The sequence below is a fragment of the Rhinolophus hipposideros genome (genome assembly GCF_964194185.1).
Source record: "Rhinolophus hipposideros genome assembly, chromosome: 23".
Taxonomy (NCBI): domain Eukaryota; kingdom Metazoa; phylum Chordata; class Mammalia; order Chiroptera; family Rhinolophidae; genus Rhinolophus; species Rhinolophus hipposideros.
This window is the reverse complement of record NC_138069.1, coordinates 4,161,005-4,233,093: the sequence shown is the minus strand read 5'-3', so window position 1 is coordinate 4,233,093 and position 72,089 is coordinate 4,161,005. Positions and strand designations below refer to the sequence as shown.

General features: G+C 45.5%; 1 protein-coding gene across 14 annotated transcripts; it reads left to right on the top strand.

Moving 5' to 3' along the window:
• The first annotated feature begins 17,118 nt into the window (after nt 1-17,118).
• On the top strand, nt 17,119-34,162 carry MGAT1 (alpha-1,3-mannosyl-glycoprotein 2-beta-N-acetylglucosaminyltransferase). 14 transcript variants are annotated; one of them, XM_081035596.1, is made up of 4 exons: nt 17,119-17,228; nt 18,118-18,551; nt 31,084-31,159; nt 31,608-34,162. In XM_081035596.1, the coding sequence occupies exon 4, from the start codon at nt 31,727-31,729 to the stop codon at nt 33,068-33,070; it is 1,344 nt and encodes a 447-aa protein (XP_080891722.1). In that variant the 5' UTR covers nt 17,119-17,228; nt 18,118-18,551; nt 31,084-31,159; nt 31,608-31,726; the 3' UTR covers nt 33,071-34,162. The 14 variants fall into 14 exon arrangements, with proteins under 14 accessions (XP_080891722.1, XP_080891714.1, XP_080891721.1 ...); XM_081035595.1 differs by lacking the exon at nt 31,084-31,159 and adding an exon at nt 25,422-25,618 and having other exon boundaries at nt 17,128-17,228; XM_081035594.1 differs by lacking the exon at nt 31,084-31,159 and adding an exon at nt 25,422-25,656 and having other exon boundaries at nt 17,134-17,228.
• Nucleotides 34,163-72,089: the final 37,927 nt, after the last annotated feature.

Below are 72,089 nucleotides of genomic sequence, written 5' to 3'. Positions count from 1 at the left end.
AGAACGGTGCATTTTACCATATTAAGTAGTTAATCAGTGTCTCCCTGTTGTTAGTGCAGCTGTAGAAAATGAAGCCATTCCAACCTGGAACCGATACAAGACGGGGAGTACATGGGAAAGACTAATGCCTCCACCAGATCTATCAAAATGGACCTCAAAAGGGTCATTTCCCACAGTGCCTCCCGGGCCTCAGCACCCCGTTTGTGCAATGAAAGCAGCTCTGTACAGGGAGCAGCTCTCAGTACTACTTGCTGATCATTCTGCCAACAAGAATTTGAGTGTGCAGAAATGACATCAAATATTTTCCACCTGGGAAGTTGCGAGCACCATGCAAGAGGCTTTTGACAGCAGAGCAATTTGGGTATGACTACCCAGTCTGAGGTGGATGAATTTGTCCCTAGTAAATTATTGGCTACCTACTTGAAACTGGTTGAGGAAAATAGAACATAGTTAAAATACAATATATTCTAAATTTTACCTAGGGTTTTTTTGTAGTTGTTGCCTTACTTTTTATTGTGAAAATTTTAAAACACTTAAAAATGTTGAAAGAATAGAACCACAATGTTTTACCATATTTGCCTTCTCTCTTCTCTCTCTTACCCCCTTAGACACATACCAGTTTTCAAAATAAGGTGTCAATATGACATCATGATCCCTAAATACTTAGCATGAACATCCTAAGGATGACAATCTTCTATATAACCACAATGCCACTATCACACCTATGAAAGTGAAGTCATTCTACAATCACAACTAATATCTAAGACATATTTAAATTTTCCCAACTGTGCCCTAAAGATTCCTATGCAATTCCTCCCTCCTCCCCTGCAATCTCACCAAGGTTTGTGAGTTCTATCTAGAGATTAATCTGGAAAATCTCCACACCTTAATTTCTGCTTGGTTTTGATTTATAACATTGACTTGTGAAGAGTCCAGGCCAGGTGACTTATAGACAATTTCACGTTCTTCATTTGCCTGATTGTTTCCTGATGGTGTCCTTTAACTTTTACTTTTAAGCCTGTATTTTCCTTAAAGTGGAGGTTAGATCTGGAGGCTTGATTGGGTGTGGGTTAAACATTTTTTTGCAAGAATACTTCAGTGGCACCTCATGAGGTCAATACAAGGTCTGACAATTAAGTTCACGAACTTGTTGCAATGACGTTGCTAACTTTTTTTATATCAGAGGGGTTATTCATTATGAATTTGTACTAACTGGACAAACAGTTAACCAAGTTTTCTATTTGTAAGTGCTGAAAAGGCTGTGTGAAAAAGTTAAGATGACCTGAACTTTTCCCCAACAATTCATGGCTCTTGCATGACAACAATGCACCAGCTCACACGGCACTGTCTGTGAGGGAGTTTTCAGCCAGTAAACAAATAACTGTATTGGAACACCCTCCCTACTCACCTGATCTGGCCCCCAGTGACTTCTTTCTTTACCTGAAGATAAAGGAAATATTGAAAGGGAGACATTTTGATGACATTCAGGACATCAAGGGTAATATGACAGCTCTGATGGGCATTCCAGAAAAAGTTCCAAATTGCTTTGAAGGGTGGACTAGGTGTTGGCGTCAGTGCATAGCTTCCCAATGGGAGTACTTCTAAGGTGACCATAGTGATATTCAGCAATGAAGTATGGAGCACTTTTTCTAGGATGAGTTTGCAAACTGAATTATCTGACCTCGTACATTGGGTGTTCCCACTACTAGTGACGCTAAAGGGAGATTGATGATTTGGTTGAGAAAATGGCTGGCAGATCTCCCTGAAGAAGAATCTACCTGAAAACAGAGACTGAGTCAAAGTTCACAGGCTAATATTTTATGACGAGTACAATCCTATAAAAGCAGAAAAGGGGGGGAAAGAACTAAGAGAGAAAGGGCAGGAAAGTGAATACAAGGGGGGTTTATTGCCAAGCTGTCCGTAGCTTCCTAAGCAGCTTGCTGGGCACTTGGTGGTGGGGGACATCTTCCGAGGCACTGACTGGCACCGTGGCAGCCTGGAGGACGCCTTTCCTGGCATGTTAACACCCTTATGCTTCTGGATTGTGGGTAGGCACTGGGAAAGCCAGGACCTTCGTGGGTCCTGCTGCATTGGACCTGGGCATGGGAACTGCCCCAGCTCCTGCCCTGATAGGCCAAGGACAGCCAAGGACACCCTTGCCAAAGGCAGAAAGTCTGTCATTGTAGAACGTGAAGTGACACGATGGAAGTTGGAGCTTTCCAACCCAGGAATCAGGGCAAGTGGGTCCTGAGGGCCAGGCCAGGCCAAACACGTCTGCGGGGCTGGGCCTACCTAGGGTCCAGTACAAAAAGGAACATCTCTCCCACTGAAAGTAGTAACAATCTGTGGGAATAACCTGCTGCCCCACTGCCTGGCATGTAATGGTGTTAGTACCCATTGCTATTGGGGGTTATTGCTTCTCAACTCTCTCAGGGACACAAGTCAGAGGTCATGTATATACGAAGCAGCAGAGTTCATATTGTTACTGGCATTAACATAACAGTGTTTTTCTTATTCTTTTCATATTTTATCTTTTTCCTCACATTAGAAATTTCTGGTTCCCAATAATACTAATGAATGTCTTGTCAGAGCAGTGTATTCAAGTTACCCCAAATAACTTGCTCTTTCATTGTTGGTTCAGTAACCAATTTCACATAGTTGCGTCATTTGTTTCTTTTATGGTTCAATTTTATAAAGGCATTTCTCCTTTATAATTTATTTCTGAGAATGTAAAATATATGGTTCAAAAATCAATACTGTCATAGTCAGAGAAGTCTCACACTCATACAAACCCTCTGTACCCTGTTCCAATCTACCCCTTGTAGATTACCACTTTCATTAGTTTCTGGTTTATCCTTTCCTGTATTTCTTTTTGCAATAATAAGCAAATACATGTGGACATTTTAATTTCCCTGTTTCCTACACAAAATGTGGCACACTATGTAGTCTGTTCTGTAGCTTGCTTGCTTCTTTTCTCTTAATAATATATATCCATAGAATTGTTCCCTACTGGTTCATAGTTATCTTAAATGCTACGATTCATGAACTGTTTACTATATACACATCAAGTGTATTACTCAGGGTGGGCCAGGCAATGCTGCAGTAACAAACCTGCAAATCTCAGTAGCTCTATAAACAAAGGGCGATTTCTTGCTCACATAAAGCCCTATGTGGGCCAGACAACCCACCTTTGTGTTGTAGCCATATGACCTGGAATGTGTCCCCCAACAGTAAACTGGTCATTGTCTGAAATTGCTCACAAATGGTTTAGTGCAGATCATCCCTGCCTCTTTGCTGTTCAGGCTGTTTCCTTAACTTAATGTTTGGTTAACAACATGGATAAATGTCACCTCCTGGTCCAGGCTTCTCCAAGGCCCCCAGCAGCCAGACCCTTGGGTCCGGGGCCTTGCAGGACCTCCCTCCACGGCCTGGGTTGTCAGGAGGCTGCTGATACATCTGTTTCTCCCTCTGGCTGTGAGCAGCACCAAGCCAGGGGCTCCATGTTTGTGGAATCAGCTGCTGCAGCTGGACAGAAAGGGGTAGTGACAAAGTACAGGCTACGGTCCTTGCTGTCTCTTCCTTTTGCTTTCATCAAACTTTTTCAGGAAACACACCTTCTTCCTGCTGACTGCCAAGACACACCAAGAACTGCTGTCCAGGCCACAATTCTTCTGGGGGCCTTCTCTTCCTTTGTTAATACTGACTTATCCAGACCTTTCTCCCAGGGCCATCTGGGTCTTCCAAAGTAGCATTAAAATATTAATCATTGCTAATATGTAAATGGTTGCTATTGGGATATATTTGAAACTTTGAGTTTGAAAAAACCCCAGCAGGTATTTATTAAGCTCTGCTATGTGTGCTGAACACTGTTAGGTCATATAAATTAAGACACAAGTTCCTGCATTCAAGAATCATACTGGAAGATTTAAATACCTAAAAAGCCATTTAAGAATGACCTGAAGAGACTGGTAGATAATAAAATGCATTTGAAATGACTTGCAAAGGTGATAAATGACACTGTTTCATCATCTGCGGAATCACACAGGATTTAAGTTATCCCTAAAATTTCCTTACTTGTTTCAAATAAATTACCAACTAGATCTTTCTAATTGTATATAAAAACACTATATGGTACTCACTAGGCACCAGGCCCCATTGCTAGGCGCCAGGCCCGGTCTTCACAAGAATACCATGAGGTGGCCATTGTTCATTTCCCACTTGGCAGGTGGGGAAACTTGAGATTAAGAACTGCCCACAGGCGCAGAGCTTTGCGGAGCAGGGATTTGAACCCATGGCTCAGGATCTCAACGTGTGCAGCATGTGCCACTGCATCCCTCTGTGCAGGCCTGAGCTTCTGTTTTCCCACACTTAATTTCAGATTGTGCTGTCTTACTTTTTCAAATGGGGAAACAGTGTATCGTTCTTGGAATGCCTATTCTATTTTCCATATCCCACGCAAGCACGTTTCTGACATTTTCTTGCCTGCATCTCTTCTCTAGGGGTATGGTTTACTGGAATCTATCAATTTCACTCAGATTTTAGCCCAAATTCCCGTCTCCATTGTTATCACAGTACTTTCTTTGTTTTCTCAAAATTTACCAGGTTAAATCCTCAATATTTTACCTCTTTTCTACCTCTCTTTCCTAAATTTGATTTCACAGCCTGCCTGGGACGATTTCCATCTAGTGCTTCACTAAAACTGGTTCCCTCCATGGCTGTTCGGTGCTCTGCAGCTGTTCATATTCCACTGGAGTCTCCAAGATCCCACTGGGATGTGTGGGATTGAGAAATACGGAAAGGAGGAAGGCTAGGAACAGCTGTACCAGCGAATTCCAACACAAGGCAAAGAAGAATCAGCGCTGACAGCTACTGAGGTTTCCAGGAGGGAGTGGCATTTGAGCTGGTTATAAAAGACGTTGAAGGACTTTTGGGGGTGGAGGGGAGAGGAAGAGGTGGAGCCCAGGCTGAGGGAGGGGGGATGAATCTGGAGTCTCTGTGTTCCTCAGACCACCCATCCTGGAACGAACTGCCTGTGGTGTTCCACACATTGACAATGCCCAGAAAAAAAGTAAATAAACTTTTTCTTGGAATATTCTCCTCACTCTAGGTCGCAGCTGAGTAATCTGATTCATGTCATACACCACACCCAGTTCTCTACTGAAATTCCAGTAGTTTTCCATCCACTCAAGAAGGCATGTCAGAATGCAGGTTAGTAAGCTTGATATTCCTCCAGATATGACGACCTCAAGTGGGTCTGATTTACTTAGAAGAGTCAATAGTCTGAAAAGATCAGTCCCTGAACAGTTACTAGAAATAAATCAGTGTATGTCACAACACAGGTGATTGCCACAGAGCAGTGAGACAAGGAGGTGGCAGGCACAGGAAGGATAATTAACTTCCAAAGTTGATACCCAACCCCCCCTTCAAATTGCCTTAAAGAGTTTCCAGACAATACCTGATGAGTGTTCTCTGGGGGTGTTGGATTGCCTTTAACTTATATTTTCTAAGGGGTATAATGTTGGTTCTGAGGGTGGGAGAGGCATATATGGACCACAGCTTTGTTCCAAAATAAAGTGGAAAACTGTAGCAAAAGATCAGAAATGGCGTTTTGAAAAATTAATGTCTGTTTCCCTTTTTATGATTAATAAAGATTACTGACAATTATTTAAAATGCTTCTAACAATTAGAAATGGTTGTTCTTGCTTAAAACCTATTTTAAAAAAGATAAAGGAATTATAATAAAGTTATAATTGTGGTTTGGGAGTAACAGTTGTAATTGTTTTCCCCAAAGTACTTTTCAATTGCTCCTACATGAGGAGCTGCTGTAGAGGATTTGGTTAGGGTACGTGAAAGCTGGTCACTGAAGGACAAGTATCCAAGCACCTGACACCAGACCCAGCTCCGTATACAGAGTACAGACTCCTATGGAGTTTGGTTCTGCTTGAAGTACAGGATTTAAGCCCCAAACCAGGGGTTGATCTCTGTTTCCCTTCAGACCTTCCTGGTGTAAAAATTGACGTAAGTGGAGCCATTTTAAAACAGAGCGAGGGTAGCCATTCCAGAGGAATTCCTTGTGTGTCTTGCTCCTTGAACCTTTGGACTGGGCCTAAGCAATGTTGTCTTACAAACAACTGTTTGTAAGACTAACAGGAAAGCAGACATCCTGACCACAAGAACTGTTGATTATGGACTCTCTTTCTGAAGATAGAATCAGTAAGCAGCCATTAATAGCTAAAGAGTAGATCAGCTTGTCAGCACAACAGGAATTCTTCTATTCATGTAATTATTTCCCTTCCTAGTCTCATAAAAACCCCTTGGCTTCACCTCATAATCGGAACACAATTTGGATTTCTCTGTGAATCTGTGCCCACAGATTGCAATCTGTGATCTCAAATAAATGATCGTTGCCTCTCACTTTGTTTTTTTTTTTTTTTTCAGGTTAACATTGGTGACCCACCTACCCCCATTAGGTATTCCTAGTTAATTTCATTTCTCTCTGAAATACTTCTTTACATCATTTCTGAATTGTCTTCAGTTTTTTACTTGTAAGTTTCTTTCTTTCTTGGGAATGAGTTTCCTCTTCCCGTGACCTGATATGTCCTGAAGGCAAAAGGCACTTCTATTTTGGACTGTGCTCCCTTGACTGCTCCCTTCTCCCACCTTTTACCCCCTCCTCCCCTCTCCCCACCCCCCATCACTGGAGGCCCAGTATAGGAAAACCTCAGGCTCCTGGCACCAGGACCCAAGGTTTCAAATACTCACTAGGTAACTGGACAAGCCCCACGGACCAGAGCTGGTCTAAGGAAATACTGAGCTGAGCAAATGCTCCTGGGTTAAATGCAAATTCATAGATTTAAAAACCAACCCAGTGAGAGTTACAACTTATAACAATTGTTACAGAAAGGTGTTTTAAAGCAGACTGACTTTCTCTATGGCATTATCACACGGTGAGAGCTCTGAAAAAGGGAGAGGCCAGGTGAGACAGGAGTGGCTTTCTAAGGGAGGAGATGCAGAGGCCTGTTGGTTCTCAGATGGGGAGGCACTGAGTGACCACCTGAAAGCTCAATGTTACCCAGCATCCTGGCTCTTTTGATTGCTATCTGTAAACTTCTAAACACCGTATTTACATAGCTTTTTCCAGTTTTAAAAGGGTTCCCACACCCTTGGTTTAATTTGATTCTCATGAATACCTGGCCGGCGAAGGACAGCTTTCATTATCTCACCTTGGCAGAGGGAACCAAATCTCCCAACTCCACGGGAATCAGAGGACCAGGACCTCAGCTCACAGGTAAATGTTCACTGAATTGAACAAATGTAGAATGAGTGTTTAAGAACATTAAGAAGTTCATAATCTAGTTGGGGAGAAATGCCCCAAATTAAAATGATTAAAATAACAATACAAAGATTAAATAATGGAAGACCAGACACTAGAGCAAGGCATTGTGAAAGGAAGCAAGAAAGTGTTACAATTTTAAGTGTTCTTAAATAACTTCCATTCCACGACTGAACTGAAATTCCCAAGTGTTCTCCACCCACCAGGCCACCTTCATTCCAAGTCTCTGCGTAATATTCTGGGTTTTACTCAGATTCCGTATAAAATCTATAAAAACTCGTCAGCTTTACACCTTAGCTGTGGTGATGTCTGGGCTTGTCATATCCTCTTCAGTCCTGTATTTACAGTGTAACTCTAGGACAAAAAAAATTTTAAGCCACAGGGAATATGAAAAGGGAGTGGGGATATTTGTCTTCAGTGTTCCAAAAGTCCACCCTGGAATTGCTGGAGCGAGTAGGTTTTAGAAAATGGTATGATGACTAAAGAATTGTTACTGAACTTGTGGGATTTCAGTTCTCCCAAGAGGGAAATCGTGAGAGAAATAACAAAGTGAGAGGTTGTCAGAGAAGAAAGGAACGATTTTTATTAGAGGAGGATAGCTTGATGCATCACAAGAGCCCCCACCGAGTGCTGGAGTGCCTTTGGAGTGCTCTGGGTTTTGAGTCTGCCTTTCATAGTGTTTTCAGCCCCGTGCTCTTGCTTGTGTAGCCATAGCTTCTTGTTTCTGCCTCCTAGTTTTGCAAGACTACTACTCTGTGCAAGCGCAGTTGCTCTGTGTATTCTAACAGAGCTCGGTGCTTGCATGTTTCATTAGCATATAAAATCTCCAGCCAGGGGTGTGTTTTTTACTATGCTAAGGAACAGAGGTCAGAAAAAGGACAGAATTTAAGCTTACTGTGCCTGGGACTAAGTCAGCACTTCCCCAGCCTGTCAATTATTTTTCTTTGCGGTCTTCCAAGCTTCCTAACAGTTGTTCTTATTGGTTACAGTCTAACCTTGGCTTCCTGCCCTGTGAATAATCTCACGTGTTTTCCCAACATCCGCCCCTAACAGAATCACACATGAAGAGAGACACATAGGAGAAAGGTATTTCAGGAAAGCATACTGACCAGGCCAAAGTGAGAGTGAGTGAGAAGATAAGGAGAAAGTCAGATCCGGCCCACGGTCTGGAATGTTTCCACCTGATAGAGAAGAAACATGGTATGATAATTATGTGTACACTACTAGGGATAACATATTATTTAACACTGGGATTTCCCAAAATCTTAGATGGCACTGGCCCATTCCCACTGCCTCCAGAAAACACAAATTCCCCTCAAACACCTCCTTCATCCAGAGTCTTGTAGCCTTTTATGTGGAGACTGTGGTCCCATCTCCCCATTCATTCCTTATATCACATCGGCAAAAACAGATGTACAGTGGAAGCCACTCAAGTGTCCATCAATTGATGAATGAATAAACAAAATGTGGCCTATCCATACAATGGAATGTTATTCAGCCATAAAAAGGACTGAGGTGCTGATACATGCTCTGACATGGATGAACTTTCAAAACTATGCTAAGTGAAGAAAGCCAGACGCATAACGTACTATTGCATTCGCATGAAGTGTCCAGAATAGGCCAATTGATAGACACAGGAAGCCAGTTAGTAGTTGCCAGGGGACAAGGGAGGGAGGAATAGGGAGTAACTGCTAATGGGTATGGGGCTTCTTTCTGGGGAGGTAAGGTTCTGGAATTGGTGGTGATGGTTGTACCACACTGTGAATATACTGAAAAAAACCCCACCAAATTATACACTTTAGAAGGGTGGAAAAAAACAGCTGTATAATGTTAGAGCTTTAGTTTAAATTTAAGGAAAACAATGGGGGAATAGAATTGTTATTAGCTGATATTTCCCTGGAAACATCAGAAACAAGGACATAAAAATGAGGGACATGGAAGATAGTCAAATGAGTACCAACATATTGGTATTCCTAAGAAAGAGAATAGAACAAATGAAACAAAAGCAAAAGTCAAGAGTACTACACTGAAACTTTTCTGAATTAATCTTAAAAATAGTCACTGGCCTTTATCGAGCACTTACTGGGCAGTTTTAAGCATTTGACATGCATGATCTCATTTAATGCTCATAATAATTGAATAAGGTTAAATACTATTATCATCCCTACTGTATGCATGAAAAAACTAAGGCACAGAGAGGTTTAGTAAACATCCAAAGGAAATGCTGCAATAAGGGGCACAACTAGAATAAAATAAAACTTGAATCTGCACATTTAAAGGGTACAACATGTCCAGGAAAAGCTAATAAATACAACTAAGCCATTCTGGTAAAGTTTACGGAACTTCATAGACAACAGAAAACCTACATATGCATCCAGAATGGAAAACCCAAGTTTCTTCCAAAGGAAAACATCAGCTTGGCTTCAGATTTCTCCTTAGCATCAGCTAATATCAAAAGGTCAGACAGCTGAGCAAGCCCAACACATCCGGAGGAAGTGCGACTCAAGGCTGTTATGGTTGGCCCACCTCTCCTATAAAGAGAAAGGCTGAAACTACTGTCATTGGTGCTTGAGGTGCTTCAGCAAATCCTGGGAAGAAGCTGGTTGGCCAGGATTGGGTCTTATGCCCCTGACCTGCCATGACCTGGACAAGAATGCCATGCCTGGCCAGCTTGGGAAGAGATGGAGAGAAGAGCACAGAGTCACAAAATGACTAGGAGGTGAACTTCGTGGGCTATGTTGACTGACAGGATGTGGGAACTTTGTGGAAGACTTGGGTTTCTGGCACAAGCAATTGGTTGGATGATGGAGCCACTTGCCAAGAAGGGGAACGCAGGAGAGGAGCTGGGGGCATACTACGAATTCAACTTTGGACTCTTGAATTGGAGGTTATCTATCTGTGAGGGAAAGAGGAGAGGTCAAGCAGGCAGCTGGGCATATGTGCCTGGAGAACAGAGGAGAGAAGGGGCCTGGGGGGCTTATTGGGTGTCTTTGGCACAGAAATGACAATGGAGGACAGGTGACTTCTGTGGGATTGCCTAGAAAGTTGGGTAGAGCAAAAGAGGGAGGAGGGAAAGCTAGATAGGAAGGTTGAGAAGGAGTGGGTAGAAAGGAAGGAGGAGACTCAAGAGGTGGTGGCGTGGGGCAAGAGTGCTAGAAAGAAAAGCGCACAGGCAACTGTGTCAGAAGTTTAAGAGGTACAATAAGATAAAGGGAGAAAATGGGTGGGGCTGTTTCCTTAGGGGTCAGGATTTTAAAATACATTCCAGGATAAAAGAGCATGTGACAAATGGCAAATTTAAAACTCCCTCTCGTACCTCTCAGATTTTGGACTAAAATCAGTACAAAGAATACTTGCCAGAGTAAGGAGAAGCCCAGTAAATTACAAAAGAGAGCCTAGTTTTTAAAACAAATTCAAAATAATTATCATTTGAAAAATACTCCTGAAAAATTATATTATCTAAAAAATGTATTTGTGAAAGTAGCCAAAAACACACTGAAAATCAAGGCAGTGAGGGAAGACTCTTACTACTAGATGCCAGAACAGATTAGCTGCTAAATCAGAAGGGAAAGAAAGCTCCAATGCATTAGTTTGGGGGGGGGGGGGTACTGTTAGTTAGCTCCTTGGTCTCTGGCTACCTTCTTTCTAGTTTGAGAGGTTGGAAATCTACCTCCCCTGCAATCAGCTTTGGCTCTTAAGCGAGCTTTGGAAGGCAGAAGACCATTTCCCTGTCGCTCCTGATAGAAACCTGAGGCTTCCAGGGGAGGAAGGACCTACCTGGTGTAAACAGTCCCCTAGCCACACCCAATCCCAATGACGGTCCAGGAGACTCTGCCTGCTGGTCCTCCAAGTGGAGTAACTCACACAAAAATCTCTATTTGAACTTTAATGGAAGGCAGAGCATGTATAGACCAGACTTCTGACCTAGAGGCAGGGACTCCTGGAAAGTCAAAAGAGCACAGACATAATTAAAAGGCAAGTAAGAAACTGGGAAAATATCTGCAACAGTGGTAACAATATTTTATTTTTTTATATTCTACAAAGAGTTCTTGCAAATAAATGACACAGTTTAAACGAGCATGAGCATAAGATACGAGTAGGGCTGGCTCAGTTGGTTAAAGCGCGAGCTCTGGGCAATGGGGCTGCCGGTTCGATTCCCACATGGGCCAGCAAGCTGCACCCTTCACTAGAATGAAGTCAATCTGCTCCAGGGTGGCCAGATGGCTCAGTTGGTTGGAGCGCTACTTCTCAACGACAGGTTGTCTGTTCGACTCCTCAACTCCACAATTAAGATTGAAAGGACATGACTTGGAAAAAGTCCCGGAAGTACACAATGTTCCCCAATAAAGTCCTGTTCCCCTTCCCCAATAAAATCTTTAGAAAAAAAAAAGATAAGAGTATGCAACACAAAATGTTGCCTAAAAAGAGGTTAAACTTTACTAGTAATTAATGAAATACAACTTAAACCAGCAATGCAAACAAAACCGCTGTTCTATCGGATTAACAAAGATGACAAAGAATGATTAAGACAGTGCTGGCAGGGTGTGGATAAAAGGACCTTCTGTGCAGATGTCAAAGCAGTGCCATCTTTCTGTCAGTGCATACTGACAGCATGCATCAAAAGCCTTCAAAGGGGCAGCCGGATGGCTCAGTTGGTTAGAGTGGAAGCTCTTAACAGTAAGGTTGCTGGTTCAGTACCCACATGGAATGGTGGGCTGTGCCCCCTGCAACTAAAAATTGAAAAACGGTGAATGGACTTTGGAGCTGAGCTGCGCCCTCCACAACTAGATTGAGGGACGACTTAGAGCTGATGGGCCCTGGAGAAACACACTGTTCCCCAATATTCCCCAATAAAATTAAAATTAAAAAAAGCCTTCAATGATGAGTGCACCTTTGAATACCAGTTCCAAAATTTTATTGTGAGGAAATAATTAGGGATGTGCACAGAGAATTAGCCACAAGTGATTCTGCAGAAGTGAAAAGTTGGAAACAACCCAAATATACAAAAACAAGGACAATAATTATGGTACTTTTGCATAATGGGATACCACACAGTCATTAAAAATGCTGTAGAAGTATATTTTCTGACATGGAAAAATGTTTGCAATATATTAAGCAATAAAAGCTAGTTAAAATATGATCCCCAAAATGCATATATACAAACAGAATAAATCTGGAAGGCTTGATTATTTCTAGCTGGTGGGTTTACAGATGGTTTTTATTTTTTCATTTCCCTTATTTATGGTTTAATATTTTTGTGTAATGAATGTCCATTTCTTTTATAAGTAATTATGTGAAGGTGAAAGGAAAAAAGAAAGGGCATTGATAAATTCTGAATTCACTGGAATTAAACCATATATGATAATAAAGAAGCAAATTGTAAGTGCTACCATTTACCTTGAATTAACTTGATTTAGTTTTTATCATCAGAGGGAATGAGGCCTAAAATAGAAACTGACTTGAGTTATAGAAAATAAAGTTACAATTCAGGCATACCTGTCTTGAGCTGTGAAATTTGTACCTGTAATATATGTATATGTGTGTATATAGAAAATATTTGGAGGGATACGTATCCACTAAATTTAAAAGTATTATAGCTTCTTTCAGCAGAGTAGGATTAGAGGAGGAGAGAAGATAGCTTTTTCTTTACATAATTCTGTATTGTTGGATTTGTTATAACAAGCATGCAAAAACCTAAGTACGTTTAAAAAGCAAAAAAGGTTATAACTATGAAAATAATTAGAAACATGGACAGTATCCATAGTATTATGATAAAAATCATACTGTAAAACAGGTACACTATGCTCACAACTCTGTTCATGCATCCACACATGAGAGAGGCCTGGCTGGGAACATTCTATCATGAAAATAGTTGTTCAAGTTCATTCATTCATTCATTTATTCCACAGATGTTTGTTGAACACCTACTATGGGCCACGCACATGGCCCTGATCTAGGCACTTGGGAGTCAGCAAGGTATCAAACAGCCAAATACACCTCCGCTTGTGGAACTCACACTCTAGCAGGGGGAGATAGATAGTAGGTAGTAAACACAATAAATGTGTTACGAGTTGATAAATGAGTGGAAAAACTGGAGCAGGGTAAGGGAGACTAGCAGTGCTGTGGGTGAGGGCAGGGTTAAATAGGTTGCTCCGGGAAAGCCTCACCGAGAAGGTGACATTTGAGAAAAGATGTGAGGGAGTGAGTTATGTAAATATCTGGATGAGCTATATAATGAGGGAACGGCCAGTGCAAAAGCCCCGAGGTGGGTTTGAGAAACAGCAGTGGAGGCAGAGTGGCTAAGGCAGCGTAAGCAACAGGAGAGCAAGTCAGAGGTAAGCAGGCTAGTTAATCAGTGTTGGGCTCTGTAGACTACTGTAAGAACTTTGGCTTTTTATTCCAAGTGAAGTGGGGAGCTCCTCTGGGATTCTGAGCTCAGAAATGCCAGGATCCCTCTGCTGTGTGAAGACTAGGCTACTCGGTGGGGGCAGGCAGAGAGATCTAGTTGTCCAGAAGTGGTTGTGGGCATGATGAGGTGTAGGCTCCTAGACATAGTTTGAAGGTAGAGCCAACAGGATTTCCAGGCTGATTAGGTAGAGGATGGGAGAAAGGAGCACGAGGATGGCTCTTTGGGTTTGGGTCTGAGTAAGTGAAGCAGAGTTGCTTTTAATTAGGATGAGAAAGACAGCAAGGTGGAGTGGGTTTGGGGTTGGGGAAGGATCAGGAACTTGTTTGTGGCCCTGTTGTTTCAGTGTAGTAGCAATAGAAACTGTTTGTAGAATGTTTTGAGGAAAGAGTGAAGATAGGGAATACATAAAATGGAGTCACTTTAATCAAGCTGCTAAAATTATTAACAGTATGAATTGAAGGTTGAGGCATGAAGAAAGACTCTATTCTTGTTTTAAGTAGCCTGGGAACTTAAAACTTTTTGAACTTTCCAGGCCTGTGTCAACGCCTGGGTATACATCTGGATATACACCAGGCCCCCAGATAACCCTCTATTATCCCTTGAAGAACTCACATATCCAGGCCACCTGACACCCATTATCGAGGCCACCGGATGAGACCAGACCTCCTGGTACCCATCCTCTAGACCACCTGACATCCATCATCCAGATAGCCTGACATCTGACTGATAACCCTCCTGGACCAACTTAAAACTTTTTTAAGAACGCAGGGCGGATTATTCTCAGGAATACACTTTTTATTGTAAGAACTCTTTTCTTTCTTCTTCAGAACACTTCTGGGTTTTGGCCTAGTTGTGTTTCCTGTGTGCAAACTCTAAGACCCTTGAATAAATCTATCATTTATTTTTAGCCAAAGCCTCCAAACCCTAAGTTTGTTTGACAGTCTCTAACGATGACGTCTTTCTCAATAAAAATATAATTTCAAGACTTCTGACCCAACAACTATTACATTCCCAGTACTGAAAATATGCAAGTTAGTCACTGCTAGTAATCTAGAGAAATCACGGGGATAGAAGATACACCAGAAGACTGGAGCTTAGGCTCCAGTTTCCTAAAGGCGTGTGTGTGTCAGGGGGAAAGAAGCTGCAAATCCATTCACAGTCCTGGCAAAACTCCACGTCATTAAATGGATGACATATGAACTCCAGAAATTAGTAGAAGCTCCTCTTGGATTCAACTTGAAGTCAAAAACAAGTCAGATCAATATATTTACTAGGAAAACCCAGTCTTTTCTCCCTTACTACTCCTACAGAATACTTCACTTTTGACATCAAACGTGTGGGGTTTCCCCCCATCAATCAATTCTCTGTGACACCATCTGGATGTCCCACAATTTAACTCAATTCTGACACCATCTACCTGAGACAGCGTCAGATCCCACAGGGTAAGAGCCCAGTCCCAAGAGACTACCCCCCTTCAGAAGCCAATCACAAGTAGTAGATTCCAGGTTACCCATAACCTCTGTCTGACTTGGATACAAATCCAAGGTTCCCATGACCCCTTCCTCCTTGGATTTGCTAGAACAGCTCACAGAGCTCAGGGAAACACTTATATCATCAGTTTATCAAAGGATTAAAGATACAGATGAACAGCCAGATGAAGAGGCACATAGGGCGAGGGTCCTGAGCACAGGAAGATCCTACCCAGTGGAGTTGGGGTGCGTCACCCTCCTAGTAAGTGGATGTGTTCACTGACCTGGAAGCTCTCCAAACCCCACACTATCAGGATTTTAACAGAGGCTTCATCACCATAGGCATGATTGATCGGACTCCATTTTCTGCCCTTCTCCCTTCTCAAGAGAAAGGGGGGGGGGGGAGAGCAGGGCTGAAAAATACAAGCTTCTCATCATGGCTTGGTCTTTCTGGTGACCAGCCTTCATCCAGGAGCCATCCAGGAGCCCACTCAATTACCTCATTACAACAAAATACACTCCTATCACCTAGAAATTATAAGGGTTTCAGGAGCCCTGTGTCAGGAACAACAGTTAAGACCAAATATTAGAACAAAAGCTGCTCCTAGTGCTCTTAATACTTAGGAAATTCCAAGGGTAATTTCATGAGCTCTGTGCCAGAAAGGAGAAGGAGGGGAAGACCAAATATATATTTATTATAAATCACAACATCACAGAAGATATAACAGAAGAGTGGAGTCTAGATTCCAGTTTTCAAAAGGGGGGAAAAACAGTCTGTAAATCCGTCCATAGTCCTCACATGATTCTAGAACATTTCATTAAATGGATGACATCTGAACTCCAAAAATTAGTAGTAATTCCTCTTGGATTCGACGTGAAGTCAAGAGCAAGTCAGCCCAATATATTTAGAAAAAAGCAACCAGGGTAATTTTGGAATTTGCAAGTCCAGTGTTTGAGGGACAGCAAACGTTTCATTGGAGGAGACAAGTCTCAGGTGGCATGCAACGGTGGCACTATTGTCTAGTGTTTCAGACGTAATCACGAACCCCGATTGGGTCCACCCCCCTCTGCTGCTCAAGGGATGGAAACCGTGCTCCCCGACGTGCTTCGCACAGTGCGTGGACCACGAAGGGCTGTCCTGGGGCGAGGGAGGAGCATTCATTTTATGAGTATTCTCACCCTCTTTTTACACCCGAGGAAGGTCCTGCCACAGCGAGAAAATGTGATGAACAGAAGAAAACAACTTTCTCTGGCACTGCCACAGAGCTCTCAACACAGGAACAGTGAACACAAGCCTTAGCGCTTTCTGAATTGTTTTTCGGTGGGAGAACGCCGTGGGGATAGGCGAACAGCCAGGGCCATATCCGGAACCCACATCAAGCGGACGGTTGCTAGGCAACCATAGGACGGAGGGAAGGGGAACAGGCAGCCCCGCCCACGCTCCGCCCCATTTCAGCAACCCTCGCCCCACCCTCTCCCCCCAAAGTCCCGCGGGGCTAGGCAGTCGAAGCATCAACGCTCGCGACAGGCCCAGGCATCGTGACGCCTGCGCACTCCTTCCCGCGCGGTTCGACGTGCCGCGCGCTCCCGCTCTCGACCACACTCTCTGCCCCGCCCCTTCTGGCCTGGCAGCAAGTGTGGCCCCCAGGTCAGCTTTCACCCAGATCCGGCCCTGCCCACACGTGGTCTTCAGTCCCGTGGACAGTGACTGTAGAGCAACCTCAAGTCTGCAGACCCACGTCCCGTGCTCCCTCGGTGGCGGTGGTGATGGGCCCCTCGTGTGGGGTAGAAGAATAAGGCGGGATGAGAGGAGGCGGTAGTAGTCGCGCGCTCACTTCCGGAGGACTGGCGGAAGTGGCTGCTGTGGATGGTGGGGGGGAGGAGCGCGAGGGGAGGGCCGGGCCGCCGGGGGTCGAGGGGGTGGGGCCTGGGCCAGCAGTGGGGACCCGGCCTGGGGCCTGGACTCCGGCCGGGGGCGCGCGGCGGCTCCCCTCGAGACTGGGCGAGCGAAACCCAGGTAAATCCCCGGGCAGGTAGGGGGAGGGTTGTCCGGGCGGCGGAGGGGTGGGGGTCGGAGTGGAGGGAGAGTCGCTGTCACCCCCTTCCCCGGTGAACACAGATCCCTGCATTTCCGAGAAAGGTGGGAGGAGTTAAATTCTTGGCGGGGGGTGCAAGGGGTGTCCTGCGGACGCCACGCCCCTACAGGAAGGAAATGAGTGTGTGTGTGTGTGTTGAGTGATAAACTTAGAAGCGGGGGTGACAGGCTGGACTCCCGCACTGAGGGATGGGCACCCTGTGGGGCTCCTGCAGGCAGGACTCGGGCCGCAAACACTCCGGGAGAGTGCTCTCGGAGTGGCCCCGGGAAGGAGTTTGACAGCGATTAGGAATTACATCCCTGCCACAGTTTTGGAAGCTGAGGGGGAGGTGAAGGGAAGGGAGCAAAGACTGCATGTGGAAGGTGCCAGCATCTAGGTTTGGAACGGATTTAGCTCCGTTGGGGAGAGGTAGCCGATTATAACATTGCACACCCTAGGAAGCTTGGGAGATGTAGGGCGATTAGTGTGTGGCACCAACAAGACAAGAGGACCGGAGGAGGATGTTCTTTTCCACGTTTCTTAGAACACAGTCTCCACACACGTCAGTGCCTTTGGTTCCTTTTCTGTTGTGGGGATAGATGCAGTCGTTCCTTTATCCTGACCCATGTATGGATATACATATTGAGGACGTGGCTGTGTTTGGGAGGCCAATACATGAGTGAAACACGTACTTTGTATAACTTTGTGGAGTTGTTTAAGGAAGGATTTTGCACGATAGAGCATAGTAAAGGGGTCTAATTTAGGTAGGGAGTCTTAGGAACCCATTTGAGTATATAATAGAGAGTGCCATAATGTTGAAATATTCCACAGGTTAACACAGAAATCAGCCTCCTGGGCCATGCGGGTTCTAAGGCCTGTTTCTTCTCATGAGCCCTGCAGAAGACGGCAGCGCCACACCTCACAGTGGATGACTTCCCCTTCCTGAACAAGAGATGGGATAGTACCTGGGACCTACTACCTAACACCGGACTCGGGGCTTAATAAGCCAGCTGAATGAAGGGATGTAACAGACCCCTGGGCGGCACACTGAAGCCTGCAGTGGGGGGGGAGGGGCCTGGACATACCCCTTCCCCCCCAGACTCCTCCCCCTCAGAGTCCACTCAACCATGGACTTTGGACCTGGATAAGAGGAGAGAAGCTGCACTTTGTTTGGTGTCTCTGATTTGGGATTCTCAATTTTGGAAATGGTGTACTGGATGGGGGTTTGATGATCTCAGGGGAGCAGCTGAGAGAAGAGAAGAAAGGTAAGCTTCCTGTCTCATTTCCCACTTGGTGTCTTGCTGCTCCTGTGCAGAAAGTATTGAGTGGGGCAAGTGTGGAGATGCTGCCATTCAGGAAGTACCCTGATGAGAACCCTTACCCTGATGGGTACACAGGAAGCTTCACCAAGCCTTCACCTTCTCCTTGTGCACACTTGTTCCTAGCTACTCCTCACCCAGGAAGGGGCCCCTTGCAGTGAGCAGTGGCAGTTTGTGAGGTTAGGCCAAGGAGGACATCAAAAGAATTCAGCCCTCTGAAAGGAGGTTGAATTAGATTGCCGTAAGGGCCTTTCTAACAGTGAGATAATAGGATTCCAAGTCAGTGGGGCTAAACTAAGACACTGGAATGGATAACCCCAGCCAGAGGCAGGGTGTTGTGTTTTGAGGACCTGAGTAGAACTGCCTTGAGGAGGGTAGTCTAGATAACCTCCTAAGTTGTCTCTCCTCCGAAAAGGAGGCTTAGACCATGAGACCTCATGGGAAGAGCAGAGGAGGAGAAAACAGAATTGGGCATTAGTAGAATTTATGTCCTAACTCTCACCTTCTTAGTATACATTGGTTAATCTCTGCCATGTTCTCTTCACTTGTAACAGGGATAACTAGCTTTCCAGGTCCTTCACAGGTTATCACAAAGGGCAAAAAAAATGATAGATTTCGAAAAGTATCCAGGGTCGTGTATGTATAAAACAGTAACACTGACATTGCTTGATGTGCTCATATAATTGTTACATAGAGAAAAGCTATTTTTCATTGAATTAGTGTGCTGGCAAACCTTGGATGGCCTTAATTAAAGCCTGCCCTGCATTTGTCTCATCCTGATGCAATTAAACAGTACCTGGGATCAAGTTGTGGAAAGGTGTATGGGTCCAAAGAGGACTTAGACTGAGGGATTCTTGCTCTCAGGGCTCTCTAGTCAGCGTGGCAAGTGTGCGTCTTCCAGAGTGTGGAGGAAAGTAAAAGTCTCAAGGGCTCAAGGGTCGAGTGTCTGGTTAGGAGACGAAGCTCCATTTTTTGGAGTGAGTGCTGGAGCTTTCCTTCCTGTGCTATATCCTAGTCTCCTCTTCCGCTCTTTAACATGACAGTTTTTTCAGACTACCATCTCTTAGCCCTTTATATTTTCATAGACTCTGTTCCCTCTTAAAGGAGACCTGTTGCTCAGTTACCTTCTTACCTCCTGCTCATTCCTTCCTGGAACTCCAGTTTACCTGTGCCCAGATGCCTGCTTTTCTCAGTGACAACACAGGACAAGGTGTTGGGAGAAAGGAGAGGTGTTGGAAATTTTGATAGACAGTGGGGTATGTGGCCTGGGTAAGGAGCAGGACGCTTGGCTTCTGGCATCTCTTTGCCTTTCACTAGCTGGGTAAACATCTGGGCCTCACATTCATTGGGGGCTGGCAGCAATAACTAAGGTCATTTGCAAGCTGAAAATCATGTATTTAGGACTCAGTTTCTCCCCCCCCTTTTCTTCTTTGCCATAGGAATCCCCGAGTCCCCCAGTGGCCTGAAGGTTGGGCAGGCAGGTTTGGGTAGAGTCACAGGTCCTGAGCTGTTCCTTCTCCTTTGGTCTGAGGGGTGAGGGCAGCGCCCTTGAGGCCAGGCTTTTACTTTAGAAGTTCCAGATTTCAGGAAGGACATGTCACCTCTCCCAGCTTCACCCAGTAATTCCTGGTGCCAGTTGTTGCTTCGGCACCGGCATCACAGCAATCCTTCAGGTATGTGTGGTCTCAGGATGACACTGCAGCCCTCATCCTACCTGGGAGACCTATGAGTACTTCGAAACACTTTTAAGTACCACGGAGTTGTGCTGTATTTGTATAGTGTTTATGTTATGTGAAGTGTCCAGGCTGTTGTGTTGTCAGTTTTTGTCACCACATTATTGTGAGGAGGAGCGAGAGGGATTTGATAGGTGATAGGTGAGGGGAAGCTACAGAAGCCCTTAGCAGGAAGGGTTGGCTTGAGTGTGGACAGTCAGGCCTGTGATTGCCTGCTCAGTGCTATGCTGCTTCTGCAGCATCGGACCTGCTGCCTTCTCGATTCTGCTGCACATCTCCAGGGAGGGGAACTCAGTGCCCTGTCAGACAGCCTCTGGTAAGACATTTCCTCCTTGGAGTGAGCCAGAATTCCTCTCGCCTGCCATTTCACCAGAAGCGCTAGTCCTGCCCTCCGCCTGACCCTTCCACAAGACAGTCCTCTCAAGAGCCATCAGCCCTGTCACATGGACGCCTTCGCACAGGGTCACCAGCATGCTCAGGGCACTTAGCCAGGACAGGCTTGACCAAATGTTGTGTGTGTTTCAACTAAACTTATTTACACCCCTCTTTCTTCCAAAAGGAATCACAGGTGGCTAACCAAAAGTTCCACTTCACACACATTGCTCAGTAATTGTGTTAATCGTTTCTCGTTTCTTTGATCTTGTTGAGCTGAGTTTCTAGGTCTCCATGGGGAGTGAGGACGTTGGGAGGAGGAAAGGGGGAAAATAGACACAATATTGATTTAAAACATTGCTTTTACTTCTCATGGTTTCAAGCCAAGATCTGTCTTAATGTTCAGAGCATGAACTCTTTCCAAATTGTAAAAAAATTCAAGTTATTTTGGGCGTGGTTTATGGGAGGGCAGTTTCCTGGAACAATTTTCACTTCCTTCTCCTTATCTCTCTGGTCTTCTTCTGGAAGTGATGGGGGTAGGCCCCTTCTGTTCTCTCTATCCTGTAATCAGATCTTCCTGTTTCTTCCATTTTCACACACTTCAATCTGAGTTGCATCCAGAATCAGGCTCCTTGTTTCTTTGGCCTTTCTTCCCCCGTGACCTCTCCCCACGAAATCTCCATCCAGAGATTGTAGGGCCTCTTTTCTTCCCAGGTCAATTTGGCACTTATTACCCTGGCTTCTTGCCTCTCAAACCAAATGTTTTCTCTTGCTTCCATTCAAAAATTCAGCCCATCCCAATTCTCTTAACCAGACGCTTTCTTCTTGGGATAGTCCTCTTTCAGTTGGTGAATTTGTACCTGTCGGTCTGACTGTGAGCCTTGGAATTTAAACAAAGGACTGTCATAATGAGATATGAGTTATGGTAGACAGACAGCTCCCATCTTGTTCCACATTGAACTGCCTTAGATGGAGAAGAATTATTGTTAAGAGGTGGGAATCTCACACCCTCATGGGCTGGTTGGTCTCCCCACTTTTCAGCATTCCACTATGTCCTTTGTCCAGAAAAGTGATTTTAGCTTCTGATATCGTGGATCTACAAATGATTGTTTCCCAACTTTTTACACTTTAGGAACTTTATCATTTTCCCTCCAGTCTTGACATGGAATGTGAGTGTGTAGGCCTTCCACATCCCCTACATGAGGAAAAGCTTAGAGAGAGGGCAAAAGTGCAGGCACTGGCCACTGGCTGGCACGTGAACTTGGGCTCGCATCTCCTGCCAGTTCACACAGTCAGCTAAGCTAGAGACCTTGGACAGACAGACACAGTCCAGCCTCACTGATGTGTCAGCTCTTCTCTCGCTCTACTTCTTCAGGGCTGAGCTCCATCTGCTTCTACCAAGATTCCCCTGCTGCCCCACTCTGCATCTGTCATGCTGGACACACTGACATCTCAGAGGGCCCCTGCATTCAAGGGTGCATGAGGGGAGAGGGCGAACACTAGCTTTGGAGGCAAGAGTGCCTGGATCTAAAACCAGGCTGTACTCTCCGCTAGGTCTTGTGACCTTCAGCAGTTGGCACTTACCCTTAGTCTCAAACTCCTCATCTGTAGACCAGGATGACAATGCATACTCTGCAGACCTGCTAGGAGGGTTAAAGGAGAGGCTGAGGGTGGGGTCTGGCTTGTGGAGGCTTCTGTGCAATTTTTTTAGCACTCACATCCAGGCAGGAGCCTTTAGGGCATACCATGCCTTTTGTTTCTTTAGAACCCTGTGTAACTCCTGGTTTCTTATAGAAACAAGTGAGCAAAGTCAGTCAGTAACCACACACCACAAGGTTCTGACCTGTGCTGCTCTGCAACACTGGGGAGGGAGGAGCGTGGGGGAGGGTCTGGTGCCAGTAGAGTGTCCTGAGCACATGTAGGGTTGGCCCTGGACTCAGTCCTCCTCTGGAAAGTAATTTGCAGAGCAGCCAGTAGTTCTCAGCTCCCAACCCCCACTTCTCGGTTAGAGACAGACCTTTCCAGATTCTGTCCCCATCCCCTTTCACAGAGCTGCCATAAAAGCCTGTGATTGCGTCTTTTTCTCCTGAGGTACAGTGGTTCTACCCTGGGGACAGGTATTTCACTCAGAGCTAACAGCTCTCGTTTCTCACCCCCAAAGAAAAAAAAGAAGAAACCACAGCTGGCTCTCTGCTGCTTTTGGCAGCAGGTGTTTCCCCCAGCTTCCCTTTTGGCGTCATGGTTCCTGTTCTCACATCTCTGCACCAGCAGAGAAGTCTGGGCTCAAGGGGTTGAGGTGTGGGTGGGGTCGGGTGTCGACCCGTGCAGTGCAATTGGAAGCAGGAAAGGGCCCAATAGTAACAGCTGCCTCCACAGCATCTCCCAAAGTTGGGGACCGGGGACAACTTGGGCTGTCGGGACGGTGGGTGATTGTGAAGTCTGGGCGAGGAGGCGGGGCCTGGAGGGAGGGGCCCAGGGCCAGTAGGGGCGGCCGGCCCCGCCTCCCGCCGGCCCCGCCCCGGCCGGCCCCGCCCTCCTGGGGAGGGCCACGTTGCCCGCCGGGCGGCCCGGCCTCGGCGCGCCGCAAGGAGGGCCGGCGAGGCGGAAGGCGCCGGTAGCCGCACGAGCACCAGGGACGCGCGGAGGCTCCAGGCTCGCTCTTCGCGCCTCGGCGCCTGCCAAGTTCAGAGCCGGGAAGTTGGGAGGATCTGGTGAGTAGAGGCCCTGGGACGCTGGCGTCCGTCACCTAGGGTACTTGTCCCCGGGAGGCGACGGAGGTTGGACTAAGGGGGGCTCTTGCGGGAGTGAAGAGGGCGCTCCGGAGCTCGGGTCCTGTCTTTAGCAGCTGCCCCTTTCCGAGCCCTTGGTGCCCCACGATAGGGCTAGCAGTGCCAGTGAGCCCCAGCCAGAGGGGCCTGGCCCGGGTCCCGGCCGCCGCCCCCTGCCGAGCCGGGAAGTCGCGTTCTGCGTTCCGCTTTGGGAATCCCGGGCCTCCAGCCCTTGGAAGGAGGGCGGGCTCCGCGGGGAGGGGAGGCGAGGCAGTTGTGAAACTCGGCCTCAGGGCGTCCGTGGGTGCGGGCCGGAGGAGGTGGGGTCGGTGGAGAGGCGAGGGCTGGGGAGCCGGAATGGGAGGTGGCCTTTCCCCAAACCCTACCCCGGCGTCTTTTCCACGAGTTACTGAGGGTTCTTTCTACTCAGCCGTAAGGAAGAATTGATTCAATGTAGAAATATGTAAATCAGCACGAAAACTTTTTTCTACCTGTTTGCTGACATGTGTAGTGTAGGGAGCCCTGAGACTTGCAAGGGCCCCATCTTGTAAACCCTGGAGCAGAGGGACTGTGGCGGACTGGTTTGTCTCCACCTCGGTTAACCCTTGCCCCTGTGGCGTGTTTAATTAGTCTTTGCTTTAGAACATCGCTGCCAGAGGTGTTATCCAACTTCGTTTTCTGTCGTTTATAATGCTTTTCAGAACATGTAGCCTTTTCTCTTAGATGCTCATCACACCCTGCGGGATCTGCCTCCCGCCGAGAGTTACCCCGTTACTGGAGAGAGCATTGAGCTCTCCTGGATCCCGGCTTCTGTGTTGGGTCAGAAAGCATTGTAGTGTATCTCATCTCAGTGGCATATGTGACAGGTTAAATTCATTTCCTGTTTGGGACAATGGAGAAATTATCACTATCCTTTTCATCATCAGAGATGATGATGATCCAAATCAGCCCCTCTCCCTGTTCAAATGAGGAAACCAAGGCTTAAGCGGGTCAGGTGACTTGCCCCAAGGTTACCTGGTTTGCTGGTGCTGGATTGCCTGAATCCCAGGCTTTCATGCTTTTGCTATGCTAGCATCATACTTGCCTTTTCTTTTCCAGGATGAATAACCTGCACCCCTTCCCTCCTAGGACTTATTCTCTAAGCACTTCAATTATTTAGTGTATCTTCTCTGACACCCTTTCAGTTCTTCTATCCTCCTGAAATTATGGAGCCCGGCACATGATACAAGAGTCTAGCTGAGGTCTAATGAATGAGAAAGGAATTCAGTTAAGTCTCCATTATCTGTGTCATGTTCTAAACTTCGTGGGTATGTTAGGCAGTAAGCAAGGCACATATATAGAAGGGAAAGTCTGTCAATTATTCCTTTAATTCCCATACTTTTTTAAAGCTAAATATGAATTATCCATTATTGCTCACCATAGGAAGTTGACTGTCTGGTGTTCTGTTGTTTAGGAAACATTTTTGCCAGAGAGAGGGGACTGGCTGGAGAATACCATGGAATCAGAGTGTTAGAAAGGAGTCTCACAGCTCCTGGGCTTCAGATGAAGAAACAGACACGTAGGGGTTGGTGGGACCTGCCCAGAGCCTCTTGGGTTTTGGCTGAGGGTTACATATACTAAAAAGGCTCCCACCACAGGGCAGGTGTCTTCGTACTTGCTGTTGTAGACCAGCTGTGTGTCACTTCCCTAAAGAAGTTGTGAAAACTCTAGCAAATCAAAACCAGTTTTGAGTCTGTGCCTTGCAGACAAATGTCATTAATAACGGAACGTCAGGACTCAGGTCAGGATTGGGGACTATTGATCTGTATTAGGAAAGGAAGGTGTGGCAGATTGTGTTTTCCCAAAATGGGCGTGCCCATAAATATCCCATTCCACATGTTTTTACAAGTGGACATTGTCCTCTTCCCACCCGTGGTTAGGTTTGTGATTTTCTCCCCTTGAAGGTGGACAGGGACTTGTGATACCCCTGACCTGTGAGTAAGGCAGAAGAGATCCAAGACTGGATCATGAAAAGGATACAGCTTCACCTGGCTTGCTCTCTTTCTTGGGACACGCACCTTTGGAACCCAGCCATCATGTTCAGAGGAAGCCCAGGTCACATGGAGAGGTCATGTGGAAGGTGTTCCAGCCAGCACTCCAAGTAACGTCTCAGCCAGCACCAACGTCAGCCTTCAGATGGTGAGAGAATGAGCCTTTAGGGGAGTCCATCCCCCAGCTTTCGAGTCTTCCAGCTGAGGTCTCAGATGTGGAGCAGAGGCAGTTCTTCTCTGTGCCCCACTGTCCAAATTCCTGACCCATGGAACTGAGAAGGATACATGATTGCTGTTGTCTTAAGCCGTTGAGTGTTTTCATTATTCAGCAGTAGATACCTTATAAGGACTAGGACATGAGTGGACACCAGCCCTCAGAGTTGGGACGTGGGGCCTGAGCACAGAGGGCAGGAAGAACTCTGGCCTGCTTGTCAAGCCTGCTTACATTCGTTTTACTCATTGTTTAGGATACTTATTGCTGCACAACAAGTCACCCCAAAACTTAGTGGCTTAAAACAACAGAACCATTTCATTCCTACCTCAGCTATGTGGTTCTTGCTCCTTCCTGGTCTTTTGTGCGGTTGCAGTCGGATATAGCGGGTTGGGATCATCTGGAAAGCGTCGTCTATGTGTCATGGTTGATGCTGGCTGTCAGCTGGGACTATAGCTGGCCTTGTCAGCTGGAATACCTGTAGGTGTCCTGCCCTGGTGACCTGGGCTTCCTCTTACCTTGGTGGCTGGGTTCCAAGAGCAACTGTCCCTGGAGCACCAGATGGAAACTGTATTGCCTTTCATGCAGGAGAGGGAACACAGACCCCACTTCCCCCACCTCTGGAGGGAGGACTGCCATTGTCACTGTAAGATGAGCATGGGGATGCTATATATAGAGGGCGTCTTTGGATAAGATCTTGTTTCTCCCTGATTTAGTCAATAATGCGAGCAGTCCTTCCTTGACCACTTGAATCTCATACATGTACCAAGCACTGTGATGGGCTTCACGGTCATAGAGCCTTTTCCCTAAGGAGTAAGGTGAGAGCAGGTAAGGCACAGCCACAGAGTCTGTTACAGCATGGAGAGGAAAGATGACGTATGGAGAGAACGTAATCATGGGAAGGCCTGGCTCTGCCTGTGATGTCACAGGACTAGCCTGAACTGGGCTCTAAAGGATGTGTGAGTGCTTGCATGTAGGGCTGTGGATGATATTTCAGGATAAGGGACCAGCCGGAGCAAAGATACAGCAGCATACAAGTGTACTTATGAGGGAAATAAGTAAGTAGCCTGCTGAGGCCGGAGTATGGGGTTCAGGGGGTGGTGGTTGGAGGTGAGGTTGAAAATGGACATTTGAGTCAGTGTGTTGTGAAGGTTTTGTGTGTCACACTAATGAGTTTGAGTTTTATTCTGTGGGCAGAGGTGCCTTGCAGTTTGTAAGGTGCGTTATGTTGTGACCAGGCTTGCACTATTAGAAGGGTGCTCTGTTGCTCTTAGAAAGGTTGCTTAGAGGGAAGCAAGATGAGTGACAGGTAGGCAGCGGAGAGGCTCTGTCAACAGGTCAGGCTTAAAATAATACTTTCTAATAAGGGAAGAGAGTTCAGGTGGAAGGGTTTCAGGGCTTGAAATGGGACGATGGCTGTGAGTGAGGAACTGTCGCTTTCATTTTCATAATTTTGAAATTCCTGGAGCGGCATATTTCAGAATTTACAATTTTTTGTATTTTAAAAAGCTGATCTGGTACATTTATGATGTAGTGTAAGGTCTAGAGCAGCACACCATAATCCAACATATTCATTTCTGTAGCAAAATGTGTGAATAGTCATACTAAGTGGGATAAATAAAGATTATAAATAACCTCACATTAGATCAGATTTCACCAAATGAGGTTGTCAGGTTTTACTGCCAAACTAGTGTAGAAAACTTCTGTTTGTCAGCGCTTTTTGGACTTGGGAATTGCAGTTAAGGGCCTGTGGGTGTTCAGTATCCACACTGAAGCCACAGGCAAATCTCTTGAATCTTGAGGATTCTAGCACAGCAGCTCGGCACACTGGGGAAACTAGCCGGTCCCCGTCCTTAAGTCACTTGTGTCTGAGAGGAGATCTGACAGATGGTGAGCTGGTGCTGATGGTTGTAAAGGGGAATGGACCTCACTTGGTCTGTCCTAAGACATCAGGGAGGTGTCCTGGTGGACACATGAGTCAGAGCGTACCAGGTGAAGACGAGCAGGAAGAGCTGGCCTGGCATACAGGTACATGCAAAGGCCCTGAGGAGGGCTCGGGTGTTTGGGGCCTGGAAGGAAGCTAGCAGAGAGGGGACAAACGAGTGACTGGCTAGCATTTATGTTGTCACATGTGGGCCACTGTTATAAACACCTGATGTGGATTACATCACCCAATCCTCATAGCAACACAACGAGGTATTCTGTTAGGGTTTCCACCTTAGAGGTAAGAAAAATTGAGTCTCAGATGTGAAGACCCATGCTAAGCATTGCCCCAGGCCGTCCGGCTTGCGTGTTACTCCTGTGTCCTCCTGATGGGAGGCCTGAGAGTAGTGCCTCCTGAAGGACTGTGTGGTCTCTGCTGGCCAAAAGGCTGACGTGCTGGGCTTGCTCACCCCTCGGGACACAGCCAGCTGCTGGAGAGTGCGTGTGCTCATGTGTGTGTGCTCGTGTGTGCATACAACACAACTTCCAGACAGAGTGGGGGAGCTTGCTCTGAGAATACGTGGACCAGCAGTAGGAAATGGCAACGGGACTCTGGAAGAGTCTAGATGGAGAAGTGGGGGCCCCTAGGAATAGGCATGTTGTGTTCTTTTATGGAAGGAGGAACAAGTTCTGTTTGTGAACTTAAAGAAGAGGGTCATGGGCTGGAGAAGAAGGGCGGAGGTGGAGGCCTGGCCGGACTGGGGCAGCTGTTTCCTGTGGGCCATCCGGCTACTCTCATGTTTTCAGACTTGCTGAAAATGCAGTCTGCTGAGGGGCCTTCAGAAGATTGCTCTGATCTGCATCGCTTAGAAGGGTCTTTCCATAGGAGCTCTTTCCTTTGGGTAGTGGGTATAGGCCACCTAATTTTAATATCTGGAGAAAAGTGAAGGCTCTCACCAGTCATCTGCAAGGATGTGGTCCTTTGGGTTTTGCCAGCAGGCTTTGAGAGCTTGCTGGTCTAAGGTGGCTCACTGACAAGTCAGGCAGGCCTGCTCCTCCAGCCCTGAGGTCAGCCCTTCCACTAATGGAGTTTAGGCTCTGGGGTCTTTCCCCCATCCCTTTATCTGAAGACTCTTTCCTGCCCAGTCAGTTAGGAGGCAGGAAGTTGGGGATAGGGAATCCTGGTGAGGAGATTGAAGGGAATGTTCCAACCTTGACCACATGCCAAGGGGGTGTGAGGAAGTAACTGGAAATCTGTGTGTTTACCCCTTATAGGAAACCCTGATTGGTTTACAGTTGCTGATAGATTGGGAAGTTAATGACACAGTAAAACCGAAACAGACTTGAGGTTTCTGAGAAAACTGGTGCTGTGGAGTTGTGAGGGGATGGTATCCGGGAGGACAGCCGGTGGTGGTGGTGGTGGTGGTGGTGCTGGCAGACACTGGGGGGAGTCTCTGCAGGAGGCAGACAGAATCCAGGTCCCTTTTGAGGCCCTTCAGAGTCAGCCCCTTTGATACTGTATCTGTCTGCCTGAGAGCCCAAGGGTGCAGAGATGACATCTGGGACCAAGGTTCTGGTTGGGATTAGAGAACTGGGCTGTGTAAGACAGAGGGCAACTGGCAGAGCAGCTGGCACCGAAGGGCATATACCTGAAGTTTTGGGGTATGAAGGGCTGAGACCAGAGGCAGGAAGGGCAGGGGGAGAGTCATGTGGTCAGGAATGACAGCTGTCTAGGAATTGGAGGGTGTCTAGGAATTGGAGGGTGTCTGTCGTAGGTCTGGCAGAGTGAGGGGGTTGGTGGGACCATGCTTTTTTCTTGTTGGACCTGTGTCTCAAGTCCCTTCTCAGAACCTGGTAGGCAGCAGGTGTATCATGCATGTCATTGAGTAGTTGAAGAATTCAGGACAATGGGATTGTCCCGTTGCCCTTACTGATCTGCCCAGTTGGGGCCATATTGATGGACAAAGCTAGTGGGCCATTCCCTATATTTGATATTTAAGAAACTTCATTTGGAAATAATTTCACACTTACAAAAAAAATTGCAAGAATCAAAATGGTATAAGGACACACATATTTCCTTTATTCACTTATTGTTAATATTTTGCTTTTCTCTCTCTCTCTCTCTCTCTCTCTCTCTCCTCTCTCTCTCTCTCTCTCTCTCCTCTCTCTCCTCTCTCTCTCTCTCCCTCTCTCTCTCCTCTCTCTCTCTCTCTCCTCTCTCTCTCTCTCTCTCTCTCTCTCCTCTCTCTCTCTCCTCTCTCTCTCCTCTCTCTCTCTCCTCTCTCTCTCTTCTCTCTCTCTCTCTCTCTCTCTCTCTCTCTCTCTCTCTCTCTCTCTCTCTCTCTCTCTCTCTGTTCTGAACCATTTTGAGGATTTTTGCCTTTTCCCCCCTCAGTTTTTAGAAAGTTCTTTGTCTACTAAGGTATTGGCTCTTTATTTGTGATGTACACATGTTGCAAATATTCTCTCCCAGTTTCATTTGTCTTTTTACCTGGCTTATGGTGTTCTTAGCCATGCAAAAGTATTTTATTTATTATTGCATCAGGATTTTGAATTACACTCTGAAAACCTTTTCTTATACCCAGGTTATAGAGGAATTGATCCATGTTTTCTTCTAGTACTTGTATAGTTTTTTATATTTAGATCGCTGATCCACTTGGAAATTATTCTTGGCATACACATCTAATTTTATTTATTTATTCCAAATAGCTATATAGTTGTTAACAATACTATTAGTAAGACCACATTTTGCCCCAGGATTTCTAAATATCACCTTTATCATACATACCTAAGATGTCTATGTGTAGTTGGGGCTATTTCTGGAGTTTAAATTTTAACCCATTGCATGATCTGTTTATATATAGGCACCACATAGTTTTATTTATAGAGGCTTTGTAATATATAGAATTTAAAATTTGGTAGGGCTAGTCTCTCTTCTCAGTTTTACATTATTTTCCTAGATGTTTTTGCATGTTTATGTTTTCATGTCAACTTTAGTGTCAATTTGTGTAGATCCATAAAAAAGTATTTTTATTGAGATTTTTGATGATACTGAGATGTCCTAAACAAGAACAAGGAATTTAAGTCTTTTGTGTCTTTCAGGAATTATAGTTTTGTTTATATAGGGGTTTTGAATATTTCTTCCTATATAGTTTATTCCTATATAGTTTATCATTTTCATGGCTTCTGAAAATAGGGTTTTCTCATCCATTATTTTTTTAATGAGTTATTATTTGTAGGTATGATGCCTATTTTTGCATGTTAATTTTTATATCCGGTACCTTGCTCAGTTTTTTAATTGGGTTGGTTTTATCATTGATTCTCTTAGTTTTCCTTAGTATTCTCACAGCATCAGCAAATAGAGGTAGTTTGCTTCTTTTCCACTTCTTCTGCCTTTAATTGTGTTCTGTATTCCAATTGCCCGGGCTGATCCTTCAACAGATTGTTAACCGTGTAGCTGGGCGGCGTGGCTTTGCTCCTGACTGTTGTGGGAATGCCTCTGGTGCTTCCTTATTGGGTAAGGTGCTGGCTGTAGCCCTGAGGTACGATATTTGACTTTTTAGAACAGTAATCTTTGGGCAATTTGCTTTGAGGAATGGGAGGCAGATGGTCTCACCCTAAGCTCTAGGTAGAAGATAGGAAATTAAATTTGTCAGGTAGGGAGGGGAAGGCGGGGTTCCTTTGCTCTTTCTCTTCCACCAACATCACTCTACTTCCCCTTCAAACACATGAACTCATGAACTCATTTTGGAGTGGGGGAGCATGTCCTATTCTCCCACTCAGATCAACGCCCCTCCCCCCATTAGGGGACAGGAAGCTCTTTTCTAAGAGAGCCCTGGAGTTACCTCCTGGCCTTTAGCACTTTTCACCTATTTCTGGAATCCCTCTCCCACCCCAGTCCCGACCCCCACCCCAGGGTGCCCCATTGTTTTGTGATAGCTGCTTTTCTCCCCTCCTCTCTTCAGGTGCATGGCTGCTTCCTAATTCCAAAGCCCAGAGGACACCTCCCTAGAACTGTCGGGAGTGAGCCCAGCAAGTGAGGGCAGCTTGGAGCCCCCATTGTGCCTCCCCCGTGGGGGCCAGGATGCTGAAGAAGCAGTCTGCAGGGCTTGTGCTGTGGGGCGCCATCCTCTTTGTGGCCTGGAACGTCCTGCTGCTCCTCTTCTTCTGGACACGGCCTGGGCCCGGCAGGCTGCCCTCAGACAGTGCCCTGGATGAGGACCCTGCGGGGCTCACCCGTGAGGTGATCCGCTTGGCCCAGGATGCCGAGGTGGAGCTGGAGCGGCAGCGGGGGCTCTTGGAGCAGATCAAGGAGCATCATGCGAGGTGGAGCCAGGGGCGGAGGGCGCCCACTGCGGTCCCGCCCGCGCCGCCACAGGGGCCTGCGACATTGACGCCGGCTGTGATCCCCATCCTGGTCATCGCCTGTGACCGCAGCACTGTCCGGCGTTGCCTAGACAAGCTGCTGCACTATCGGCCCTCGGCTGAGCGCTTCCCCATCATCGTCAGCCAGGACTGCGGGCACGAGGAGACGGCTCAGGTCATCGCCTCCTATGGCAGCGCCGTTACCCACATCCGACAGCCCGACCTGAGCTCCATCGCGGTGCCGCCCGACCACCGCAAGTTCCAGGGCTACTACAAGATCGCGCGCCACTACCGCTGGGCGCTGGGCCAGGTCTTCCACAGATTCCAGTTCCCCGCGGCCGTGGTGGTGGAGGACGACCTGGAGGTGGCGCCGGACTTCTTCGAGTACTTCCAGGCCACGTACCCGCTGCTGAGGGCCGACCCCTCCCTCTGGTGCGTGTCTGCCTGGAATGACAACGGCAAGGAGCAGATGGTGGACTCGAGCAAGCCTGAGCTGCTCTACCGCACCGACTTCTTCCCCGGCCTGGGCTGGCTGCTGTTGGCCGAGCTGTGGGCCGAGCTGGAGCCCAAGTGGCCCAAGGCCTTCTGGGACGACTGGATGCGGCGGCCTGAGCAGAGGCAGGGCCGGGCCTGCTTGCGGCCCGAGATCTCCAGAACGATGACCTTTGGCCGCAAGGGGGTGAGCCACGGGCAGTTCTTTGACCAGCACCTCAAGTTCATCAAGCTGAACCAGCACTTCGTGCCCTTCACCCAGCTGGACCTGTCGTACCTGCGGCGGGAGGCCTACGACAGGGACTTCCTTGCCCGCGTCTACAGCGCCCCCCTGCTGCAGGTGGAGAAAGTGAGGACCAGTGAGCGGAACGATCTGGGGGAGGTGCGGGTGCAGTACACGAGCAGGGACAGCTTCAAAGCCTTCGCCAAGGCCCTGGGAGTCATGGACGACCTCAAGTCGGGGGTCCCCAGGGCTGGCTACAGGGGCATCGTCAGCTTCCTGTTCCGGGGCCGCCGCGTCCACCTGGCGCCCCCGCAGACCTGGGAGGGCTACGATCCTAGCTGGAATTAGCGGTGCCGGCCTGGCCCTCCTGGGCTCGGTGTTTGCCACGTCCGCGGCTGGGGCGGACCGCAGGTCCTGGGCTCCATCATCCTTTCTTTCTCGGGTCCATTTATCTTTTTTTGTTGTCTTCCTTTTTTGAGTGGCATTCGAGTGCAAGGTGAAGATTATTCTCCCATTCTCAAGGGAGGGTCAAATCAGGTGAACCTTTCCGGGGTATGTTGTGGGGTGTTAAGCAGGAAACCACTGTGTGGTAGGGGAAGACTTGGGCTTGTTGGAGCCATGAACTTCCATGGGCCAGGTTTTCTCCTAGGGTATCTGCAGAGAGGTTGGCATCTTCGGTTCTCTTCACCAGGCCTCTTTTCCCTGTCCTGGCTCTTCCAGCCGGGGTGTGAGCCCTTCCCTGCCTTCTCCCAGTTGGAAGGAAAGCTGGGCTATGTGAGAAAGGGACTTATTTGTGGCCAAAATGAGACTAACCAAAGGGGTTTTATCATCAGGGTCTGGGTGGACCTGTTAGGTTGTCAGGGTTTATGCCTCCCGCCCATTTCTCCTCTTTCCCTCTCTCCCCCCTGACGACCTCACAGTTCTTTTCTCCCTGCAGCCTAGCAATTCATGACTCTAAGATGAAAAGTTGAAGGGGAAAAGCAAGACCTCTCCTCAGCTCATCCCTGGCAATGGGGGGAATGATGGGGTGGGGAAGCCTCAGTGTGCTGGGCACCCCTCCCTCGTCCTGCCTCAAAGAAACAGACTCTGCCCCTGATCCTGTTTTCTAAAAACTGATCCCTTCTCCGTCACTCTAGGAGGGCCCTGTGCTGGCCTGGTGGAAGAGAGATTAACTCCTTGTGCTCCTTTTCCCCTGGGGTTTGGTGCACGGGCTCCGCCCTGAGACCGTGGCTCCTGGAGGCCCTCTCAGTGTAAGAGCAGCCAGGACAGGAGGGCTGGACTGTCTCTGCTCTTCCCCAGATACCTGGTGTCGGCTCAAATTAGGGTGCAGATGGCTCGGTTGGAGAGCAATGTGTGTTTTTGTTTCTTGCCTGACCTCAGTTCATAGAAGAAAGTTGAAGCTACAGAATTATTTTCAAAAATAAAAGGCTGAATTGTCTGAAAAATATTGTGTGTGTGTATGTGTCCTGGAAGAGAGGAAGGGGGTGGAAAAGGAAGGGGGACGGAGGAAGAAAGGAACAGAGAGAAGAGGGCCACCAGAAGGGGCTGGACAGGCAAAAGGAAGTGGATCAGTTGAAGGAAGGAAAGTAGGTGACCAGAAGAGGAAGGGGAGGGGACAGGCACAGGAGAGCTGAGGAGGGGCCTGGGGTCAAGTAAAGGCCAGGCTTGAAGGTGGACAGGTTCCAAGACGACATTCCCCTACTGCCAGTCTTTGGAGGTGGGCTGTGGAGCCCCAGTGGGCTTGGACTTGCAGAGCCCAGAGAACAGGGTCAGTCCCTCAGAGTGGCTGTGATGTGGGGCAACAAATGCAGGCAGCACTTGTGGGTTCTCCGGGACATACTCCTTAGCGCATACCCCCGTAAGCTCTGGCAGTACGGCCTAGTGTCCTGGCCATGAACCCAGTGAGAATGCCATTTACACTGCCACTCAGAACACACACAAACTGGCAAACGTTTCCTGAAACTATTTACCCATATCATGTATAATGTATTCTGAGTTTTTATTTGCCACCATTTTTTTTTCAATGCTGCTTGTGAACTACCTGATTTTATTAGTGGGTTTGAAAACCCCAGACTAGGTGACTTTGTTGACAAACCATTCAGGAGCTTCACACCAGGTGGGTCAGCTGTCCAGGAGGCTAGGATCACCTGGTCACAGGGAACAGCTTCGGCATCCAGGGCTCAAGAATTCCCAGTGTGCTAAGGCAACCAGCCTCAGACATTCATTGTAACCTTTTATTTTTCTGTGGAGCTAGTTTTGTCTTACCATGTGCTCCTAGGTGGGTTATTTAACCCTATTTTGGGGTAGGGAGGTGGTCATTATCCATGATTTTTGGATAGGGAAAGCGGCCCAGTGAGGCGCTGGGTCCCGCCTGACACAATCAGGCCAGCAGTACAGCTGCCAAGCTCCATGTTTTTCGCAGGTCTCAATTTATTTAACAGTTGCTTACCAAGTGCATTGTTCTGGGTGCGCCATGATCAATATTAACTCATTTACTCCTCAAAGCAACTGTGGGTGGTAAGTATTGCGCCTGTTTTACAGGTGAGGACATGGACACAGAGATTCCCTTACCCAAGGTCACACACCTGGTTGGGTTGGAGCAGGGATTTGAATGGAAACAACTACCTTATGCTGGACTGTTCCTTTCTATCCTTTACAGCCTCCTTCATACTCTGGTCTGCCCTCCCTCAGGCTCTAGGGTGTTGGGTAGGGCTGGACTTCCAGACCAAGTGGCAGGTGGTCTGCCAGGGGTGGTGGGCTGGGCAGGGGGCAGCCCTCCGAAAGTGATTGCAGAGGAGGGACCACTCTAGAAGATACACCTATTTTCTCACGTTTCTCCTGAAGGGTGGAGTCCTCTCAAGGGCCTCTGTCCTGTTTCCCTTCCTTTTGATGTACGTCCCCGCGAGGCCACACTCACCATGTCAGAGTATCCTCAGGTGTGGTTCACGTGCACATGGCTGCTGCCCCTTAGGAACCATGATCCTCCTGTGGACACAAAGCAAGCGGAAAATACCAAGTGGAAAAGCATTATGATGTTAAATACAGCAGAATTCTGTTACCCTAAAGTTCGGAGATTCAGAGGCAATTCCAAAGAGCTCACCCAGCTCCTGCAGTCTCCAGGCTGGGTGGGTCCTGACTGAAACACTGGTCACTGACTGTCACGGCCAGTGCAGGTTGAAAGTCCCCATAGGTGGAGGGTCTGTGTGGCGTGTGGGGTCTCAGCTGCTTGCAGGAGGTCTCTCGGAGACCCACACTGTTTATGGGCTCGGCAACGCTTAGGTCAGTCTACCACTCCTTCACCTCACCCTTGGCGCTTCTGCCTTTGCCCAGACCCACCATCCTTCCTCATCTACTTCCTGCCATTCTCTTGCTCCTGGTTCCTGAAAACCACTGTTCCCACCTTCCATCCATTCCATGAGTCTCTCAACCTTTGCCCTCCTTTCTTATCATAGTCATTCTGGTGGGATCTCATTTGTGGGGTGAGTGACCCCCTGTGTGGACAAATTTATTGGGTAGAGTCTCAGGCCTTCAGTTCCAAGTCTCATATCTTCCTCCACTGAAAACATACATCCTATTTTTCATATACAGTCATTTTGCTTTATCTTTATTATTTTCTAATGGTTTTGTAAAAACCATAGCTGTTTTACAAATTAATTTTGGTAAGGGAACTTACACAGCAGTTTATATTTTTAAAAGGCCATATTTTTTCCCCTCTAGTTTCTGTGGACAATGTTTCGGGTGTTTGCATTTCAAAGACATGATAGGATTTACAATTTTCAGAGACAGAGACTAAATTATTTTTGCATTTATATTAGTAACATACCTACATAAATAAAATCAAAGGTTTAGCATAATTTATTTGACAGTGCTTCCCATGTAATTTAGCATACCAAATAAGCCTAATTAGTTTAATTTCCCCCTTTTATAAAGAGAAATTTATCTGAAGTGTTTCAGGAATCCTGAAAAACTCCAATGATCTTAAAAATTTCAAAGGTCAAGAAAAAGACTCTTTAATAAAATTTCGAATCTTGAAAAGCATGTCAAACATCAAAAGTTTTGAAATATTTGGTTAAATAACAGGTCATTGTGGAACAATACTTAAGTTAATCATTTAATCATGGTGTCGGTGAAAGACTAGGCAAATACAGAAAGTCAAATAGTTGTGAGAAAAATTTAGCTCTTTCAATATTAAGAAGATGTGTTTACTTAAGCAATTAAAGACCTGATGATAAAGAGCACAGGAAGTTACTTAAATAAAACAAAATCTTTGTTTTCCCTTTATAATCTCTTACTAAGAGCATACCAATCAATAATACAGGAAAATTTGTCCTTTTAACAGAAATAACATTAAGTTTCAACTTTACATAAGACATTGATATTAAAGCTTAATTTTAAAAAAATTATAACAACTTTAGTCAGCTTAAGAGGTACAATTATCTTTCCACTCTGAAATAATCAGGATAAAATTGTTTTCTTTTTCCTTAATGAAAACATATCTGCATATCTTATACCATTTTTTATTGAAAACATATCAATTTCTTCCACAATATTTACAATTTTTAACCCTGAGAAAAATTTTAATTTTAGTGACAACCAATAGTAAGTAATCAGCATTCTTTACATTGGCAAATTTATAAATACATTTTATAACCTCGAGAAATGTAAGTTCTTTGACAAATATGTTTTATAATTTTTAAAAACATACATTTTCTTAACATAGCGTAAGACATTTTTATTAACAGACCCAAATACCTTTAATTTTTTCTGTATGAAGAAGCCAAAAGTAGGTAAACTTACATTAATTTAGTAATTAATGTTTCAGTATTTCATCTTATTTGGAAATGATTTAGATATTCAATCATTTTTAATATAACTTATTAAAACTCTAAGGTTTCAAGTTACCAAAATACTTTGGGAAACTATTTTTAAGTACATATACCATAAAACAATTATTGCTGAAAAGTTTTATCAAAAAACCTTTTATTTTACTTACGTCTACTTAATTTATTCTCAATAATTTTACTTAGATTATTCATGAAAATTTTATGAGACTTTAGACAGTTAATTATTATCCTAAGCTATTTTCCTGTTGAAAAATCCTGTAACAGAGATAACATGAACTTATTTTTTGTAAACCAAGATAAAATAAAAATATTATATTACATATTGCTAACTTTAAAGACATCTCTTTTAATTAAGTATACAAACTTAAATTAGCTTTAATATTAGATAATTTCCTAGATCATGTGATCCTGAATAGCATTTGGGTTAGTTTCTGTTACATTTCTTAATTTTTATAAGCACTTAATTTAAGCCATTTACACAGAGCTCTTATAATAATTTCCTCCAGAGGTACACATAAACAGACAGACACAACCAGAGACGTGGTAATTTCATTTAAAAAAAATTGTTTTAGCCATGAGATAGGTACAATAAGGTAAAACCTATTAATTTATAACAGTTGGAATAGTTTATCCCTTCAGATGGCTAAGGCTTTAAGATTTTTATTTGTCTTTGATAAACAATTTTTAAGGAGATTGGGGATTGGTTGCTTAGGCAAGGGAGACTTTTCAGCTGCTTGTGCCTTTAAAACAGCTTTATTTTTCCACTTTTTTCCTTTGATTTGTTTAGTTGAAGGCAGTTGTGAGCTGTGTTTACATTTCTGGTTACCTGTAAGACCTCGAAGGTTACTGAGGGGACTTAAAAAAAATCCTACTAGACTTCTAATTTTGCCAAATTTCAGATCATGCAGTTACTAAATCTTTTGAAATAGCTTGTCAGGTTTTAGGCAGAACTAAGTAAGAAATTTTAAAGTACCTACTCAGATGGCCAAAGTTTATTTTAGGATTCATTTAGAAATTATTTTGTCTTTTAGCAACTTCTACTTATTAACCAAAGAATGTGTTCCATTGTCCCAGAGAGGTTTGGATTCCTCTCCTTTTATGAAATGTTTTTATTATGACAAACAACATAACAGACAAGAAAAAGAAACAAAGGAACACAATTAAATGAGCAATTAACCTTTGGGAAATGGCATCCTTTCACTCCTGAGGCATCACACTGCATGCCAGCACTTGGAGCAATCGCCCCTCACTCCCCAAGGGGAACAAAACCGTACCTTAAAGGAAAATCCCCTCCAGATCTCAAAAAAAGGTATTTGACCTTTGCCAAACAAGGAAGGAGGCCCATGACCCTAAGAAGGCTTCAGAGTCAGGGAGATGGTAGTATATGAGAGCAGTGAGCCGAAAGAGGCTCTGTAGGTACATACCTGGTTCCAGGGGATGCTGGCCCATGAAAGAGAGGCCACTTTAGCTCTCTTCATAGTTCCAGATATAATCTAAAAATAAAGGCCTTTCAAAGAGAGAGGCAATAAATATATTTAAAATTAATAAGAATAGCTATTCTGGAGGCACTGATTCAGGAAGAAACCCAAATAGTGCTCTGATTAGGAGACAAAGGCAATGGGTATATCTATGAGAAAGAGAAGGGGAACAATTACATCAATAGAAGTAGGGCGTTTCTATTGGTGCAGGTAACATAACATAATGATGTTAATTCTGAATAATGTTTTTAATTTTCAGTCTGGTAGTCATCAATCTGGTAGTCATAACTGCTTTCTTGTTATCTTTGCAAACAGTTTTTTGGAACACAGTGTTGCTTTAGGCTCAATCCAAAGGTTGTTTTCACCTCTTAACATTCCAAAGGTTTCAGACATCAGGCGGCAAGGCAGTTCCTGAGGGATGGCAGCTCCTGCTCCATTTTAAAGTGGCTCCATTCATTCATTCATTCATTCATTCATTCATTCATTCATTCATTCATACAAATGAAAGGTATAATTTACTTTTTTCTTATTACAAAACCAATAAATGTTCATTTTAGAAAATCAGAAAGCAGATAATATAACAATAAAGACATTTGCACTTCCACATTCATCTCTGTTCACACCTACAAGGCTTCTTTCTCATGTATATAAATAAATAGACAAAACATTTATTTATCAATAAAACCTACAAAGTTACATAAATATTTATTAAGCATTACTTAAGTTAAACATTTATATATACCCTATAGAAAATTGTTTTATAACCATGTCAAATATTCACCCTTATCATAATTTTAATCATTTACTCTCTTTCTTAAATATCTTTAACACACAGGATTCCAGGCTTCCTGATGGGATTTCCATAGAGGTCAGTGGTTTGCCTCCAGCGGAGCCCTTAAAAATCCATCTCTTCTCCCACCAACCCTCCGCCTAACCTGGGCAAGTCACAGAGAGTTTATACTTGGAACAGAGGTCAGGGTCCTTCCTGGTGAGGGACACATCTCCTGTCCCGAGTCACAGAGACCAGGACCAGTGGCGAAGGTCCTATGGTGTGGTGGACCTGAGCTGGACTGCACGTCTGACTCTGGACCAGCCCTTTGTCTGGACAGTCTCTTCCTGTGAGACGGGGACAATAATGCCTCCCGCTGGAGAGGTTGTGAAGATGAACCAATATGTGTGAAAGTGGCAGTTCAAGTCTAGAGAAATCTGTCCGGTGCTCTCCTTTTCCTGGTTTCACCTTTGATCCACCTTCTGCTCCTCTCCGCATGTATCTGGAGGGAGCAGAACAGGTGCAGACATAGATGTTGAGAGAAAGGGGCTGGGAAGTCCAAAGGCGGTTCCTCTTCCCCACTGCCTCCCTTGGCTTACCTGAAATATGGCTCTTTATAACTAAAGTGATAAGACAGTGTGTCGAATTAGAGTCAGGTGTATACAGGAGAAATCCCAAATCACAGTACCTATGCATGAGAGCTAGGTGCTGTGGGACTGGCACGGGGGTTCCTGCTGTCACCAAGGCCTCAGATGCTTTCCTTCTGTCTCAGTCTCCTCAGCATGAGGCTTTCATCCTAGATGTCACTCCTTGGCTATGGGAGCTTTGGTCATGATGCTCACGTTTTAGGCAGGAAGAAAGAAAAAGAAAGGGTAAAAGGTAGATGCTGCTTACCAGAGCTCCTTTCTTGGAAGCCCACAAACTGCCTGATCACAGCTCCTTAACCAGAATGGGGTCACATGACACACTGATCTGCAGAGAGGTTGGAAAAAGTAATTGTTTAGTGGAATCAAATTACAATTTCTCTTGGTAAGGAAGAAGGCAGTGATTGTGTAAAAAACCATGGGCACCTCTGCCACATACTGGGCCTGAAGGATGACCTGTGATAATGGAAGGAACAATTTGGAGGTTTTGGAGGATGATGGGGACGTTTTGAGGAGCCTGGATCTGGAGAAGGACAGATTTTCAGCCTCTTGGGCTCTAACCCTCATGGATGGTGTGAGACGCACATTCCACTGTGCTCAGAAGGACTAGGCTTTCTCAGAGTTACACATGACAACGGAAATCCTTAAAGGCCCCACAGCCCCAGAAATGCTGATTGACAAAGGAGCAGATTATTTTTCCTTCTTAGATATTTTCAGGAGTATATACCCCTTTATACCCCTCAGGAGTATAGACCTTTTGCCTAACGGTTCCAGTGTTGTGGGAGACCCTCCAGGACAGGTCAGGGTGCCTCATCCAGAGTTAGTATTCCTATTGCTCTTTCTTTCAAAGGGAAAACAAGAGAGGTACTTTCTTTTGACCATTGCTTAAGCCATGTACCCAAGATTATATGTGTCCTTTCCCAGGAGATGCCATTGTTGACCTCAAGAATGAATGTACCTGTTGAGAATGGCTCCTGGTGGCTAACTGAACTCAAATTTAGAAACAGGGCCTAGCAGCCATTTCTAAACAGGGACCTGTCACACAAGCCACGATTCAGGGAGAAGCCTGCACTGAACTACCTGCTGCTTTCACTAAACTCCCTGCACTGGGCTCCTGTTGGCTGAGCCAATCCTTATAAAGGAGTTCCTGGAATCAAATTTTCACCAATAAGACCAAGCCTTTCCCAATCCATTCAGAGCTGCACAGCTGTATCCTCCCTTCAGCATCTTCACTGACCAGTCAGAGTGGCTCCACTCCAGCTAATCAGGACAGTGCTCTTTGGACCAATCAAACTGCAAGGATTTGGTGTCCTCATTTACATAAGGGCAGGTCAATCAGGGACAGGGGCAGGGACTTCTCTGAGAGAGCACTTTCCCTTTACCACCAAAGACTGCAGACTGCAGATCCCCAGCTGGAGCTAAAACATCAGAGATTTCTCAGTGGACCGAGGCTTGGCCAACTGGAGTGGAGCCAAACAGAATGGAGCAGAGCAGAGCTGTAGAAAGGGGCCTCACGCCCAGGGTGGCCTCACAGCCATGCTGAATCATAACTGAGCTGTAACAATATTGAGCTGTCTCACAGCCCTGCTGTTCTGCAGCTGCGTTGTATCAATTTACCTCCTGACTACACCACTAAATGGGAATTTCTGTTGGTGTTGAATTGGCGCCAACAACCATTGGTTTCATGCTGTACACCACTATATTAAAAGCAGAGGACCTGTATCTGATAGGGTATCAGTCTGGCAACTGGAACAGAGAGACCTAACATGATTGTGGCCAAAATAAGATGGTTTATTTCTTATTCACTCAAAAGTCCAAGTGGGTGGTATTTGGGGGCTGCTACAACACACCCACACCCACCAGGGACTCAGTCTTCTATTTTGTTTTTCTACCATCCTCAACACATGGCTCCCAGCTCACAGTTGAAGATGGTGCCCTGGCTACAGTAAGGAAGGAGGAGAAGAGAAGGGAAGAGCAAGCCTCTTTCTTTTTAGAATGAAACCAAGAATTTGTGCATATCGCCTTCTCTCACCTCCCACTTACCAGAACTTGATCTTGTTCCTAGTTGCAGGGCAGACTGGGAAATAGAGTGGCAGCCACACGTTCGGTGAAAACTTACCACCAAGAAGGGCCGGCCTTCTCTGGGTTTGAGCAATATGGCAAAACCTGTCAAAGCTTGTCCTTGGAGATAATGTTTGCTTACTTTTCAAAGTTTCCGTTTTGGGGTCCCCAAAGGAGGTAGGTGAGTGGTGACCAAGGCCCTTGATACCCTCCCTGAGGCCCGCAGCAGGAGCAGCCCACAGTGGGACATCTGCCTCGGCCTCCATGAAGCTGGGCAGCAGGCGGGAGTGAGGTCAGGTCATAAAAAGGGACCTGGCTTCTGCTCAAGCTTGGAGCCTGGAACTGTGTGGAGCTGCCATGTAAGAAGTCTAACGAGCCTGAGGCTGCCTCACCGGGGAGATCACAGCCATCTGACTGGGCCACCATGCATATCCAGGCCAGGAACCTTTCTTTAGATGTGTGCAACCCCACCAATATCTGACTGCAACTGCATGGGACACACTAAGCCACAATTCCCCAGGCAAGCCCTTCCTGAATTTCTGACCCATAAACAGTGAGAAAACTTAAATGCTTGTTTTAAACTGCTCAGTTTTGGAGTAGTTTGTTAAATGACAATAGTGACTGGAACTCTTAGGTACTGTGTGCTGTCACTGAAATATTAGAAGAGTTTATGTAACCAAAGGGAATGTTTAAATAAATATTTTGAGAATAAGAAATTTTAAACATTTACTCAGTCTGCAGGGGTGAGGATATCGTTATCTAAGAGGCTGGTTCTATTATTTAGGATAAAGCGGCCCTTGAATGAATGGATGTGAATTTTTTTCTCTCCCAAAACTTTTTTCAATTTTATATTCGAAATATTCCCCAAGTTTTTATTAAGAAAAATTCCAAACTCATAGAGAAGTTGAAAAATTAGTACTAAGAAGACTCATATTCCTTCCAGTGAGATGGATGATACAACAATGAATATTTTGCCATATGGCAAATGCATATACTTTCTATTCCATTTGACAGAATAAATATTTTCAAATAACTTTTTTCTAATCATACAAATAATGTGTGCTCATTTTATAACTCTTGTACAATGTAGAGAAAGAGAGAGAGAGAGAGAGAGAGAGAGAGAGAGAGAGAGAGAGAGAGAGAGAGGAGGGAGGAGGGAGGGGAAGGAGGGGAAGGGACCTGTTCTCACCTTACCTCCACTAGCAGGTGAGAAGCTTTCTTAAATACCTGACCTCTGCCACCACGTCAGACCCAGTTTTCAGTGAGTCCCAGACAACTGCCCTGCCCCAGGCCACACAGAGTTCTTTGGGCTCCAAATGTGTGGAAATAAAGAAGCTCCACCCAGACAGGTCTCAGATCTCTGGTCTTGTTTTACAAAACACTCTCCTTCTATCTGATCTATCTGATGTTTGGCAGTGATATACATACATAAGGAATTCTGTTGCCTTACAGCTGCAGAACCGTTTGTTCCTGTGCCTTTCCCAGGATTTCACAAGGGAGCGCCTCAGCAAATTGAGACTCCATGGAAAGGTATTGATAAAGCAAATTGAGACTCCATGGAAAGGTATTGATAAAGCAAATTGAGACTCCATGGAAAGGTATTGATAAAGCAAATTGAGACTCCATGGAAAGGTATTGATAAAGTGCCCTTGAGGGGTTGTCTCGGTAGACTGAGACCCTGTGGAATAGTATTGGCTCCTCCCCTTTCATTCCCTGAGGTTATGCGTGTGTGAAGGCCCAGTATGTGCTGGAGCACAATGGGGACTTTTGGGAAAACAGCCAGCAGGCTGAAACTCTCAGATCTTGAGATTAACAAGCTTTATCTCCTCAATTGTTAACTAATAAAAGCTATGTGTTGGCCCCATTCGGTCCTTGAGGGTTGAGTCCCTTGGCCCTGCTTGCACTCTACTCTTGACTACTGTCTTTCTTAACCCTGCGCTGCCCTTCTTGCTTCCCACTGCTCTTGTCGTGCAGGACATGACAGAATTCTACCTTGGGATTTGTATCAGCTCAGTAATCATGATTTTCACTGAGCATCTTCAGGATGTCTGGCCCTGACCGGATGCTGAGGACACATCAGTGAAGCCACCAGCCCAGCCCCAACTTTATGGCAATCACAGTCACCCACTCCATCCAGCCAGGCCCCAGGCACTGTGTCATGCACCTGACAGGAGCCAGATGAGGTCACCAACCTTCTTCAAAGGGCAGCCTCCTGACCCAGGGTTCTCATCAGTAAAGTGCTCTGGCATCAAAGGAAATGAGGTGAGTCGGCCTGAGAAAACTCTGCAAAGCTCTGACCTGAAGTAATGGCACTAACTCTACATGCCTTTCCTGAGCCTCTCCTGAGCGCCAAGCACGCCAACTGCTGCACAGGCTGTCCCTCTCCCCCATAACAGCCGTGAGGTGGGCACTGTTATTATTCTGAAAAGACTGGGGGAAGGGCACACAGACTAGGGACTAGTCAATATTAAGGAATTGTTGTTGGATGTGATAATGGCACTATAGTCCCATTTTTAAAAAAGACCTTACCTATTGGAGAGGCGTACTCATGTGCAGATGAAATGATCAGCTACCTGGGATTTGGTTCAAGTACTCCAGTGGGAGAACAGGCAGTTGAGGGGCTGGCGGAAACAAGAGCAGCAGGTTGGTAATCACTGAGGCTGGACGAGAGGGTCATCAGGGCTCATTATACTGTTCTTGCCATGTTCGTGGGTATTTGAACCTTTTTCATAAGAAGTCGTTTTTAAATGATGAAATAACTCCAGTTGTCCCCCAAAAGAGGGTAAGTAAAAAGAGAAAAATACTTCCTTTCTAAGTTTTAAGGAGGGAAAATTAAAAACACTGGGTGGTCTGGTTCACACCTTCTGTTGAAGTTTGTAGTAGTCAAATGTCACAAAGAGGCTAAGACCGAGGACCAGAAAAAGCGGTTTATTTTTATCAGGATTAAATGCACAAGGCAACTTGAAAAATATAGCTCCTTTTAAAAAATTATGTTAACATTTTGAAAAAACAAAGGGAGGCAGCTAGCTCCAAATCCTGGTTCCACCTGATCCTAGCCATGTTATGTTGTCATATAGGGAGAGTATCTTTATCTTGCTAATAGATAAACCACTTCCTTCTCTGCAAAATAAGTTTTTGATTCATAACTTGAGATTTCACTGAGATGGCAGTGATTGCGAGCCCAATGCCTGGCTCAGGCACTGTTAGTTTTTCTTTCACAATGCTGGCGGCCTGGGAATGCAGCCGCCTGGACAGAATGTGAGAAGGGTTAGGGCATCATTTCCTGAGAAGGCCTTGCCCTTGGAATGATGTTGTTTCTGGAGGATCAGCTAGTACACAAGAAGTCGCAGAATAACAAAGGCAATCCACCTGCTGTTTGGATACTGCAGGACCACAAAAAGTAGGTGGCACACACCTGAGTGTGATTGCAGGGGTCCTCCCTCCCAACTAGCCATCTGTCTGGGAGGGCAGGAGCCTGGGAAGGCTGGCCTGGGGAACAGAAAGGATTGTGGGCCTCAGGACTGTATCTGGGTTTCCAGACTCCAGGTAGGACCCCTCCAAGTCCTGGCTTGGGGGTGGTGTCATGCAGGGTGTGTGGTCCCACTCCCTGTACAAGAACGCACGATCTGGTGAGGCTGTTAGGTCAGCTGCGGGCATGGTCAAGGCGTCCGGAAGCCAAGTCATACCCCTCTGCTAAGTTAGACCCCTCCTCGCGTGACAGAGACTGAGGCCCCTGGCGTTTCCCAGAAAAGGCAGCAGACCGCTGGTGCGATAAGCAACTCTGGACACAGCCGCTGGCGCCCGATCTGTGCTAGGGGGGCCTGCTCATCTGCCACCTCACTCAGCCAACCCCCACCCCAAAAATCGCATATATGCCTCCCTCCCTCTACCCTGGGCGCGACCTCGCCGGCCCCGTCTGCGGACGGTGAACCTGGCCCGGGAGCGCAGAATACAGCACTCCCTTTTCTCAGCCCGCCTGACTAGCCTCATTGTCTCGCCGCAAGCCTTACATTTGGTGCCGAACCGGGAAAGGAGTGGCTCACTGCACGCGGGTGGCCCTCCTTTCCTCCCTTGGGGCTCAGGACCTATGACCGTCCCCCGGCTCTGGCTGTGTGAGAGCTAAGTCCTGCCCGTGCCTGCCTCAGGCCGTGGTCCGCCGACCGCTCCGTGCCCGTTCTGCCCTAGGCCCAGGACAGCTGTGGGGACGTCCCAGGACAGCTGTGGGGACGTCCCAGGTGCTCCTCGCGTCCTCCGCCCGTCCGCTGTCTAGGTCAAAGTACTGGGACGCTGGTCTTTGGTCTTGGCTATTGATCCCCGAGAACACACCTGGAAACCAAAATTCTAAACCTGACCCTCAGACTCCACTCGGGCGTCTCCTCCTCAATTTTAAAAGATTGGGCCTTGATCGGGATCTTCGCCCTCGGCGCCTGACCTTTCAGGGTACCGTCGCTTGGCCCCAATGTGATGTGGAAAACAGGTCACAGTGGCCTAGAACCGGGACTTTCAATTTCAATATTCTCACCGACCTCGATAATTTCTGCCGCCGAACCGGAAGCGGTCTGAAGTCCCCTGCGTTCAGGCTTTCTGGGACCTGCGCTCCTGTCCCTCCCTCTGTTCCACCTGTTCCACAATCCACATCCGCATAGCGCGTGAAAAACCGAAACCCACTGTCTCTACCACTCCTCCTCTCCCGCCTCCTCTCTCCCAGCCTCCCGAAAACCTGTCTTGCCCCCCTTCCAGTCCTCCCAGGGCCCCCAACACCTCCACCCCCCACTCCTCCTGCGTTACCCTTACCTCCTCTCCTACTCCATCCCCATCTCCCTCCCGGCTCGCCTGGCCTGTCAGTAGCCATACCGGTTCTCACGATCCTCCTCCTCCGACCTCTGAGCCCCCCCTCGTCGTCCCACTCCGAGAAGTTGCAGGGGCTGAAGGGGTGGTCCGAGTCCATGTCCCCTTCTCCCTCACTGACCTGTCACAAATCGAAAAACGCCTGGGGTCCTTCTCCTCAAACCCCACTGACTTCACCAAAGAATTCCGATATCTAACCCAGGCATATGATCTTACCTGGCATGATATACACATCTGCTCCTCTACCCTACCCACAGATGAGAGAGAGTCTTTGAGACAGCCACCCATTATGCAGACCAGGTCCATCTCACAGATGCTACCATGCCCGTTGGGGCCCAGGCAGTCCCCCGCCAAGAGCCGGGCTGGACCTACCAAGTAGGAACCCCTGAAGGTCGAGATGGGCGTCATTGCAGGGATCAGATGGTCCAATGTCTCCTGGCAGGCCTGCAGGCAGTATCCCACAGAGTTGTCAATTTTGACAAGCTTAGGGAGATTACCCAGCGTCCAGACGAGAATCCTGCAGTCTTCCTTAACCGGCTGACTGAGGCCCTTACTCAGTATACCCGTCTGAACCCTGGGTCCCCTGCAGGCGCCACAGTACTGGCCACCCTTTCATTATACAGTCAGCCCCTGACATCCGAAGGAAATTTAAAAAGGCAGAAGATGGCCCTCAAACCCCAGTCCGAGAATGAATGAATATGGCTTTTAAATGTCTTTTAATGAATATGGCTTTTAAAGTTTTTAATGCTCGAGAGGAGCAGGCAGAATGAGCCTTAGAAGCGCGCCTGCGACAGAAGGTAAATTTACAAACCCAAGCCTTGGTAGCAGCCCTGCGGCTGACGGCAGCCGTGTGCAACCCAGGGGACCTGCGCACAGTGGGGGTTCGCCAGGGGGAGGAACACAACCAGGAGCCTGCTTCAAATGCGGAAAAGATGGTCACTGGGCGAGGAAATGCCCCGAGCCTCGGGCCCCCACGAGGCCCTGCCCGGCGTGCGGGCAGAGAGGCCACTGGAAAAGTGACTGCCCCTGGAAGAACGATGGACGCTCGGCGCCTCAATGCGGAGGGACCATTCTTCCAGGGAACGGACCCGCCGCTGGCCCTGCTGGGATTGGCTGAAGACTGATGGTGCCCGGACTCGATGACCCCCATCACCCTGGCCGAGCCGAGGGTAACGCTCCAAGTAGCGGGTAAGTCAGTCTCCTTCCTGGTTGACACAGGGGCTACCTACTCTGTCCTGCCCTCCTTTTCGGGCCCTCTTTCTCCTTCCACGATCTCGGTCATGGGTATTGACGGCAAGCCCACCTGCCCACTAGCCACTGCACCCCTTCCTTGTCTGCTAGAAGGCACGTCCTTAACCCACTGATTCCTAGTTCTCCTTTCATGCCCAGTGACCCTTTTAGGCCGTGACCTCCTTACCAAGGTTGGGGCCACGCTGCAGTTTCCCCACGGCCCCTCGACTTCCCTACTCCTTACTCTCCTCCCCTCCCCTTCTCCCCACAGAAATCCTGGCCCCCCTCTCCCTCCATCCTTAGCTGACCGGCAGTCTGGGACACCTCTACTCCTATAGTGGCAAGACATCACGTCCCTGTAAAAGTTACTCTTAAAGACCCAACTTCCTTCCCCTCTCGTCCTCAGGTCCCCATCTCTCTTACACACTACCAAGGGCTCAAGCCCCTCATTACCCGGCTACTGAGTCAAGGACTCCTAATACCCATTAACTCCCCCTGCAACACCCCGATCCTCCCAGTGAAGAAACCAGATGGGACCTATAGGCTAGTTCAAGACCTCCGACTATATTGTCCTTTTTAGGACTCGTTGGATTTTTTCGGCATTGGATTCCAAATTTTGCCCTACTGGCAAAGCCTCTTTACCAAGCCGCTAAAGAGACGCCTGTCGGCCCTCTTTCATCCCCCTCTACTGTCTCTAAAGGGTTTTTCCAACTCAGGGACACCCTCCTAAATTCACCCCCCCTCTCTCTGCCCAACATCAACAAACCTTTTCAATCGACGGGCTCTGGACCTGCTAACCGCTGAGAAAGGAGGAACCTGCCTCTTCCTCTGGGAAGAATGCTGTTATTACATCAACGAGTCCAGACTGATCCAGGAAAACGTGCAGACCCTGAATAAGTTACAAGAGGAGCTCCGGCGCCAGAGAGGGTCCAACAACCCTCTCTCAGATTGGTGGCAATCACCACTGACTACATGGGTAATGCCACTAATAGGCCCACTCGTCCTAATCAGTCTCCTGCTTCTAATGGCCCCCTGTTTTTTAAAATTTCTACAGAACCACCTCCACGAGATGTCCAGAGTTACAGTGAACCAGCTTTTACTCCACCCATACTACCAGCTGCCCACGAGTCCTCCCGTCGCTGACCAGGCCTAGTCCCCCTCTCCACCCCTTGTCAGCAGGAAGCAGTAAGATTGACCTCACTGCCCCTTTATAACCAAAAAGGCCGGAATGTTAGGTCAGCTGCAGGCATGGTCAAAGCAGCCGGAAGCCAAGTCATACCCCTCTGCCAAATTAGACCCCTCCCTAGGAGCCAAGTCATTCCTCTTTGCTAAATTAGATCTTTCCCAGAAAAGGCAGCAGACCGCTGGTGCGATAAGCAACTCCGGACACAGCCGCTTGCGCCCGGTCTGCTGCTAGGGGGACCTGCTCATCTGCCACCTCACTCAGCAAACCCCCCATCCCCCAAATCGCACCAGGGAGCGCAGAATAAAGCACTCACTTTTCTCAACCCGCCTGACTAGACTTATTATTTCGCCACAAGCCTTACAGAGGCCAAAAAGGAACACCCAAGGAGCCATGGATAGGGGAGTCATAGCACTATATTCTCGCTGACGGCTGGGTTGGAGATACAGGAAGCAGGAACTACATGATCTGCAATCTGCCATTCGCTTCTCTGCCAACCAACCAACCTGCCAGTGTAGCTACAGCAGTTATATCAGCTGCTAAAGGCTAACCGCTAACAACTGATGGCCAACTAGTCACAGTGGATGGCCATCTACTACCTGAGCCAGCACCTTTCCACGTGAGGCCGAGAGCTTGGAAACTGCTCTCTGGGATTCTGTCCCCACAGGTGGAGATAGACCTACAACCGAAGGAAAGAGCCCTTTGCAGCTTCTAGGAGAGAACTGGGACTGAGCGTTGGAACACAGCCTTCCCTAATGGGCTACAGACAGTGGAAGTATCCTCTCTGTGGCTCCAGGACCTCAAGGTTGACTATTAATAATACGAGTTAATACTCACTGAGTACAGGCTGTTCTGTCACTGTACAAGTTTTGCCTCACTCAGGCATCACAGCCATCCTATTCACTATCTTCATTTTACAGATGAAGAAACCAAAGCACTGTAAGAGTAAGTATCTTACTCAAGGTATTTTGGCCAGAAAAATGGTTTAACCTGGGCTTTGAACTCTGGCTGTGGAAGGCCAGGCACTTAACCAGACAGCCTGGCTGTAAGGGGTGTAATGATACTCACAGGGGGTCCTCAAGTGACGCTGGGAGTTTGGATGCAACAAGATTGGCCGTAAGTTGATAAGCGTGGGATCTGGGCGATGGGTTCATGAGGGTACCATGTACTGTTTTCTCTACTTTAGGGAATATTTGAGTTTTTCCCATAATATAAAGTTAAAAATAAAAGTCTCAATGCCTGGACACCACCAATGCCCGAGTTAATGAATTAGATGTCAGCTAACAGCCACCAGGGGCTTTGATAAGAGGCCTGGACCCAGAAGCCTGCAACTTAGCTCTCCAGGCACCTACCTGCCACCCTATAGTCCTAACCCTGAGAGTAGCCAGCTAAGAGCCCCTGCCCAAAGGAGAACCAGACAAACCAAACTGGCCACACAGACTTTCAACTGTGGACCCTGAGAAAAAAGATACCTACCCAAAAGGGCTCCTGGTAGCTAACTGGGCTCAATTTTTTTTTTTTTTTAAAGCAGAGTCTCAGCAGCCACTTCTGAACAGGAACCTCTTACGCAAGCCAAGCTTCAGGGAGAAGCTTGCACTGAACTGCCAGCCTGAATTATGTTCCTGTCGCCTGAGCCAGCCCTTATAAAGGAGTTCCTGGAACTGCATTTCAACCAATAGGACTAAGACTTTCCCTGTCCAATTGGAGCTGCACAGCTGTGTCCCCCATTAGCATCTTTACTGACCAAGCAGAGTGGCTCCATTCTGACCATGAGGACTGTGCTTTATGGATCAAAGTGTAAGAATTTGGAGTCCTCATTTGCATGAGGACAGAACAATCAGGAACCAGGGGCAGGGATTTCTCTCTCTATAAGTTAGCTCCCCTCTGGCTCAGAGAGAGAGCCTTACCCTTTTCCCTAAAGACTGCAGTTCTGGAAGAAAGCTCCCCCAGGCAGGGTGGAGTGGAGCCAAGGGGATCACAGCAGAGTTGTCTAGCCAGAGAGGGGCCTCGCAGCAGGGCCACCTCACCCCAGGGCCACCTCACAGCTAGTGCTGTTTCACAGCTGTGTGGTTCCATAACCGAGCTGGTACACTATGGAGCTGTCTCACAGCCATGCCGTTCCACAATTGTGCTGTATCACAGTTGAGCTGTTTGCACTGAGCAGTTTCCTCCTTCACCACACCCCAGATTGGGGTTTCTATGGGCACTGAATTGGTGCCAATGACCATCAATTGACACAACCACACCCAAAGACGTTTGAACTAAGCCAAGATCCCTGGCCGTAAACAGAGGGACATCAGAGCCTGTAGAAAGATAACCTTGCCCTGACTACCAAAACCCAAGGGACAAATGGACCTATTCCACCGCCCCCTGTCCCCACATGGGAATGTTTAGCAGTTGCTTCTAAACCAAACCATGTCCCAGCCTCCAAATCTGGGCATGGGGGATCCGTGGCCTAAACAGCACCCATTCTCCACCATCTGGAGATGCTTGCTTGTCCCAGGCCCAGCCAGCCTCTGCCAAATATACCTCACCCATTTTCAGGTCAGAGTCCCCCCCACCTCCCAGCCCAGGGTTCACCCCTCCCTTCCGGTAAGAATTCAGGGGATCTATGGGCCAAGGTGCGCCCCCTCCCTGCCGCCAGGGCATGTTTGCTTCTAAACCTGCACTACATCAACCTTGCAGAAAACCTAGGGACTTACCACTTAAGCCCCATACACCACAAGAAGAGAGAACTAGAGCCGTGCAGCCTCCACCACCACCACCACCATGGTCCAGAACAGTCCCACACTGCCCCCCAAAAGAGAAAATTGGGGATTACGTTAGTACTGGGGCCCCTGCCCAGGCCTAAGGCGCGTCCCACAGCCCCAGGATTCGCCGCCGCGTCTCACCCCACTCTAATTAATTCCTCTGGTTCACTCCATGAGTCCTGAGCTGTACCCCCAATAACAGTCGTGATCGCTACCCTAAGCCTTGCCGGCAACCCCCATCCCAGCGTCTTAGACTCTGGGTCGCACTCACCTCACTCACACAGAGCGGCTGAAGGACCCAGTGGGTCCAGCACCGCCGCTGCGGTGTCGGCCACCAGGACCGCTGTCCCCAGATCCTTCCAGCCTTGCCCCTGCAGTCTCCCTGGCCCACCGCGGGCGCTGAGAGAGGGAGAGGCCGTGCAACCTGAGCCACAGTCACTCTGCTCTTTTCTCAAAACATGGTGAAGGGTAGGCTTCACCAGCCTGCCCTCTTCGGACCCCTCCGCCTCAAGAGTACACTCATTCCCCAGAGGGCCATGAGGCAGACTTCCGTCTGCCGGGCCCTTCCTGCGTGCGTGTTCAGTTAGCTGCTTCTTGGTTGTATATTCCCACTGTCTAGTGCTATACTCAGAGTTGAGTCCATTCTCTCTCCGCAACTGCAAGACCCCATTACACTCGTCCCTACACCTGTTGCCATGGCCCTTCTTGAATAAAAGTCTGCCTCACTGTCTTCAACAAATGTCATGAATATTTTTTCTTTAACACCCTTCCATTCACCCTTTCCAACTTAGGACCAACCAGAGAAAGCCAAATATGCTTCCAATCCAATCACAGAGGATGTCCCACTGCTAGTTATCCCACCTCCAGCTCCCCTATGTCAATAGCCTCTAATCAGGGCACACCTGAAGACTCCCTGTTTTCCACTCTAAAGCTTTCCCACTCCTTTGCCTGTCTTTGAGTTTCTTTGCTTTTCTCATTTGAGTGTTCTTCATTTATTTCCAATTTACAAAGTTAAAAATACACTTGCCATACAACCCGTCAACCATACTCCTAGGTATTTATTTAAGTGAAATGGAAACACATGTCTACAAAAATCCCTGTACATGAATACTTATAATTGCCAAAAAATGAAAACGACCCATATGTTCATCAATTGATGAATAAATTGTGAAGGAGAAATAAAGCCTTTCTCAGATAAACAGGAATTGAGAGAATTTGTCAACAGTAGACCTGCCTTGCCAGAAATCTTAAAAGAAATTCTTCAGAGAGATGGAAAACGATAGAGGTTGGAAACTTGGATCTACATAAAGGAAGAATGTTAGAGAAAGAATAAATAAAGGTAGAATAAAATCTTTTACTTTTCATATTCTTGGTTGATCTAACAGATGGAGTTTGTTCAAAATAATAAGAGCAACAATGTATTTGGTGATTATAGCTTCTGGATAAGTGAAATGAATAACAACAATGTGATCAGGGATAGAAAGGAGGAATTGGAAATACTCTGTTATAAGGTATTTGCACTACGCATGAAGTGGTATATTGTTATTCTAAAGCTGACTTTGATTAGTTGTAAATGTATACTGCAAACTCAAGGTCAACTACTAAAACCATTTTTTAAAAAAGTCATATGATAGACATGCTAAGAGAAAATGTAATCATATTGAAAGCTTAATTAAAATCAGAGAAGGCAGGAAAAAAGTGGAAGACAAAAAAAAGAAACAAAGAACAAAAGCAACAAATAGAAAACAGTAACAAATATGGTAGATATTAGTCCAATTATATCAATAAGTATTTTTAAATGTTAGTGGTCTAAATGCACCAACTAAAAGAAACTGTCAGAGTGAATAAAAAAAGACCCAACTATATGTTGTCTACAAGAAATCCACTTTAAACATAAAGACACAGATAGATTAAAAGTAAATATGGAGAAAGATAAGCCATGCTAGCACTAATCAATGAAAGTCAAAACAGCTACATTATTTTCAAAGTCAACTTCAGAGCAAGGAAAATTATCAGGAATAAAGAGGTTCATTATATAATGACAAAGGGGCCAATTATCCAAGAAGACATAAAGACACTTAATGTATGTGGGCCTAACAAGAGTCTCAAAATACATGAGACAAAAACCGATAGAACCATAAGAAACAGATGAATACATGTTACAATTGGAAACTTTAATACCCTCCTATTGAATCCATCAGGCAGCAAATCAGTAAGGACATATTTCAACTGAACAGTACCATCAATCAACTGGATCTAATTGGCATCTATAGACTACTGAATCCAGCAACAGCAGAATACACATTCTTCTCGATCTCACATGTGTCATTCAACAAGATAGACCACATTCTGGCCCATTAAACACACCTCAACAAAATTTAAAAAAATAGAAGTCACGCAAAGTATGCTCTCAGACAACAATGGAATTAAACTAGAAATAAACAACAGAAAAGGAGCTGGAAAATCCCAAAGTATTTGGAGATTAAACAACACACTTCTAAATAACACATGCGTCAAAGAATTCTCAAGAGAAATTCACAAATATTGAACTAAATGAACATAACTTTGTGAAATATGTGAGATGCAGTGAAAGCAGTGCTTAGAAGGAAATTTGTAGTATTGAATGCATACAACAGAAAAGAAGATCAAAAATCAATAATATAAGCCGCCACCTTAGGAAACTAGAAAAAGAAGAGGAAATAAAAGCTAAAATAAGCAGAAGAAACACTAAAGGTTAGAGAAGAAACAAAAAACTCATAGACACAGACAATAGTTTAGTGGTTACCAGAGGGTAAGGGGGTGGGGGGAGGGTGATGAGGGTGAGGGGGATCAAATATATGGTGATGGAAGGAGAACTGACTCTGGGTGGTGAACACACAATGGGATTTATAGATGATGTAATACAGAATTGTACACCCGAAATCTATGTAATTTCACTAACAATTGTCACCCCAATAAATTAAAAAAAAACAAACAGGAAATAAATAGAGAAAATCAACAAAACCAAAAACTAAATTGACGTATTGAAAAGAATAATAAACTTGATAAAACTCTAGCCAGGCTAATTAAGAAAAACAGAGAGAAGACATAAATTGCTGATATCAGAATTGAAAGAGGGGCCATCACTACTGATCCCATGAACATTAAAAGGATTCTAAAGAAGTATTATGAACTCTATTGCTCACAAATATGATAACCTAAATGAAGTGGCCCAAGTCCTTGAAAGATATAATCTACTTCAATTCATATAGGAAGAAATAGACAATCTGAATAGGTCTGTATCTATTAAATAAATTGAAATAATAACTAATAACTCCCCAAGGCCCAAATGTGTTTGCAGATGAAGTCTGCCAAATATTTAAAGGGAAAATAATAATTCTTTACAATCTCTTCAAGCAAATAGAAGCAGAAGGAATACTTCCTAACTCAGTCTATGGGGCCATCCATTATTCTAACACCAAGAGCAGACAAAGGCATTACAAGAAAGGAAAACTATAGACCAATATCTTTCATGAATGTAGATGCAAAATTATCCAGCAAAATGTTAACAAATCAAATCTAACACACTGGAGAACATGTCTGCTGTCAGCCACATCTAGAGAAGGGACAGCACCCCTAAGGAAGACGGTGCTTGCAGGGGTGAGGGGCAAGGAGCAGGCTGCTGCTGTGATCCAGCCCCCAGGGGCCTGGCCTGGCCCCTGCACAAGAGCTGCCTGACTTGGGTGGCCCCCAGGGGCTCTGGCTCATAGCTCTTGGCCACCATCAGAGACTGGGGGCCTGCGTGGAGCAGTGGTGCTATAGCACCGTGCTGCCATTTCCAGGTGCGTAGGAGCAGGGGACAGCAGAAGCCCGGGCATTTCTTTTGGCTGTGGGTGGCTCCCCTCCTCCTGGCAATGCAGTAATCAGTTGGGCAGGAATCCATGGAACAAGAATTAATGCTCACCCTTTAGCGAGGCCCCTATAAGGTACCTGCCAGCTGCGGTCTTTTGTTCCTGGGAGGTTAAGTCCAGAGAGAAAGCAGAAGGCGGGAGGAGACCTGGGGTGAGCCGGGTCCTCATATACATGCCTGTCTTTAGGGACCAGGACAGGCCTAGACCCCAGCCAGAGTCCTGAAAGCGGGCATCCCATTCCAGATCGGTCTGTCCCACTGAGTAGCACTCCAGCAGGACTTAGGAAGCGCAGCTCTTGTTCCCCAGGCAGCCCCTGGCCCCACTAGCCTTGAGTACCATCCCACCAGGGCGTGTCCTGGAATCCCAGCCCCATGTAGCCAGCTCGCCCCCAGGAGGTGCTGTCACTAGGCAAAACCTTCGCCCCAACTCCCCAGCCCTCTCTACCTCAACCCCAGGCCCCAAGCAGAAGACCTCTTGAATGCCTCAGATAAAGGAATCCATGGACTTCTCAGAAAGGTTGTCTGTGGAGCCGGCATTCATGCCCATGCAGCCTGGCTCTGGGCTCCAAGCCTCCTGCCTCAGTTTCCCCATGCATATATAAAGAGGGTTCTCAAGGCAGCGTCCCCTGACCTGAGCCGGTTGGGCCCATTAGGGACACCAACTAGTGGCACCGCTGAGGTCTCAGGCACACAATGAGAGTTTGGTGTCGGCGTCTTGCCCCTGGTGGCACCTGGAGACACCCCTCTCTCTGTCCTGTGATGGGCCAACAACTTGTCCTTGTCTTATGCCATCCTTCCAGCTGGGCGACCCACAGGGACCCTCTGAGAGTTAGCATGAGGGAGTCAGAGACACCTCTTCCTCAGTCTCCTTCCTCTCTGCGGATTTGGATCTTGTGAGTGGTTTCGGGAGAATGAGTGGTGGCGACCTGTCCCTCCACTTGCTTCCCCTGATCAATGGTCAACTTCCAATGGAGAGAAATTCTAGGTGATAAATCCCATTTCTGGTGGTGATGCAAGAAACTGGTCTTCTCACACGTCGCAGAAGGAAACAGCTTTTCGTCTTTTTTGGAAAACAATTTGGAAACGTCCAATAGCATTAAAATGTATCTACCTCTAGACCCAATTGTCCTATTCCTGGATATCCATTGCGAGGGAACGATCACTAAGAAAAGACTACATACAAGGATGTTAATGCCAAAATTTTCCTGGTGCTCCCCAGTAGCGAGGGGCCCAGTGCAATGCAGTTTATGTCCATATGGATTAGGGCCTCAGTGTCAGTGTTCAGGTTTGTGGGATTAGGATGGGGAATAGGGTTCAGGTGAGTACCCTACTGTTAGGGTTGGGGTAAGGCCTCATGGTTGGGCCTTAGATTTAAGATCTGAGGGTTAGGATTTGGCTTAAGGTAACTGTCAAGATTAGGGTCATAAAAGGAATATGCTAGATCCCTATTGGCTGATTCACATACATCTCTCGGATGTATTAAGGAAGAAAAGTAAGATGCAGAGAAATGCATTATTCTACATATAATCTGTATATATTCTAATAAGTAATTCTATTAAAATTTTGGTAAAACAAATGGTGACCAACTTTTTGTGTGTGCCATTTCTGTGTATGCATATACATTCATATGAGAATGTCATTGACACTGGATAAAAGGAAGGGAGAAGGGGGGGAGTTTTTTTTCAAATTTGTGTTTTAAAAGTAGGGGCACTCACCTCTTTTGACCCCCCTGGCCTCACAGGGGAACAAACACTGGTCCCCAATCTTCCCTCTTCTGCCTGACTCCTGTCCACATTCCCATATCCAGTCACCTGTCTGTGGACACCTTGATTTACAAGGTGAATAGGGTATAATACAAAATGCAACATCTCAGATCATATACCTAAGGCCTCTGGAAGGGTCTCACCTGTAGAAGCCATGGTGTCTTGTTTGTGCAGGAGACCGTTCAGAGATGGCAGCAGTGGGGGACACTGCCCCAGGTCAGCACTAGCCTCACCCAGAGGCTGCTGCTCTGGGAGCCCAGAGCTGGACACCCCCTTGCAGTTAGGCCTCATGGAATGTGCCATGTATCCCTAGTCACCTGTAATATTGTGAGTGCCCAGGTGCTGCCATCCCCTGCTGCTCAGCATCTACTGTAGGGAACAAATACAGGGCCCCAACCCTAAGCAGCAAGGGTCATATTGCTGCTCTGGTCTCTGTCACTCCACAGTGAGTGACTCTAGCCCAAGACAGGCTGCTATGGGCCCTCCTCCTCTAGACCCGTGAAGGCTTAGGGTGCAAGTATTTTTCTGGGGACCTAATGCTAGGTTCTCCTCTCACCAGACCTGTCCCTCCCTCCAACTAGTCTCACAGAGCCCCCTGCTGGTGGCACATCTGGCCCCAGCCTTCCCCTCCTCTTTCAGGACTCATCTCTGCTTCAGGTCTCAGACCCGTTGTTCTCTTTTTTCTTGAACTGCAGTAGCTCTGCTCTGGCATTCTCACTACCATAGAAAAAGAAACTCAATTGGATTTGATAAAGCTGGCAATAGAGAAGATGAGTGACTGGAAGGGGGACAGTGTGATGAGAAGACGGGAGAAATTTGGGGGAACAGAGGCAGGAAAGGAGGAAGAGGGTGCATGCAGGACAGCAGACTGGCAGCTATCCTCCACCCAGTCCTATGTACCTGACTTGAGCACCTGTGTAGAAAGGGGACCCAAGGTTGAAGCTGATGGTGCCACTGAAGAGGGTTTTTATGGTGCTCTGGACACAAATCCAGATGCTTCCGTGGCATGAGGAGGAGAGTGGTTCTGGGAGGAGGATGGGGCGCTCCCCCCCGGCTCTGCGTGGAAACCTGCACTGCTGCGGCGCCATGAGGAAGGAAGGGCTGAGGAACGTCCGCTCAGCTCATGCGTGAGCATCTCATGATGGCCAAGGGAAGTGGGAGGATGCTCTAAGAGGCTGTGTGGGCCACTGATGTGGCTGGCAGAGCGGAGAGGAAGTCATAGTAAGAGATAACGCATACAAACACTTAAGTATAAGTCAGACACTACAGTTAGCACATTAGATGATCATCTTTTTTTAAGTATGAAAATGACCCTACATGGAAAGTGACATTGCCTTGCAAGGACAGAGTACAGCCTCAGGCTTGAGGGTCAGCTCATATGTGAATGAATTACGATGTCACTGTCCTCACGTTATTTAATTGCTCTGGGTCTTAGCTCCATCATCTGTAAAAGACAAAAATAATAATAACTATGTAATGAGGAATAAAAGGAGTAATACATGCAAAGCATATGACATCATGGAGGACTTATGTCAGCACTGTGTAACTCTCACTTATTGTGATCAGCCCCATTTTATCTGTAAGTCAACAGAGGATCAGTAACTTACCCAGGACACATACCAAGATGTACAAGCATCCACATTTGAATGACTGACTCTGACACTAGGACATAAAATTTTATCCAAGAAAGTACTTATCCAAGAGACTCAAAACTTATAGTGTCTTCAGATGACTGCACACTACTATCAAGGTGGTAAGGGGACATATGTATCAACCCCAAACTTTAAATCTATTTATATCATCTTTCAAAGTTGCGGGCTAAAAAGAGTCACTGAAGATATAAAATGATTAAGACAGCTTAATTCCATACAGTCTCACTAAAGGAACTATTGAAAACTAATTACAGCAAGAACAAAGATGGACCTAGAGAACATACCAGGAATACATAGAAAATGATCCCAGAAATGTATAATTATATAACGTAATTAATTTCTTTACCCATTTTAAAAACACAGATGTCTAAATAACAATAAAAAATTAATGGGAAGAGTCGATGAGTATTTGGACTGTGCTATGACCCTTGAGAGGAGAATATAAATGTGGAATAAATGTAACTTTTGTTAGAAAATTTATAATTAAATTGATTTTAGGATGAGACTTCCAGAATGGCAGAGTGAGGAGGTCAGCAAACCCTCACTTCAAAAAGCCATGTTAAAGACACCAGCTCCATAACGAGATCCTGTAGACTGACCTTTCTGTGCTTCTCTCTTCTAAGTACCCCGGGAATAATTACACAGACGACAATTAAAGGACTCTGAAGGCTGGAAAGAAGAAAGCAGACTGACTAGGGACCTCAGGACTTGAGGAATGACATGTAGTGAGTTCTGTGGATTTGTTTTTTAATCTCTCATATACCCAGGACTTAGGGTTAGGAAAGTCTGAAACCTGGAACCACCTACAGGCATTTACAAAGAAAAAGAAAACCAACTCAACAACCGTAGAAGCTTGCTGTCTTTAGCCAAAGGACAGGAAAGAAGAAGCCCAACAGAGACCAACTGGGGACCCCAACAGAGACCGACTGAGTCACTAGCAAGTAGCCCCAGCTGCCCACAGCAGGGCTCCCTGCCTTCCACCAGCGACATAGGAGACCCAGAAGCAACAGCTTCTGTCTGCCCCCCTGTTCAGCAGAAGGTGGCCCAGGGACACCAGGGAACACTTTCTGTCCCCATAGACAGCACTGCAGGGACTGAGCAGGAGCCCCAGGAGCCCCAGAAGAATGAGGCAGACCAGAATAGCATTGCAAGGCTCTGAAAGCTAACCTGTCAAACACAAAAAATAGATCAGAATATAGGGGTAAACCTAAACAGCAAAACTGCCTGCTAAATAGAAGATTGAAACAAAATCAAGAGTCTCTTAACATAATAACCAAAACGTTGAGGATATAACCAAAAATCATTCCTCATGCCAAGAACCAGAGAAACCACAATTCAAATGAGAAAAGACAACTGACCAACACCAATACCAAGATGAAAAAGGTGTTGGAATTGTCAGACAAGGATTTTAAAGCAGTTATCATAAATATGCCTCAGTAAGCACAATTCTCTTGAAACAGATGAAAAAATTAAAAATTTAAGCAATGAAATAGAAGTTATAAAGAAGAAGCAAATGGAAATCATGTAACTGAAAAACAATTACTAAAATTTTAAAACTTGCTAAACAGACTCCATAGTAAATGAAGATGACAGAGGTTAGAATCAATGAACTTGAAAACAAATCAATAGAATTACCCAATCTGACCAGAGAGCACTAGACAAAAAAAAAAAACACAACAAAATAAACAAACAAACAAAAAAAGACAGACCCTCAGGGACTTGAGGGACTATAACAAAGAATCTAGCATTTATATCATCAGAATTCTAGAAGGAGAGGACAAAGTGTGGCACTGAACAAGTATCAGAAAAAATAATGGCTGAAAACATCCTAAATTTGGCAAAAGATATAAACATACAGATTCAAGAAGCTGAGCAAATCCCAAGATACATACCAAGGTGTATTACTTTTAACTTTTTATTTTGGAATTTTATATTCACAAGTAGTTGAAAAAAGAAAAAGTACAGAGAGTTCCCTTATACCATTTACCCAGTTTCCCTCAATGATAACATCTTGAATAACTATGGTGCAATATAAAAACAAGGAAAATTACATTCGTGAAATCTACAAAGTTTATTTAGATTTCACTATTTTACATACATTGTGTGTGTGTACAGTTCTACGCAATCCTATTACATGTAGATGTATGAAACCACCACCACAATCTAGATTTAGAACTAATCCATCACCAAAAGTCTCCCTTGTGAAATCTTCTTATAGCCACTCACATCCATTCCTCCTGCCATCCCTAACCTCTGTCAACCAACAATCTGTTCTCCATTTCTATACTTTTCTCATTTCAGGAATATTACATAAATGGGATCATATGCTATGTAACCTTTTGGGATTAGTTTTATTCACTCATCATAATTCTCTTGAGGTACAGCTAAAATGTTTGTATTAATAGTTTGTTTCTTTTTATTATTAATAGTATTTCATGGTATGGATACACGTGGTTGTTTAACTATTCATCCATCAAAGGACTTTGGGGTAGTTTACAGTTTGGGGCTATTAGGAATAAAGCTGCTGTGAACATTTGTGACCAAGTTTCTTCATGAAAATAAATTTCCATTTCTCTGTGATAAATGTCCAAGAGTACAATTGCTGAGTCATACGGTAAATCCCCTTTTGGTTTTCAAAGCAACTGCCAAACTGTTTTCTGGAGTGGCTGTATCATTTTGCATTTCAACTAACAATATATGAATTATCTAGTTTCTCTGCATCCTCACCAGAATTCTATATTATCCCTACTTATTTTAGGCATTCGATAGGGTGTAGTGACAGCCCATTGTGGTTTTCATTTTCCTATTAGCTAATGATGTTAAACATCTTTCCATGTGTTTGCCATCTGAATGTCCTGAGGTAGATTTTTGAAAATTTAAGATGCATATTGTAATTCTTAGAGCAACCACTAAGAAAATAACTCAAAAAAAAATAATAGAAATAAGGAGAGGATTAAAATGATACACTAAAAAAATATATTTAACACAAACAAAGGTAGTAATGGAGATACAGAGAAGCAAAGAACAAAACAAAACAAACAAACAAAAACAAAAAAAACCCATGAGATAAATAGAAAATAGCAAAATGGATAAAGTAAATCCAACCCTGGCATTAATTACAATAAATGTGAATAGATTAAAAAGTCCAATAAAAAAAGGGAGAGACTGGATTTTAAAAAGTAGTACCCATTATATTCTGACTATAAGAGATACACCTTAGATTCAAATACACAAATAGGTTGAAATTAAAAGACTGGAAAAATATATTTTCCCATAAGAGAGCTGGAATAACTGTCACAATATTTTAGAAAGCTGATTTTAAAGCTAAAAATATTACTAGAGAGAAAGAGGGACATTTCATAATGATAAAAGGACCAATAATCAGGAATATATGTAACAATTTAAAATGAACATGCAGCTAACAACAAAGCCCCAACATCCACACAGCCATAACTGAAAAAATTGAAATGTGAAATAGACGATAAGACAATTATAGTTGAGTATTTTAAGATTTTATTCTCAATACCTGATACAAAAATTAGACAGGAAATTTTTAAGGATAAGAAGACTTGAACACCATACAACAACTTGACATGACATTTTTAGAACAGACTGCCCAACACAGAACACACCTTCTTTTCAATGACATGTGGAATATCTTCCAAAATAGAGCATATGGTTGGCCATAAAAATGTCCCAATAAATTTAAAAGGATTGAAATAATTAAATGTAGGTTTAAAGCCACAATTGAATAAAGTTACAAATCAAAACCAGAAAGAAATGTGGGAAAATCCCCAAATATTTGGAAATTAAAGAACACATTATTTTAATCTTATGGGTCAAAGAAAAATCACAAGGGAAAGTAGAACATATATTGAACTGAATATAATCCAAACATCACATACGTATCAACATTTTTTGGAATGTGAATAAAGCAGTGCTTAGAGTGAAATTTATAGCCTTAAACACCTATATTATTAGAAAAGAAAAAGTTTTCAAATCTATAGCCTAATCTTCCATCGTAAGAAACTAGTAAAAGAAGGACAAACTAAACCCAAAGGAAGCAGAAAGAATAAAATAATAAAGACTAGAGCCCAAATTAAGGAAACAGAAAGCAGCGAAACAATAGAGCAAATAAAACCCCCAAACTCATTCCTTTAAAAAAAAATGAACACAATTGACAAGCGTTTAGCCACACTGACCAAAAGGAGAGCAAGAGTGAGAATGAGAGAGAGACAAAGAGAAAAGATATTAACATTAATAATTGAAGAGTAATCATTAGTAGTTAGTAATCATTGAATTAGTAATCATTGTCTACCTTACAGATACTAGGATTATAATACTATGAATAATTTTATGCCAACAAATTAGACAACTTAGATGCAATAGGAAGATTCTTAGAAAGGTGCTGTGAACCCCGAGGAGAAATGTATCTACCCAAATGGACCTCTTGTGGTTAACTGGGCTCAAATTCATAACCTGAGTCTAGTGGCTGTTGCTGACAGAGGCCTCTCACACACTCTGCGTTTCAGGAAAAGCCACAGACTGAGCTTTCAACCTGTTGTACTACTATGTCCCTGCTTGTTTATACTGCCTGAGTCAACCTCCACAAGGAAGTTCCTGGTTTCATCTTTCCACCAATGGACTGAGACATACCCCATCCAACCAGAACCTCAAAAATTGTATCCTCACTCGCATATACAATCTCATTTACATCTATATCAACCAATCAGAACTGCACAATTTGGACCAGCAGGATGCCTAAAATGGACCAAATTGAAAACTGGGGTGGGAACCTTCTCTAAAAGGCAGCCTCCCCTCCATTTCTGTGCAGCACACTTTCAGTTTCCACCTGAGGATGCACCTCCCTGTTTTGCAAACTGATCACCTGAAACAGTTTCACCTTTCTGGGAATTTTTTCTGAAAATGCCAATTACTGAAAGTGACTCAAGAAGAAGTGGAAAACCTTAGTAGACCTACAACAAGTAAAAAGTAATTTAAAATCTTTTTAATAGCATACCAGGCCCAGATGGCTTCATTGGTAAATCCTTCCAAACATTTAAAGAAGAAATTACACCAATCCTTCTACAAATTCTTCCAGAAATAGAGGAAGGAACACTTCCCAAGTCCTTCTACATGGGCAGTGTTACCCTGATACCAAAACCAGACAAGGGCATCATAAGAAAAGAAAATTTTAGACCAACATCTCTCATGAAAACAGATACAAAAAATATTGAACAAAATACAAGCAAACTGTACACTACAAGCAGTGAGTTTTACTGTTTACAAATTCAAATCAACCAGGTTGTTGGAGGAACCCCATAAGGAGGAGAGCAGGCATGTTAAAAGGACTCAGGAGCTAACCTGAAAGAAATTACAATCATCAAGTCTGGAACAATTTCAGCAACAAAATTAATAGTGATAAGATTAGATTAGATTCCAAAGAATAAAATAAATATTGATGAGTCCATATAGCTTTAATAATTGACTAAATAGAGAGAACTCTTCCTTAGAGAAGAATTCTAATTAAATGTAGAAGAAATAAAGAAAATATAAAATCACCATTAGAACACCACAATAATCGTTGCTGCACACAAGATCCATTGATGATACTAAAATTAGTAGTGAAAATTTAAGGTTAAACAGGATTTTATGTAACATCAAAGTATCAACCCCCAAATATTTATTACACAGGAAAAAATAGTAACTATACAGCGGAGAGCCCTGGTGATCAAGGTTAACAATTCCCTTAAGAAGACAATAGAAATTATTAGGTTGGTGCAAAAGTAATTGCTGTTTTGGACCGGGAATTTTAAATCATTTCAACTAAGCTCAAACACATCTTTATTAATCAAAATAGAAACTATTACAATCAACACATTTTTGCCAATGAGAAATAAGTTTGGTTATTCCTGTAGCATAAAAATCTGTGCATTGGAATTTGATGAGCTCTTGGAAGGCATTTTCTGCATCCTGCTGGTTGTGGAAGCATTTTTCCTGCAAAAAGTTGTCGAGATGCTTGAAGAAGTGGTAGTCGGTTGGCAAGAGGTCAGGTGAATATGGTGGACGAGGCAAAACTTCATAGCCCAATTCGTTCAACTTTTGAAGTATTGGTTGTGCAACATGGGGTCGGGCATTATCGTGAAGAAGAATTGGGTCCTTTCTGTTGTCCAATGAATGCCAGCTGCAGGCGTTGCAGTTTTTGGTGCATCTCATCAATTTGCTGAGCATACTTCTCAGATGTAATGGTTTCGCTGGGATTCAGAAAGCTATCTATAGTGGATCAGACCTACAGCAGACCACCAAACAGTGACTATGACCTTTTTTTGGTACAAGTTTGGCTTTGGGAAGTGCTTTGGAGCTTCTCAGTCCAACCACTGAGCTGATCCTCGTCTCCAGTTTTCATTGCGTGTCACAACCAATCGACAAATGGTTCATTGTTGTTGTGTAGAATAAAAGAAGACGGCATTTCAAAATGAAGATTTTTTTTTTATTTGCAGTCTGCTCATGAGACACCCACTTATCAAGCTTTTTCACCTTTTCGATTTGCTTTAAATGCCCAACGACCGTAGAATGGTCCAGGTTGAGTTCTTCGGCAACTTCTCATGTAGTTTTAAGAGAATCACCTGTGATGATCACTCTCAATTGGTCGTTGTCAACTTCTGATGGCCACTATGCTTCTTTAAGGCTCTCCTCTCCTTTGCAAAACTTCTTGAACCACCACTGTACTGTACGTTCGTTAGCAGTTCCTGGGCCAAATGCGTTGTTGATGTTGCGAATTGTCTCTGCTGCTTTACGACCCATTTTGAACTTGAATAAGAAAATCACTCCAATTTGCTTTCTGTCTAACATCATTTCCATAGTCTAAAATAAACATCAAGTAATAAGTCATTAGCAAAAAAAATATAAAGCAAGAAATGTTCATTAAAATGATGTATAACATAAGCACATTTATTTAAGAATGTGTTCCAATATCAAATGGCAAATTTCAACAATGAAAAAACCGCAATTACGTTTGCACCAACCCAATACGTAGCCCTGAGATGATGTGCTGAGAAGGGTCCATTGCCTCTGAGGGATTCTTCTTTAAAATCCATGACTTCAATGTACTCATGAGAAAACAGCAGTCAAATCCAAATTGAGGGAAACTACAAAACATCTAACTGGTACTCTTTAGATGTATCAATTTCACACAAGATATTAAGATGGAGAAATGGTCACAGTTTGGAGGAGACTAAGAAGACATGACAACTAATGAAATGTGGGATTCTGGCATGATACTGGGTCAGAGGGAAAACTTTACTGGAAAAACTGGGGAAATCCAATTAAATTCTGAAGTTTAGCTAATAGAAGTGTATCAGTGTTAATTTCCTGGTTTTGATAATTGTTTTGTAAGGTGTTAACATAAGAAGCTTGGTGAGGACTAGATGGAGATTCTCTGTACTACCTTTGCAACTGTCCTGTAAGTCTCAAATTATATCAAATTCAAAAATTTTTTAAAAGACTAAAGTTGTCACGAGTCATTTCCTAACATATACTAGGCATGATCTAGCCCACAGTGAGGTCAGGTGTGCAAGTGAGAGGAAGAGGGAAAAGGCAAGTACGTACGTGGGTTGTCATTCCATCCACTCAAACACAGAAACCAAGTCAGCATCTACAGGCAGAAAGTGATGCTACCTTCCCATTAGCTGGGCCACAGAAAACAGGACACAGTTAAGTCTGATCATAAGTCAATTTTTCCTACACTGTGGATTCAAAGAGCAAAGACACAGGAACATTTGGTAAATCAATAAAAAGTCATATGTGTATTGTTATATGCAATATCATACATATTACGTATTGTATACATATTATACGTTATATATCTACATATATTATATGTACATATATGTAACACTCATTGTTATACATATTACACATGGAACATATGTGTGCAACATATGTACAATATATACAACATATATATTATATGCATATGTTGTATATTAGTTATATATTATACATACACATATATCATACATATGCACATAATATACGTGTGAGGCCGAGGGGCACAGCAGTTTGACAGGACCTGTCTTACCCTTCCAAGACCTTGTAGATCCACTGGAGCTCAGCTCTCTTCTCTAAGTCAAGGTCGTCAGTAGTGACTTGATAGCCTGGCTGAGGGCCTGGGGGTAGGATCAATGTGTCGTTTCGCCCCCAAGGCAGCAGCAGAGGAATCTTGCGCTTCCGGGGCCTGGAATTGTTGGTTGGGGGTGAACAACTCCTCAAGTTTTGTTTCTGCCCTGAAGAGACATCCTCAGCCATTGCCTGCGTGGTCTTTTTTTGTGGTTCCGCTGAGGCTGAAGAGCTAGCTGTACGGCTCTCCTCACTGGCTTTCTTTGCGGGCACGTGAGGATGGGATGAGACTGTGCTCCGCAGCCCAGCTGTACCTGGACCGCTCCTCTGCAGCGGTGGGAACTGTCGGGTGGAGCTGTAGGAACTGGTGATGGCATTTCGTTTTCTGCATGAGCTCAAAAAGTTGGCCGGGCCCCTCTTAATCAGGCTGTCTTCAGGGCTCTTGGAACAGGAGATTCTCCGCAGAGGCCCAGGCCTGGGCACGAAGGAAGAGAGGACTCCGTTGACCATCAGGCGCCTAAATGCAGACCGAGCAGCCCCGCTGCCGTGGGAACCCCTTCTCTGACGGTCCTGCCTCTCAGGGACCAGTTGCCCTTCCTCTTGCCGCACTAGGCCTGCCCCACTGCGCACCAGGGCGGTCGAGTCCTTCTGTTCCTTGACTCTCAGTTGACAGCTCTGCTCCAGGGCCCTCACCCGGGCCTCCTTTCTACCAGGGTTAGGGAAGCGACCCGGCAGTGAAGACCGCATGTAGATGACTGTGTGCTTCAGAGCCAAAAGGAGCATCAGTTTGCCCTTAGCAGATGCCATCTTCAAGATCACTGAGGTGCAGAACATTTTGGAGCTGCAGGCAGACAGCACTGGCTTCCGAGGGCTACTCCTGGGCGTTGAGGAAAAGACCCCTAGGAGCAAACACCGGGCCTGCTGGATTGGATATTGCCACCGATGGACTACGACAAACCTCCGGTGGTGCCCAAGACGACTGGGCGAGGTCAGGGCCAGGGTCTGCGCCCCCGAGTGAACCCGGCAAGCGGGGGGAACATGACCTGCGCGGGATGGGGGCCTGAGGCGCCCTGGTCTTTCCAGAGGGTCCCCACGCAGCAGAGCGTGGCACGGCGGCCGGGGGTGAGGCCGGCTCGGGTAACTGCCCATGAGGCTGTTCTGCACGGTCGGTCCTTCCGGTGGAGTCCGTGGCTGAGAAAGTCTGCCGTTGGCTGCCGAATGGGCCCCAAGCAAAGCGCGCACTGGTGGGTGTGCCTCCTGCCACGCGTGGGCGGAAGGCGTGAGCGAAGAAAGGGGCGCGCGCACCCTGGGTGCTTCTCGGCCCTGCCGCGTGCCCAGGGCTTGGCCTGAGGGAGGCTGACCAGCCCCAGCTCCTTACCGGGAAGATGCAGTACCCCGCTCGCGGAGTCTGAGAAAGGCTCCGGGCTCAGCAGCGCCCACTGGGGGCAGCAGCTTCGGGGTCAGCCCCGCGCGTCCGCCGGTACTTGCCCTTCCCACCTCCCTCCCTTACCCGAGGCGAGCGCTGCTGAGAACCCGAGCGCACCCGGCGCCTCACATCCTGCGGGGACGCACAGCCACCCCGGCGTCCAGGGGCCCAGAAGACCCCAGGAGGGAACCGCAAGGCGCGACCCCCGACCTCTTCCCTTCCCAGAGAATCTTGGCTCCTCCTCCTCTTTCCTGGGAAGCAAGGATCCCAGACACAGTTTATACTGAACAGAAGTCAGAACTTAACGTAGAAGAAGCAAATTGATATCTTTAGAGGCTGCTCAGACAGCCAGGAACCGTGTTATCTGGTACCTACAACTTGAATTCCTGTTTTGAAGGTCATGCTTCCATCACCCTAATCCTCGTTTTCTGCTCCTCAACATATCCTGCAGGCTTTTCAGTGAGTCTACTGAGAAGTGTCTACGGGCGGGAGAGGTGACTTGGCAATTCAAGCTGGAACGCAGAGTTTGGCTCCCTATAAACATTCAGATTGAAGTTAAATGGTGACTATATTAGACTATTCAGAGTATTTAAAAAATTTTGCTGTTCTAGTAATTATCTCGACTTCTCCGTGTTTTAATCTTTTTGCTTTCTTTTATACTGTCATCAGTTAGTGAATGCCTTGTGTCATTTTACTAGGTCAGGTAGTTCTTAAAGGGAGTTATACATATGTAACATATATGTCTGCAATATATACATATAGTAAATGCGTATGTTGTTAGAAACTTTCTCTACAGTGCTCTTTTCTTCCTGAACTCATAAGAATCATCTTTAATGTCCATATGTAGTCTCTTTGAGGAAATCGAGGCTTTTCTAACATGCACTCTTCCAGCCTCTATCCATCACCCAGTTCTAAAGCCACTTTCATTCTTAGAAGTTTGTTACAGCAGTATCACTTCCTGGTACCAAAATCTGTTTTGTTAGGGCTTCCAAAACAAAGTGCCACAGACCGAGGGCTTAAACAACCGAAATTATGTTCACAGAATTCTGGAGGCTGGAGGCCTAAGATCAAGGTGTTAGTAGGACTGATTTCTGTCAAGGCTGCTCTCCTTGGCCTGCAAATAGCTGTCTTCTCCCTGTGTCTTCACAGGGTCTTCCTTTTGTCTTCATTACTTTTCATGGCTGAAAAATATTCCATTGCATAGATAGACCACATTTGTTAATCCATTCACCAGTCAATGGACATGTGAGTTGTTTCCACTTTTTGACTATTTTAAACAATGCTGCTCTGAACATTCATGTACAAGTCTTTGTGGGGACACATTTTGGGGAGAGGATTGTTAGGTGGTATAGGAAATCCATGTTTAACATTTGAAGAAACACGAGCTGTTGTTGCACAGTGGTTGCTGCACTTTACATTCCCACGAGCAGTATATGAGAATTTCTGTTTCTCTACATCCTCACCAGCAGTTGTTATTGTCTGTCTTCATCTGCAGCCACATCAGTAGGTGAGAACTACTATTACATTGTGGTTTTAATTTGCATTTCCCTAATAATTAATAACATTAAGCATATTTTCATGAGATGGCTGGCCATTCAAATTCCTTATTTGGTGAAATGTCTATTCAATTATTTTGTCCATTTTTAATTGGATCATTTTCCTTATTACTGAGTTTGAGTTCTCCATGTATTCTGGATACAAGTCCCTTATCAGATAAGTAAGTTGCAAATATTTTCTCCCAATCTGCTTATCTTTTTACTTTATTGATGGTGTCTTTTGAAACACAAAAGTTTTTAATTTTGATGAAGTTCAGTTTATCATTTTTCCTATTATTTCTTATATCTAAGCAATCTTTATCTAACTCCAGGTATGATATTGTGATGTATAATAAAAAATGTATGTTCGGTCTTTGTCCCTGTTGCTGACACAGGGCTCTTAAACCTTGTAAATTCCTAAGTAATAAAAGCACCAACAGCATCTTTTGTTCTAATAAGGTGACTGGGTGGGCTCTGAATGGTTCCTGGATGAGCGCTGGTGGCCAGAAAGACCAAGCCATGATTAGAAGTTTGGAATTTTCAGTCCCACACCCCAATCCCCCCTCCCCATTCTTTAGAGGTGGGAGAGGAGCTAGAAATTGAGTTAATAATTGATCAGGCCTATGTGAAGACTCCTCCATAAAATCCCAATAGTATGGGGTTTGGAGAGCTCCCAGGTTGATGAACATGTACCAGGAGAGTGACACACCCCATCTCCATGGGGATAGAAGCAACTGCACTCAAGATCCTCCCAGATCTCACCTGATATATCTCTTCATCTGAACGTTCATCTGTATGATTTATCGTATCCTTTATTATAGAATAATCTGTAAACATAAATGTTTCCCTGAGTTCTGTGAGCTGTTCTAGCAAATAATTAAATCTAAGGGGTAAGAGGTCATGAGAACCTCTGCTTTGTAACCAAGTAAAACAGAAGTTGTGGGTAACCTGGGAACTTACTACTGGTGATTGACACCTGAGGTGGGGCAGTCTTCTGTCTAGTGTTACTCACTTTCAGACTGAAAAAAGCTGCTTTAGTATTTCTTGTAATTCAGGTCTGCTAGCAATGAATTTTCTCTATTTTTGTTTATTTGGGAATACCTTTATTTCACCTTTATTTTTGAAACAGTGTTTTGCTATATGTAGGATTCTTAGTTGAGAGTGTTTTTCTTTCATC

Coding starts and splice junctions, on each gene's coding strand:
- MGAT1 (XM_081035596.1), top strand. CDS start 31,727: ATGCTGAAGAAGCAGTCTGCAGGGCTTGTGCTGTGGGGCGCCATCCTC.